Consider the following 72,089-nt stretch of genomic DNA (forward strand, 5'->3'; position numbering starts at 1 on the left):
GGTGAGTGAATCCCATTTTAATGAAATTTAAATAAAACCATTTTCACAGTGTACAGTTTTGAGGGCGCATCCGCAATTACATTTGTTTACAGATAATACCAATTAACATCCATGGTACTGTCATCTGACTTATGGTCATGTTACTCCTCTCCCCAGGTGGTAACAAATTTTGTATACAAAACCCCAAATATACCATCATAATTGTACCCTTACAAATACTCAATAACTGTCTTTCACATGAAGAAATATTTAAGGTTTTGTAAAAACAGTTTGCAAAAAGGAGATTACTCACAAAAATGAGTACATAAAAAGAAGGATCACTCACATTGCTGTATTAGGTTATTCTTTAGGGTTTCCTGGTGAATATCTATAAATTACACAAATGCACGTGTGTTAGTATAATAACCCATTTTAACATTAGTAATACCCTCCCCGAGACGGCATTCCAACGACTACGTCGGGCAGAACCACGACAGCCGTTACGGAACCCTAGATCAATCGGGCAGCGTATCTAATACGTCTCCAGGGGTTACAATACTTACATCGTAGCAGAACCTCGCTATTTTAGGGGGTATAACGCCCGGGTATAATAACGCCACTACAGAAAATTTGAGAAAGAAAGAAAGAAATGAGCGAGACGGACTGAAGGCTGATGGCCTCTATTTATAGGGCTGTAATCGCGTCTTCACGCGGCCCGCGTTAAGTAAGGCTAACCCTTACGCGGCCCGCGTCAATCTCTGGTCAACGTATAGCTTGGCCCGGTCACCCTCTAGACTTGACACGGTGATGACACGTGTTATCACCGGGCTGCGCCACATTCTAGGTCGCTCGCGGCCCGCATGGACTTAAGCGAGATCATACGCGGCCCGCATGAACTTAAGGTTTTGGCGAAGTCTGGTTATATCCTGATGCGGCCCGCGTTAAGTTGAGGTGAGGTCTATGCGGCCCGCCTCAACTTAATAATTATTGTTTTTAATTTATTTTATATGTTATATTGTATATTGGGCTCGGTTTTCACATACGGGGTGCATATAAAGACATGTTGAGACATTTAAAGATATATTAGGGTGTCAGAACTATTATGAGGGTGTCGGTTTTACCGAGGGTTGTTATATCCTCCCCACCTTGTTTTAGAGCTCGTCCTCGAGATCTATTGGAACAAGTGTGGATATTTCTTTTGCATTTCTGATTCAAGCTCCCATGTGTATTCAGGTCCTCTTTTGGAGTCCCACTTTACTTTGACTAGAACTAATCTCTTATGCTTGAGATTCTTAATCTTCCTATCTTCAATCTGTAGAGGCCTCTCCACAAATTTGAGTTGTTCATTAACCTCTATATCCTTGAGAGGTACTACGAGTGATTCATCAGCTAGACACTTTTTGAGATTAGATACATGAAATACATCATGTATTCCTACCATTTCCTCTGGCAGTTGTAGCTGATAGGCTACAGGTCCTATTCTTTTAAGAATTTTGAAAGGTCCAATATACCTGGGACTAAGCTTTCCTCTCTTGATGAATCTTACCACTCCTTTCCAAGGAGAGTTTTAATAATACTCTATCTCCTACTTGAAATTCTAATGGTTTGCGTCTGTTATCAGCGTAGCTCTTTTGTCGATCACGTGCTGCTTTCAGTCGTTCCTTGACTTGAATGATTTTGTCAGTTGTTTCTTGTACTATCTCAGGTCCAGATAATTGTTTTTCCCCAATTTCTGCCCAACAGACTGGGGTTCTGCACTTTCATCCATAAAGTGCTTCGAATGGTGGAGCATTGATACTTATGTGATAACTATTATTATAAGAAAATTCTATCAAAGGTAAGTGTTCGTCCCAATTACCTCTGAAATCAATTACACAAGCTCTAAGCATGTCTTCCATTGTCTGGATTGTCCTTTCACTTTGCCCGTCTGTTTGAGGATGATAAGCTGTGCTTAGATTTAACCTGGTTCCCATTGCTTTTTGGAAACTTAACCAAAAATGAGAGGTAAATCGGCTATCTCTATCAGAAACAATTGATAAAGGAATGCCATGTAAAGAAACGATTTCTTTTACATACAATTTGGCTAATCGTTCCATACTAAAGGTTTCCTTCATTGGTAAGAAATGAGCTGATTTGGTTAGCCTATCTACAACCACCCAGATTGTATCATTACCTTTTCTTGTTTTGGGTAATTTGGTAACAAAATCCATTGTTATCAATTCCCATTTCCAAACTGGCATTTCTAATTGTTGTAACAATCCTGAGGGTTTCTGATGTTCAGCTTTAACTTGTGAGCAAGTTAAACATTTAGAAACACAGGCTGCTACATCCTTTTTCATTCCTATCCACCAGAAATTTTTCCTTAAATCCTGGTACATTTTATCACTTCCTGGATGCATTGTATATTTAGACTTATGGGCTTCTTCTAATATCCGGTGACGTAAATTTCCTAATTTAGGTATCCACATTCTCTTTTTATGGAACCTCCAAATTCCATCTGTTCCTTGTTCTAATTCTTTAATCATTCCTTTTAATTTTTCAGTATCTTCCTTGATTACTGATTCTTGAACTTTCCTAATCTGATCATTTAAATCTACTTGAAGATTTAATTTAAGAGAACGTACCCTGTTTGGCTTTTCATGATACTTTCGACTTAAAGCATCTGCCACTACATTTGCTTTTCCTGTATGATACTGGATATCACAATCATAATCACTAAGTAATTCCATCCAGCGTCTTTGTCTCATATTCAACTCTTTTTGCCCAAAAACATACCTTAAACTCTTATGATCTGTGAATATGGTAAACTTACTACCATAAAGATAATGTCTCCAAATTTTAAGGGCAAAAATTATAGCTCCTAATTCCAATCATGGGTTGAATAATTTTCTTCATGACTCTTAAGTTGTCTGGAGGCATAAGCTATAACCTTTTGACGTTGCATTAATACACATCCATATGCTAACTTAGAAGCGTCACAAAATACTACAAAGTCTTCAGTTCCTTCTGGTAACGCTAGTATGGGTGTATGGGTTAATCTTTTCTTAAGAATTCTAAAGGCTTCTTCTTGTTTTGGTCCCCATTCAAACTTAACAGATTTACAGGTTAACTTAGTTAAAGGAATGGCTATTCTAGAAAAATCTCGAATAAATCTTCTATAATAACCGGCCAATCCTAAGAAACTTCTAACCTCAGTTGGTGACTCTGGGGTTTTCCATTGGGTAATTGCCTCGATCTTTGTTGGATCTACATGAATTCCTTCATGGTTAACTAAATGTCCGAGGAATTGCACCTGTTCTAACCAAAATTCGCACTTTGAAAACTTAGCATAAAGCTTTTCTTTTCTCAATAAACTTAAAAGTAATTGCAAATGCTTTGCATGCTCCTCTTTACTTTTAGAGTAAATTAGAATATCATCTATGAAGACAATTATGAATTTATCCAAATATGGCTTACATATTCGGTTCATGTCACACCCCGATTTCCACGTGTATCACCGGTGGGCCCGGTGGGGGATTACCGTGACGTAATTGGCAACAATATAGTCAAACCACACAATTATATAAATGCACAGCGGAAGCTTTAAAGATAAATATATACTTCAACCTCTGGTGGTAATATCAAATATATTACAGAAGTCGAATGTATCCACAGCGGATCAAAATAATAAAATATTGTTCATTCAGATACGACATCGAGTTTGCGAGACTATTCGTGATGCTTAGGAAGCTAATACCAGCCAATTTCGTATAGTACCTGCACTTAATCTTTTTGGGGAAAATACGTCAGTTTACACTGGTAAATACATTCAACTGACACATTTGAAAATGTTTATTAAAATTGATTTGAATGCACAAGGCACAAACTCTTTTATAACTTGGGAAAATTATTAAAATCTTGTGAACGTATTACATGTTCTTTTATGCGTTCAGTAGCCCGGGTCGTGCCGGGTTAAAGATTTATAGACACACCACATTGCGTAAAACCGTAGTATGAAAACCAACGGCTACGTCTTTTAATTTAATGTCGACAATATATACCGGGTGTACGCCTACACCGGGATGTCGATGGTCGTGGCCATTTCGTAAAATGATGCCAAGGATATCCGGGACAACGGTCATTAAACCCCCCAAAGGCTTTTAAGAAACAAATCTGTTTAAATGAGCCGGTCATATTATTTAATTAACCACCTAAGCGATGGAAAAATATAATGCTCAATCAAGCGGTATTAACATACCGTAACCCAAGCCCGTATAGGGGAAATAAGTTAAAGTATTTACCAGTGTAAACTGACGTATTTTCCCCAAAAGATTAAGTGCAGGTACTATACGAACTTGGCTGGTATTAGCTTCCTAAGCATCACGAATAGTCTCGCAAACTCGATGCTGTATCTGAATGAACAATATTTTATTATTATTTTGATCCGCTGTGGATATACTCGACTTCTGTAATACATTTGATATTACAACCAGAGGTTGAAGTATATATTTATCTTTAAGCTTCCGCTGTGCATTTATATAATTGTGTGGTTTGACTATATTGTTGCCAACATCGTCACAGTAATCCCTCACCGGGCCCACCGGTGAAACACGTGGAAATCGGGGTGTGACAGGTTGGTATCAGAGCCAACATTGAGTGAATTAAACACTATCCTAATGTGTTTAATCTCAATGACACAATTGCACATACTTGAGTCTAGACAATAACTTAGGACAATTCGGATTAATACTCCTTTTTGTCTTTATTTTCATTTCGATTTTTAATAAGTTTTGGAGCAGGAGACATGCCGCCAGTAATATTCCGAGGAAGAGGAAGGGGGAGAAGAGGCAGAGGAGATATCGTGACACATCACGATCACGAAGCTGGACCGTCAGGTACAAGACCTCCTTCAATGACAAGGAGCGAAGAACCACAACGACGAAGAGATCTTTACGAACCTGCGAGGCATTCCACCTCGCACAGCTCGACGCCATCATACCGGCACTCCTTTGGGCCAAACTCAGAGAATGATCCCAACAACCCACAACCTTCTTTCTTACCTCTACAACGTTCGGTATCGCACCGGAATTATGACGACCCTACTCCATATTTCATAGGTCAGTTTAATCCAGCTGACTACATACAGGAACCTTCGGGTTTTGTTCCACTAGGGCCACAAGATCATTTCTCCGAGGATCATATGGACGAAGATACTGATCCAACAGAACCTGCTCGTGGTACGCCCACGCATCCGATAGAAGTCTCTGATGGGTCATCCTTCCATGGCACACCCTATCAAGGACCAGACAGTTTCCAAGCGTTGTTTGACCGACATGAGTGGTACTACACACCACCTCAACAAACATCACAACAACCGCGACATCCACAGGATCCCTCTGAGGATTCACGCTTTGTGGCTGTTACGCCACCACCTCCGCCACCGGTGCAACCAGTAATGCCTGATCCGCCAAGGCGTAGGAGGACGAATGCGCGTATGTCCACACGAGGAGGAGGGGGTATCCACTTCAGCACCCCTCGACACTCTAGTAGTAGCCACTATCCGCCACTACAAGAAGAAGGACCTTCAAGTCCTATACAGGAGGCGAACTCCGCACCAGCTGCACCAAATTCGCCACCATTTGGGTATGACCAACCCATACCTGCTTACACGGGTCCAACGGCTTACAACCCGTTCGAACCGTCACAAGCACATTACAACTACAATTATGAGCGCGACCCATATGTGGTGTCGGCTAGATATAATGCACGATATCCCGACGGAGCTCATGGGAACATGGGAGCCCCGGACTACTCAGCTCATGGGTATCCAATACCTACCAGACCTCCAGTTCCGCAACAAGCGCCACAACCACGTTTCTCTCCTCCTGAACAGGAAGAGATACTCCATCGACTAGATCGTGTGGAGAGAGAGTTCGAAGAAGAGAAAAAGAGCCACCGAGGATTTCTCAAGGGCTTGGCGAACCTACTAAAGGGCAAAAAGAAGAAACGTAACCACTAGCCCTTAATAGTTGTACTAATGAAATTTCTACTTTAAAAGAAGTCCCTACATGGACATTTATCGTATTTCAGTCCCTACGTGGACTTATCTTTTAGTCCTTGCATGGGCACTTATCTTATGTTAGTCCCTGCGTGGACTTGTCACTTATTTTAAACCTCTATGGAGGTATGTACTAATTGAAAGACCCGTTTAGGGCAATATGTGATTGTATTTGAGATTATGGAATGTATGTTATGAGTTTTGTTTTAATATGTATGAAATAAATCAAAACCATTCCTTTTAAATTGATCTGCCTAAATAAAGAATCTTACGAGTGAAACCTAGCCTGGTGTCTTTTAAGATCCGGTCAAGATGGTAGGACTTAATTAAAAAGATTCAGATTCCTTGTTAACCGCTGCAAGCATGTTAACAATCATGGCAGATGTGATTCATTAAAATCGCACAAGTCATTCTTATACAATAATCCTTTAAGGATTTCAAAACCCAACTAAATGATTTATAAATCGTGGGTTAAATCACCAATGAAGGTGATCAATCTTATTTAACATCCATTAGTGATGTAGTGCCTACGGGCCAATCTTATTAAAACATCCATTAGTGATGTAGTGCCTACGGGCCAAATCTTATTAAAACATCCATTAGTGATGTAGTGCCTACGGGCCAAATCTTATTAAATCATCCATTAAGTGATGTAGTGCCTACGGGCCAACCATATTAAAACATCCATTAGAGGTGTAGTGCCTGTGGGCCGTAATAATTGTCTTATAATGACAAAAGGCAGTGGTGGTCTATGACTCCCTGTCAGAAAGAGATAAAAGAACTACGGTTCAAATCTCTATGCCTTTGATTCTCTGAAATCTCGGCTAATAGTATAAAACATCCTCGTGATTAGGCCTTATGCCGCCAATATTATTATTATAGCTAAAATAGGATGTATTCAAATCCTAAAACCAAGTAAGTAATAAGTTAACCAAATATGGTCTCTGTTACCATGGTTAACGAATTGTCATAAAAGACAATTCCATAATAAGCTTCTAAATAAAATTTTGTTATCTTCTGTAACAGATTCAAGTTACAATGGCGGATCCCAATGGAGAGAATAGCCATACTAATGAAGATGACTACGACAATGCGCCAGTGCATCTGACAGGCGCACAGCTAAAGGCTCTAATTGACAATGCTGTCCAGGCAGCTCTTGATCGTCAATACACTGAGTCTCATAGCAGATCTGTAACAAAACCACCCTCCAAACCAAAGACACACTCCAAACCACCCTCTCAACCCAAGAAAGATGACGACAACCACTCGTCAGCTGAGAATAGTATTCGTCGTGAACGAGAATACACTGATGCGTCCGGTGCCAAGGGTTGCACTTACAAGTATTTTGTATCTTGTAAGCCCCGGGAATTTACGGGGGAGAAAGGTGCCGTTGATTGTATCACCTGGCTGGATGAGATGGACACTATTGTGGACATCAGTGGGTGCGCAGAGAAGGATGTGGTGAAGTTTGTGTCCCAATCATTTAAGGGCGAGGCCCTGGCATGGTGGAGAGCGTTGGTGCAGGCATCAGGTAAGTCTGCTTTATACAAGATGACATGGGAGGAATTTATTGCTCTCATTAAGGAAAACTACTGCCCTCAGCATGAGGTTGAGAAGATCGAGGCTGACTTTGTGTCACTGGTAATGACGAACCTGGACTGCCAGGCTTATTTGACGAGCTTCAATACGATGTCTCGCCTGGTTCCGTACCTTGTGACACCAGAGTCTAGAAGAATCGCCCGTTTCATTGGGGGCTTGGAGCCTGCGATAAAGGCGAGTGTGAAGGCCTCTCGGCCGACGACCTTCAGGTCAGTTACTGACCTCTCCTTGTCTCTAACTTTAGATGCTGTCCGTCTGAGGACGCTAAGGAGCAAGGAGGCTGAGAAGAGGAAACGTGAGGATGATACCTCACGAAGGTCTGGAAAGAAGCACCGTGGGAATGGTGACGGCAAGAGAAGGGCTGAGACGAAGAAGGATGGGCAGGCTGGTGAAAGACCCAATTGCAAAATCTGCAAGAAACCCCACTCTGGGAATGTAGGTTTGCGTCGAATTCACAGTCGCAGCCAAAGACATCCTCCTGTGGACTATGCAAGTCCAAGGATCATAAGACGGTGGATTGTAAGAAAATCAAGGACGCAACCTGCTACGGTTGCAATGAAAAGGGGCATATCAAGAGCAACTGCCCTAAGAACGCCAGGAAACCGGAGGAGACCAAGAAGACAAATGCTAGAGTCTTCCGCATGGATGCAAAGGAGGCAGTACAGAACGACAATGTGCTTACAGGTACTTTTCTCGTAAATAATATATTTGCAAGAGTACTTTTCGATTCTGGCGCTGATAAGTCCTTTGTAGACCAAAAGTTTTGTAAACTATTGAACATGCCGATCAAAACCCTAGATATGAAATACGAGGTAGAGTTAGCAGACGGCACGATAGAAACCGTCTCCACTGTTATAGAGGGATGTGAAATGTCCATTAAGAACCATTCTTTTCCTCTATCTCTACTTCCTTTCAAACTAGCGGGTTTCGACATTGTTCTAGGCATGGACTGGTTATCCCGTAATCAGGCCCAAATCATTTGTGGAAAAAGGCATATAGTGCTAAAGACTCCGAGTGGTGAATCACTTACCATTCGAGGAGATACGCAGTACGGATTACCTGAGGACGTATCTATGCTCAAAGCTTCTAGGTGTTTGAACAGAGGCTGTGTAATTTACATGGCTCAGGTGATAATTGAAGAACCTAAGCCGAAGATCGAGGATCTTCCTGTCATTTCTGAATATCCCGAGGTTTTTCCCGAAGAACTACCTGGTTTATGCAACAACTGTCACTAAAATCCATAATTAGGATGGTAATTAGCTATTAAGGAAACCCTAATTAAGAAACCCAAGTAATTCTGCACTAACCCTAAAATTTCCAGAACAATCAGAATCAGGATCAGGGCCCCTAAAACTCAGGGGGGGATAAACCCTAGCCAACGATTATCTTAATAACTATCTGTCAAAATCGAATTTTAAGAAAATATCAACTCATCCAGCCTACATGCACGAAGGGCTACCCTATGAAGTAGGGTGACCCCTCGCGTAGCGCGACGCCCATGGGGGTACCCCTCGCGCTACGCGACGGGGGTCAAATTTCGTATATAAATAGGGGTGTCTGGGACTTGAATTTGAGAGTTGAAACGACGTAAAACGTCAAAATACACGCTGAGTTATCAGTTATATACTACACAAACACACACAGATCTCGAATCGCTGCCGCAATCAGGGTAATAACTCAATCGCTATTACGATTCATTCTCCGAGATCAATATATCCAAAGAATGTCTAAGTGCCGCCCATTTTGGGTTATGCTTTGTCGTTTGTCGATAATTCGATAAATGAGTTAAAGCATTATACTTTGTCGTTTGTCGATAATTCGATAAATGAGTTGAAGTATTATACTTTGTCGTTTGTCATTTTGATAAACGAGTTGAAGTATTGCACTTTGTCATTCATTGTGAGAATTTGATCTCGTAAGTTATCGTAACTGCTGTATTGATCACTAACCCTGTTTTGTGTGCATTATTGTTAAAATTAGGTTAACAGGGCTAAAATCATATTCTATCCGTAATAAATCTGCAATGTGAGTTATTCTTCTTTTTATAAATTCTTTTATCACAGTTTGTGACTATTTACAATACTCCAAATTATTTTCAGAATTATAACTTACAGTGATTAAGTTTATGTAATCACCAAGTTACAGCCGGTATGTGGGGTATTGTGCACATTACTTGATAATCGTCACCATTGGGGCAGCCATTGGGTGATATGACCATAATCACAGACACCATTGGACGTATGGGCCAATGGGTCGAGTGGTAAAGTACTGTGGGTAGATTGGTTGATATCAGAAACATTGTAAAAGATCTTACCACTGTAAATTATAATAAATGTGTCATTTTCAATAACTAGAATAATTCACTCAGTATTTCCCCGCTGACAAAATCTTTTTCAAACATGTTTCAGGTGATCTGCTGTAATTCAGGAAAAATGCAGGGGAAGCATTTCAAGCTTAAGATAGTGGCTCAATATAAAATAAAGAATTATGTTTTATTAATAAAATCTTGTTATTGTAAATTATCGGGGTTTTATCCCGAATTGTGAAATAAAAAAATAAATCGGGAAAAGTTTTAACTTAGCCGATCCTGTGAATAAATTTTCCGCTGCTGAACTCACAATAAATAAAGTACCGCAGGATTTCTGTCTAGCGGCTCCTGAAGCGGGTAAAACCGGGTCGGGGGCCGTGACAGAAATAAGGTGGTATCAGAGCCACTAAGTTAAGCTAATTAAGTATTTAAACGATACTTAATTTTTCCTGATTACTATTATTATGATTACGTGTTTATGTGCTTTTAACTGATTATTTGTTAGTTACAGTATGGGTAAACAAAAGTTGCAAGATATCTATCTTAAATTAGATAGATCAATTTATGAAGAAGGAAGTTCGTCCAAAACTAAATTTTCAAAGCTCCCTACAATTCTTGAAGAAGGAATATTTGTGCAAAAAGCGAATTATGAAAATCCGCTTTCTCCTAGAAAAAGGAATATGATTATTAAGAAAAGTAGGGAGCAAATCAGAGAAAAGAAAATTAAAAAGGAAACCCGGGAGTTACTTAAGAAATCACCTTGGGAAGATAAACTCGATGAAAAATGGGCAAATTTGTATATGCTAGCCACTGTGGCAGAACATGCAAATCTCTAGATGCCCTAAATTTAGCAAGCAGCACTTCCCAATAAGTAAATAAATAAAATTTAGTAAAATAAATCTGAGTATGTTCCCCTGTATTTTGTACAAATAGTGTGCAATAAAACTTCCATGTTTATTTGTTAAACTTTGTTCCAAAGTTTTAACTTGATATTTTGTGCATTTTGCATATATGCTACACAGCATGAACGAGATATCTGAAGCTTTTCAGAACCTCAATCTGTACCCAGTGAATATAGAAGTTTCTCATGAATTTACGGGATATATTGCTGATGTGGACCAACCTATAAAATCTCCTACTCCACCAGTAACCAAACCAAAAAGAAGGCCAAAGAAAAATTATGTGTGGGGAAGCCGTATACGTAAGAAAAAGTCAGTTACAAAACCTCCTAGAGCTAGTAAACCTCTAGAAAAAGGAAAGGCGATTATAATCCAGGAAAACCCTAATCCGCAAGAACAGGAAATTGAAGCCAATGACGAATCTAGGCAAATGGAGGAACAGTTTGATCAGTATTCTCAAGAAATAGAAATAGAAATAGGGCAAGGTTCTAGACCAACTCAGGAAGAATTCGGAGAGAGCTCTAATCAAAATAAGAAAATTACCTTTCAGGATCAGATAGATATTTTACTGGAAAAATGTGAGACTATGCAACCTGCTAGTCCGGGTATTTTTACCTATCCTATCGAAAACCCAATTCCTATGAATTTTGCACCAACCATCACTGAACCAATAATCCATAACCAACCTGTAGAAATGGAAGAATGGTGGACCAACGATTGGCAATTTCAAAATATTGTCAATAACGCTTACTCATTTCTTCCACAGTTCGACCCAGAACCCCTACCTAATCCACCGATGAGCAATGAAAACCTGGCTGAACTTCGCCATTTCGGTGAAGAGTTGATGGATGCAGGGAATAGAATTAGGGAGATAGGGGGACAGATTGCCTGGAAATATGACGAGAGGGAACTTCGTTTTTAGGATGATAAGTAGGAGGATGGTGAAACTATCTTTGTATAATAGTAAAAGTAAATAGCGAAACCAGTTGTAACATAACAAATAAAACCTTGTAAAATATCGGTGTGTATTGATGCATACTATACTGATATGAAATAGAATCGAGAAATCGATAATTTTGGCTTTATGTGCTTTAATTGTTTGAATTATTAATATAAATTGCTAATTGCTAATTACTTATTATAAATTTTTATCAGATGGCAAATAATAATAACGAACCAGTAAATGAAGTTAATCAATCAGAGCAACACCCAGAAGATCAATATATGACCAAACAAGATATTGAAAATATGGTTGCCCAAGGAATAGCCAATGCAATTCCAATGTTCGTTGCTGCTATGAAAAATCCAAACGATCCACAACATATTGTTCCTAGTAAACATACCATCGAAGATAATTTCAGTAACAGTATAAACGGGGGCAATGATCATATAAATCATGACAATGAATCTCAGCACACGCCGCGCCCTAAGAAGCGAAAAGCTGCAACGCCTGGTTGCACTTTCAAAGAATTTCTTGCTTGTAAACCCGCTGAATTTGCAGGCAACGAAGGAGCAACTGCAACACTGCGATGGTTAGAGAAAACCGAAGCAGTAATTGCAATAAGTAAATGGGCTGAAGAAGATCAAGTCATGTATGCCTCAAATCTGTTTAAGGAAGGAGCACTAGAATGGTGGAACACAGTGCTGCAGGCAAAAGGAAGACGAGTGGCTTATGCTATGACCTGGGAAGAATTTAAGAATCTTGTTGAAAGAAAATTCTGTCCTGAGTATGAGAAGGAACAAATGGCAAATAAGTTCCTAAATCATCGAATGACCGGGGTAGATTGTCGTGGTTATACTTCAACATTCTTCGAATATGCGAGAGTGGTACCTAACTTGGCTTCGCCAGAACCGGTACTCATTTCTCGATATATTTGGGGATTAATTAGCGAAATTCGCAATATCGTTAAAGCTGCGAGACCTCGCACTATTGACGATGCAGTAGAATTAGCTAATACCCTAACCGACGAACTGATACGCACAAGAGATGAAGATAGGAAGAAAGAATTGGCTCAGAAGATTACCCAAGGATTTAGAGTGGGTAATAGTAGCAATTTCAAGAAGAAAGGAGCGAGACAATCTTCAGTCCCGCCATTTTGCAGAAATTGCAGAAGGAAGCATTTTGGAAAATGCAATGCAATTTGCAACTTCTGCAAATCTGTGGGCCATAGTGAAGAAAACTGTAAGAAGAAAACTGTAAACTGTTTTCACTGTGGGGAAATAGGACATTACAAAACTGAATGTCCTAAACTGAATAAAATCACGGATAACAAAGGCAAACCCGTTGAAGGAACTGTTAAGAAGAATGCCAGAGCTTTCCAGCTAACTACTCAAGAAGCCGAGCTCATTCCGGATGTAATAGCCGGTACGTTTTTAGTTCACAACGTCTATGCAAAAGTATTATTTGACTCTGGTGCAAACCAAAGTTTTATAAATACTTCATTCTGTCAAGCTCTTAAGTTACCATTAACTACCGTTAGGCAGATTTTTACAGTCGAAACTGCAGATGGGAATTCAGTTAAAATCAATCAGGTTTTGCAAAAAGTAGAAATAGAACTTTCAGGTCATAAGTTTGTTGCAAACCTATTACCTATGAAATTAGCTGAGTTTGATGTTGTGTTAGGAATGGATTGGTTAATAGCCAACCATGCTCAAATCATATGTGATAGAAATTCTATAGAAATTCAAGCACCTACTGGAGAGGTAATTAAGATTTCAGGAGATAAACCTCGGAAGTCATTAAAGTTCATATCAGTAATGAAAGTTGCTAATTATGAACGAAACCAGGGAATAGTATATATGATTTCCGTAATCATTTGTACTAAAGGCAAAGAACTCAAGGAAATTCCTGTAGTCTCAGAATACCCAGATGTATTTCCAGAAGATTTACCTGGATTGCCACCAGATAGAGAGGTAGAATTTAGGATTCATCTAATTCCAGGAACTACACCGATAGCCAAGGCACCTTATCAATTAGCTCCTACCGAAATGCTAGAATTAAAGAAGCAATTAGATGAATTACTAAACAAAGGATTTATACAACCTAGTTCATCCCCTTGGGGTGCACCAGTATTGTTTGTGAAAAAGAAAGATGGATCAATGAGAATGTGTATTGATTATAGAGAGTTGAATAAGGTCACAATTAAGAATCGGTACCCATTACCTAGGATTGACGATCTTTTCGATCAATTACAAGGAGCTAGGTATTTCTCTAAGATAGACTTAAGATCCGGATATCATCAATTGAAGGTACAAGAGGAAGACATACCTAAAACTGCTTTCAGAACTAGGTATGGTCATTATGAGTTTACAGTCATGCCCTTCGGATTAACCAATGCCCCAGCTGCATTCATGGACATGATGAACCGAATCTGTAAACCATATTTGGATAAATTTGTGATCGTATTTATTGACGATATACTCATTTATTCCAAAAGTCAAGTCGGGCATTGTCAGCACTTGCATGCACTCTTAACTTTGTTAAGAAAAGAAAAATTGTACGCTAAATTCTCAAATTGTGAATTTTGGTTACAAGAAGTGCAATTCTTAGGCCATATGGTGAATCATGAAGGTATTCACGTAGATCCTGCTAAGATCGAAGCAATTACCAACTGGAAGGTTCCACAAACTGCAATGGAAATTAGAAGTTTTATAGGTTTAGCCGGTTATTATAGACGGTTTATTAAGGATTTTTCCAAGATAGCCGTACCATTAACTAAGCTGACCTGTAAAGCCACTAAGTTTGAATGGGGACCAAAACAAGAAGAAGCTTTTAGAATCTTAAAGCAGAAATTAACCAATGCGCCAATCTTAGCCTTACCAGAAGGAACAGAAGATTTTGAAATATATTGTGATGCTTCAAAATTAGGATATGGATGCGTGTTGATGCAACGCAAGAAGGTAATTGCGTATGCCTCCAGACAATTGAAAAAGCACGAAGAAAACTATACGACTCATGATTTAGAACTAGGAGCCATAGTTTTTGCCCTTAAGATTTGGAGACATTATCTGTATGGAAGTAAGTTTACTGTTTATACGGATCATAAGAGTTTAAGGTATATATTCGGGCAAAAAGAGTTAAACATGAGACAAAGAAGATGGATGGAAGTCCTGAGTGATTACGACTGTGATATTCAATATCACGAAGGAAAGGCCAACGTAGTAGCAGATGCCTTAAGTCGTAAGTTCCAGGAAAAGCAAAAGCGAGTCCGTGCTCTTAGAATAAATCTACAAGTAGATTTAAGGGAACAAGTGAAGGAAATTCAGAAAACGGCAATCAAGGACGAGGCCGAAGGAATGAAAGGTTACCTAAAAGAATTGGAACAAGGAAATGATGGAATTTGGAAATTTCACAAAAGCAGAATTTGGGTACCTAAACAAGGAAATTTAAGATCGAAAATTTTAGAAGAAGCTCATAAATCTAGGTATACTATACACCCAGGAAACAACAAAATGTACCAAGATTTAAGAAAGAAGTTCTGGTGGATAGGAATGAAAAAGGATATAGCTGAATACGTATCTAAGTGTTTAACCTGTTCACAAGTTAAAGCCGAACATCAGAAACCCTCAGGTTTACTACAACAGTTAGAAATGCCTGTATGGAAATGGGAACTTATAACAATGGACTTTGTTACTAAGTTACCCAGAACCAGAAAAGGTAATGATACGATTTGGGTAATCGTGGATCGATTAACCAAATCAGCTCATTTTCTACCAATAAAAGAAACCTTTAGCATGGAAAGATTAGCCAAGCTGTATGTGGATGAAATAGTATCCTTACATGGAGTCCCGCTCTCCATTGTATCAGATAGAGATAGTCGTTTCACTTCCCGATTTTGGACAAGTTTCCAAGAATCAATGGGAACTCGACTCAACCTGAGTACTGCATATCATCCACAGACCGACGGACAAAGTGAAAGGACAATCCAAACTCTGGAAGACATGCTCCGAGCATGTGTAATTGACTTTGGAGGTAATTGGGATAACCATTTACCATTAATTGAATTCTCCTATAATAATAGTTATCATTCAAGTATAGAAGCCGCTCCATTCGAGGCACTATATGGACGCAAGTGCAGAACACCCGTATGTTGGGCAGAAATAGGAGAAAGTCAATTATCAGGTCCAGAAATCGTGCAAGAAACCACAGACAAGATAACCCGAATCAAGGAAAGATTGAAAACAGCCAGAGATCGCCAGAAGAGCTATGCCGACAATCGTCGCAAACCACTTGAATTCCAAATAGGAGACAAAGTACTACTAAAAGTATCTCCTTGGAAAGGTGTTGTAAGATTCAGTAAGAAAGGAAAACTGAGTCCCCGATATGTTGGACCATTTCCAGTGATTCAACGAATCGGACCAGTTGCTTATCGATTACAACTACCAGAAGAACTAGCTGGAGTACATGATGTATTTCATGTATCCAATCTCAAGAAATGTTTATCAGACGAATCCCTGGTAGTACCTCTTCAAGATGTAGAGGTGAACGAAAAATTAAAGTTTATAGAGAAACCACTACAGATCGAAGATAGAAAAGTCAAGTTTCTAAAACACAAACGACTGGTGTTGGTCAAAGTCAAATGGAATTCAAAAAGAGGACCAGAATACACTTGGGAGCTGGAATCAGAAATGAAGCGAAAATATCCTCATTTATTCCAATAAATCTTGAGGACGAGATTTTTCTTAACGTGGGGAGAATGTAACAACTGTCACTAAAATCCATAATTAGGATGGTAATTAGCTATTAAGGAAACCCTAATTAAGAAACCCAAGTAATTCTGCACTAACCCTAAAATTTCTAGAACAATCAGAATCAGGATCAGGGCCCCTAAAACTCAGGGGGGGATAAACCCTAGCCAACGATTATCTTAATAACTATCTGTCAAAATCGAATTTTAAGAAACTGTCAACTCATCCAGCCTACATGCACGAAGGGCTACCCTATGAAGTAGGGTGACCCCTCGCGTAGCGCGACGCCCATGGGGGTACCCCTCGCGCTACGCGACGGGGGTCAAATTTCGTATATAAATAGGGGTGTCTGGGACTTGAATTTGAGAGTTGAAACGACGTAAAACGTCAAAATACACGCTGAGTTATCAGCTATATACTACACAAACACACACAGATCTCGAATCGCTACCGCAATCAGGGTAATAACTCAATCGCTATTACGATTCATTCTCCGAGATCAATATATCCAAAGAATGTCTAAGTGCCGCCCATTTTGGGTTATGCTTTGTCGTTTGTCGATAATTCGATAAATGAGTTGAAGCATTATACTTTGTCGTTTGTCGATAATTTGATAAATGAGTTGAAGTATTATACTTTGTCGTTTGTCATTTTGATAAACGAGTTGAAGTATTGCACTTTGTCATTCATTGTGAGAATTTGATCTCGTAAGTTATCGTAACTGCTGTATTGATCACTAACCCTGTTTTGTGTGCATTATTGTTAAAATTAGGTTAACAGGGCTAAAATCATATTCTATCCGTAATAAATCTGCAATGTGAGTTATTCTTCTTTTTATAAATTCTTTTATCACAGTTTGTGACTATTTACAATACTCCAAATTATTTTCAGAATTATAACTTACAGTGATTAAGTTTATGTAATCACCAAGTTACAGCCGGTATGTGGGGTATTGTGCACATTACTTGATAATCGTCACCATTGGGGCAGCCATTGGGTGATATGACCATAATCACAGACACCATTGGACGTATGGGCTAATGGGTCGAGTGGTAAAGTGTTGTGGGTAGATTGGTTGATATCAGAAACATTGTAAAAGATCTTACCACTGTAAATTATAATAAATGTGTCATTTTCAATAACTAGAATAATTCACTCAGTATTTCCCCGCTGACAAAATCTTTTTCAAACATGTTTCAGGTGATCTGCTGTAATTCAGGAAAAATGCAGGGGAAGCATTTCAAGCTTAAGATAGTGGCTCAATATAAAATAAAGAATTATGTTTTATTAATAAAATCTTGTTATTGTAAATTATCGGGGTTTTATCCCGAATTGTGAAATAAAAAAATAAATCGGGAAAAGTTTTAACTTAGCCGATCCTGTGAATAAATTTTCCGCTGCTGAACTCACAATAAATAAAGTACCGCAGGATTTATGTCTAGCGGCTCCTGAAGCGGGTAAAACCGGGTCGGGGGCCGTGACAGTTTACCACCAGATTGACAAGTGGAATTCAGAATAGATATCATACCAGGAGCAGCTCCTATAGCTAGAGCACCTTACAGGCTAGCTCCTACTGAAATGAAGGAACTGAGAACCCAGTTGGATGAATTGTTGGCAAAAGGTTTTATCAGACCTAGTTCGTCTCCCTGGGGAGCACCTGTCTTATTTGTAAAGAAGAAGGACGGATCGATGCGGTTGTGCATCGATTACCGTGAGCTGAACAAAGTTACCATAAAGAATAGATATCCTTTGCCAAGGATCGACGATCTGTTCGATCAGCTGCAAGGAGCGAGCTACTTCTCAAAGATCGACTTAAGGTCGGGCTATCATCAGCTAAGGGTCAGAGATGAAGATGTACATAAGACAGCACTTAGGACTCGCTATGGTCATTACGAGTTCCTAGTGATGCCTTTTGGGCTCACAAATGCACCGGCTGCGTTCATGGATCTCATGAATCGCGTCTGTAAGCCGTATTTGGACAAATTTGTCATAGTCTTCATCGACGATATCCTTATATATTCCAAGAACCAAGCTGACCACGAGAAGCACCTCCGTTGCATTCTCGAATTACTACAGCGTGAGAAACTCTACGCCAAATTCTCGAAATGTGAATTCTGGCTACGAGAGGTTCAGTTTTTAGGTCACGTTGTGAGGGAGCGTGGTATCCAAGTGGATCCCGCTAAGGTAGAGGCAGTCATGAACTAGCAAGAGCCGAAGACTCCTACCGAAATTCGTAGTTTCCTGGGGTTAGCAGGATACTACAGAAGATTTATTGAGAATTTTTCAAGGATTGCTGCGCCCCTGACTTCCTTACCCAAGAAGAAAGAAAAATTTATTTGGGGCCCAAAGCAGCAAGAGTCCTTCGAAGTTCTGAAGCAGAAGCTAAGCAACGCACCTGTGTTGACACTACCTGAAGGTACAGATGAATTCGTAGTTTACTGCGATGCATCACACACAGGCATGGGGTGTGTGCTTATGCAGAAGGGCAAGGTGATTGCCTATGCTTCAAGGCAATTAAAGGTGCACGAAAAGAATTACACCACCCATGACTTGGAGTTGGGTGCCGTTGTATTTGCACTGAAATTATGGAGGCATTACCTTTATGGTATTAAATTTGTGATTTGTTCTGATCATAAAAGCCTCCAGCACCTGTTCAATCAGAAAGAGCTGAACATGAGGCAACGCCGCTGGATGGAAACATTGAATGATTATGATTGCGAGATCAGGTACCATCCCGGCAAAGCGAATGTAGTCGCTGATGCCTTGAGCAGAAAGGAAAGGATAAAACCTATCCGAATCAATGCCAAGAGCATTGAAGTCAAGAACAATTTAATTGAAAAGATATTAGCTGCACAGCGAGAGGCTGTGTTAGAAGCTAATTATCCTAATGAAAAGTTAGGAGTAACTGAGGAGCAGTTGACTCTTAGCAAGGATGGAATCCTTAGATTAAACGGACGAATATGGGTTCCGATCTATGGAGGACTACGAGATGTCATCCTCCAGGAAGCCCATAGTTCCAAATATTCGGTCCATCCTGGAGCTGACAAAATGTATCAAGATTTAAAGGCAAACTATTGGTGGATAGGCTTGAAAAAGTCTGTGGCCGCCCACGTAGCAAAGTGCTTGACTTGTGCTCAAGTCAAAGCCGAGCACCAAAAGCCGTCTGGCTTGCTACAACAGCCTGAACTTCCCGAGTGGAAGTGGGAATGCGTAACTATGGACTTCATAACCAAGTTACCCAAAACCAGGAAAGGAAACGATACAATATGGGTCATAGTCGATAGGCTGACTAAATCAGCTCATTTTCTACCCATCAAGGAGACGTATAGCTCCGATATGTTAGCCCAACTGTATGTTGATAAGATTGTAGCCTTACACGGCATACCTGTGTCTATCATCTCCGACAGGGATACTAGATACACGTCTCATTTCTGGAAGAGCTTCCAGCAATCTTTGGGCACGCGTTTAAACTTTAGTACGGCTTACCATCCACAGACGGACGGTCAAAGTGAGCGTACTATACAGACGTTAGAAGACATGCTTCGTGCATGTGCGATCGATTTAGGTGGTAACTGGGATAAGAACCTACCCCTAATCGAATTCTCCTACAATAATAGCTACCATACCAGCATAAAGGCTGCGCCTTTCGAGGCATTATACGGTAGGAAATGTAGATCGCCTGTTTGTTGGGCGGAGGTAGGAGAGGTCCAAATATCAGGACTAGAGATTGTTTTCCAGACCACGGACAAGATTGTCCAGATTCGGGAACGTCTCAAGGCTGCCAGAGATAGGCAGAAAAGTTACGCTGATCCAAAGCGTAAGGATTTTCACTTCGAAGTAGGTGAAAAAGTGTTGCTTAAAGTATCACCCTGGAAGGGGGTGATGCGTTTCGGCAAGAAGGGCAAGCTGAGTCCGAGGTACATAGGACCTTTTGAGGTCATTGAACGTGTCGGGTCAGTCGCCTATAAGCTGAACTTGCCTGAAGAGCTCAATGGAATTCACAATGTGTTCCACATCTGCAATCTCAAGAAGTGCTTCGCCGATGAATCATTGGTGATTCCACACACAGATGTGCATATAGATGAGAGCTTAAAGTTTATAGAAAAACCTTTGTCGATTGAAGATCGACAGGTGAAGAAGCTTCGAAGGAAGCACGTACCGATTGTAAAGGTCAAATGGGATGCTCGTAGAGGTCCCGAATATACGTGGGAAGTCGAGGCCACAATGAAAGAAAAATACCCCTATTTATTTGAGTAAATCTCGGGTCGAGATTTATTTTAAGGGGGTGAGGATGTAACACCTCGAATTTTTGTGTCCAATAATGTGTTAACACGCGTCATTTGATTACACGTGGCATTGATATTAAATAAAGGACTAATATTGACAAACCGTGAAAGTATATAAATTCGAGGGTTATAAATGTCAAACAAGGGTAAATATACTGTATAGTAACCCTAAATGGTGCTTGTACCTTCAAACGAATAAATCATGGATCGTACGGAAGCGAAATGCGGAAGAAAGTGAGAGATTACAAGCTACAGGGGTTAACTGTGTCAACATGTTTAATAATACCTCTGAGTGACCCTTTAACGCTCCCAAGGCTTTGTAACAGTGTTATACGCTCACTAGAATGTAATATATAAATTCCGCGAAGTTCCGTTATAAGACGAGAGAGTTACGATTGAATTCGTGTGAGAAGGGTTAAAAGCGTCAATAATATAAATTAAGGCCTTCTGAATAATAAATAAATTAACCAGGGGCTTAACAATACGGATAAATAACGCGAGGTCCCTAATCGTAATTAATCGAGGGCCTTATCGCAAAGTTACCCCTTCAAACCCGAAAGGTCAGGTTATTAATTACCAAAGATTCGTTATTAATTGCAAGATTTTGTAATCATTTGAAAAAGATTTATTTTTAACCCCTTACGGACCGTAAAGGGTATTCCTTACGGACCGTAAGGAGGTGAATGATTAAACTTGATCCGCCTATGGCTTACGGACCGCAAGGACGAAGCCATACGGTCCGTAAGCAGCGCCCAGCGACAGAAAAATGGCTGTTGGCACTTTTAAGCGGTAAAACACTTAATGATGGGTCTTTCAGAGGTATGGTTGCCCCCTACTCGACCCATAAGCCTCTAGGACACATGCCATTCATCCCATATCAGTTGTAGAGTGTTGTGTAATGATCTAAGGGCTTGGTCTTGGCTATAAATACCATGCTCATGTTCACAACTTTCACCACAACACAAACTCACTCATCTGGTCATTTCAAGAGCTCTCAAGTCTTCTTCACTGCTCTCTAAACAAGTCTTAACTTCTGTAAGTTGCTTAGATCCTTTGTAGTTCAAATTATGCTTAGTAAATCACCAGAAACCAAACCGTCGTAAATACGGTTTGACTTTAAAATAAATCCAAGACGGATCAGTCTTATGACGAATCAAAGGTAGCTATGAGTTGGTATTAATGTGGGTAATAAACCTCTAAAAGGGTTCCCTCTGATCACCACTCTAACTAGCTCAAATGTCGAGTCAAACGAACGGTTAAAAAGTCAACAGAAAGCTATTTTTGCGATTTATGCATAATCTGTAATGTATATGCTATGAAACCTGTTTGGACACTCGTAAAACATGATATTAAGTATATAAACTTGTTTGCGCTCGTTTGAATCGACCATTTGCTATATTGAACCGGTTCGGAGCCGAATGTCGCAAAAGTTTGACTTTTGCTTTGACTTCAGTTCTGACCCGTTTTAGTGAGGTATAGATATGCCTTAGGACTCTCTTAGGACCAGGTTACATGATGGCATAGACCTCTGTGATCGGTTCATGAATTGTCCGAGTCTTTTACGCATTTCCGTTAATCGCCTAAAAGTTGACCGTAACGGCCTTTTAAAAATAAAACGAGTATTTCGGACACGTGAATGGACCATAACCTTGCTTACTAAATTATAAGCATGTCCTTAAAGTTTCACGTCAATCCGAGGCCTAGAATGAGAGTTATGCTAAATAGCGCATTTATAAGAAACTTTTGTAATAAACGGCGCAATTAGCATAACGCCCATCTAAACCAATATTTCGTCACCAAAACTTTTACCCACTGTTATAAAATAATATTTTTGGAATTTTAAAGATTTTTAATAATTTTTACCTTGCTCATAACCTGCGGTTATGGCTACGGTTCGGTAAATACCGAATATGCCCTTTTCGGCCAAAACTTGAGTTCTACAAGGTCTTTTGACCCGATTCCAGTTGCTACTGATTTTAAATAATGAATAAAGTATTTTAGACTTTATAAACTGTTCGGGAAACTCAGATTTCCTGTAGAACTCGAAAGGCTCTTTAAAAGTCTTTAAAATGACCGGAAAACCCCTACGGGGCGTAATATTAACTTAAACTCGTTACGGGCATCACGGAAAGTATCCTACTGATACCACAACCTCTTTAAGGCATATTGACTTAGGAAATAAGCGTAAGACTCTCATGGTTAACCGTTTCGCCTATTGCGCACACGGTTCGGCTTATGAAACTAGTTTTCATAAAATAGCCAATACGGGTCAAATTATATTATTTGGACCCCAAAATCCAGAGTGTGAACCTTGAACCCATATAAAACAAGTCTCTGAACTTGTTTGGGGCAGAATCACATTCCATTCTCGGTTTTCGCCTTTTCGCGCGATTAAACCATATTTATTCCGGAACCAACCGGTCTAGGCTACGGCCAATATAAAGACCCGTTAGGATTCTAAGAGGTTAATTAAAACCTTCGTTCCAGATTAGGAGCCCAGTAAAAGCTATCGGTGATTTAATCAAATTAAGGAATATACTTGCAAAGGTAAATACTTTAACTTATTTCCCCTATACGGGCTTGGGTTACGGTATGTTAATACCGCTTGATTGAGCATTATATTTTTCCATCGCTTAGGTGGTTAATTAAATAATATGATCGGCTCATTTAAACAGATTTGTTTCTTAAAAGCCTTTGGGGGGTTTAATGACCGTTGTCCCGGATATCCTTGGCATCATTTTACGAAATGGCTACGACCATCGACATCCTGGTGTAGGCGTACACCCGGTATATATTGTCGACATTAAATTAAAAGACGTAGCCGTTGGTTTTCATACTACGGTTTTACGCAATGTGGTGTGTCTATAAATCTTTAACCCGGCACGACCCGGGCTACTGAACGCATAAAAGAACATGTAATACGTTCACAAGATTTTAATAATTTTCCCAAGTTATAAAAGAGTTTGTGCCTTGTGCATTCAAATCAATTTTTAATAAACATTTTCAAATGTGTCAGTTGAATGTATTTACCAGTGTAAACTGACGTATTTTCCCCAAAAGATTAAGTGCAGGTACTATACGAACTTGGCTGGTATTAGCTTCCTAAGCATCACGAATAGTCTCGCAAACTCGATGCTGTATCTGAATGAACAATATTTTATTATTATTTTGATCCGCTGTGGATATACTCGACTTCTGTAATACATTTGATATTACAACCAGAGGTTGAAGTATATATTTATCTTTAAGCTTCCGCTGTGCATTTATATAATTGTGTGGTTTGACTATATTGTTGCCAACATCGTCACGGTAATCCCCCACCGGGCCCACCGGTGAAACACGTGGAAATCGGGGTGTGACAGTTCATCTTGTCCATAAATGCGGCTGGGGCATTGGTTAAACCAAATGGCATGACAGTAAATTCATAATGACCATACCTCGTTCTGAATGCGGTTTTAGGAATGTCCTCTTCCTGTACCTTTAATTGATGATACCCTGATCTTAAATCGATTTTAGAGAAAAATCGAGCTCCGTGAAGTTGATCGAACAAATCATCGATCCTCGGTAATGGATACCGATTCTTAATCGTGACTTTGTTTAATTCACGGTAGTCAATGCACATACGCATTGATCCGTCCTTCTTTTTAACGAATAAAATCGGCGCTCCCCATGGCGATGAGCTTGGCTGTATGAATCCTTTCTCCAACAATTCATCTAGCTGGTTCTTCAGTTCTTGCATTTCTGCGGGTGCCAAACGGTACGGTGCTTTGGCAATCGGAGCTGTCCCTGGTAACAGGTGAATTCTGAATTCAACTTCCCTGTCTGGCAGTAGTCCTGGCAATTCTTCAGGAAAGACATCTGAAAACTGGGACACTACTGGAATGTCTTGTAACTCTTTTCCTTTAGTGTTAGTGATTATAGAAATCATATATACTATAGATCCTTTCCTTATATAACTTGCAGTTTTCATCACGGAGATGAATTTAGTGGATCTAGATGGTTTATCTCCTTTAATTGTGATATTTTCACCTCTTGGTGATTTTACTTGAATTGACTTTTGATCACATAAAGGGTAGTTGCACGGTACCCCTGACCGCGGAAGGGATCTCCACTTTTAATCACATAAGATATTGGCTTTATTGGCTATTAACCAATCCATTCCTAACACGACATCAAATCCTACCAGATTCATTGGGTAAAGGTTTGCAATAAATTTTTGATTAAAAATTTCTATTCTTGCTCCTTGCAAGATTTCAGAAATCTTAACGGTTTCTCCATTTGCTGTCTCTACTAGACATTCTTGTGGTAGTTTAGTTAATGATTGATTTAGGAGTTTGCAAAGTGAAGTATTAATAAAACTTTGGTTTGCACCAGAGTCAAATAATACTTTAGCAAATATATCATTAACTAAAAACGTACCAGCAATGACGTCCGGAATTAGTCTAGCTTCGTCTGCAGTTAGAACGAATGCTCTAGCATTTTTAGTGTTCTTGTTGTTTGCAGCTGGGGCTAACTTTGGACAGTTTGTCTTAATATGACCTTTTTCTCCACAGTTGTAGCAGAATCCATTACTGGATTTCTTCTTGCAATTCTCTTCCTTGTGTCCTGGGGCCTTGCAAAAATTACAATAAATAGAGCATCTTCCAGAATGCTTTTTCTTGCAGTTTCTGCAGTATGGTGCAGAGGTAGAACCTATATTCCTATGGTTGGAATTCCCCGAACGGAATTCTTGAGTAAGCCTTTGGGTTAGGTTTCTACTCTGGTATTCTTCTCTAGTTCTCACTAGTTCATCAGTCAAGGTATTGGCTAGTTCTACAGCTTCCTCTATGGTTTGGGGTCTAGCTGCCTTGACTACATGTCTAATATCTCCAACTAATCCCCAGATGTAACGGGAGATTAACACTGGTTCAGGTGATGCAAGGGTTGGTACTATCCTAGCATATTCAAAGAATGTGGTAGTGTAACCCTTACTATCTACCCTGGTCATTCTAAGATTCAGAAACTTATTTGCTATCTGTTCCTTTTCATTAGGAGGGCAGAATTTCCTTTCTACCATGTTCTTAAATTCCTCCCATTCCATGTTATAAATCTTATCACTTCCTCTTGACTGGAGGATAGTGTTCCACCATTCTAAGGCTGCGTTTTTAAACAGATTTGAAGCAAACATTATCTTATCTTCTTCAGCACATTTGCTTATTTTCAGAACAGCCTCAGTTTTCTCTATCCAGTGTAAGGCTGCAATGGGTCCTTCATTGCCCGAGAATTCTATTGGTTTACAGGACCAGAATTCTTTGTAAGAACAACCATACGGCATGGTTCTTCTTCTTTTGGGAATGGGTGCTTGAAGTACGGGTCCATTGTTCACGCTCTTTTCCAGTTCACTTGGTCGTTTACTACTATGCTTACTTTTATTATTCGCTTCTTGAACCGTTTGAATAATAAATGGCATTGCATCTATAATTCCTTGTGCCACTATGTGTTGAACGACACTATTATCCATTTGGTTTCCATTGTTATTGTTGTCTGGATTCTCATTAACCACGTTAATGTTACTCTGGTTATCGTTATTCAGATTATCCTGATTTTCCTCGTCGGCCATCTGAATTTTACACAATTACCAAATATTAATATCACAAATAATATTTGAATATAGCCAATCACATGACACGCACTTTTAACCAAAAGCGTCGAGCATTGCGACTTTTACTCTATTTATATAGTATGCATCATTACACACTAGTACTGAAATTTAAATTACAATATCGACTGAAATGTAAAGCTACAATACTAATAGTAGGCATCCGTAGTTTTTTTTTTTCATACACACATATATATTATTATATTATATTATATTATATTATTATTACTACTACCGTTCCTGCCATCGCATTCACTGATATGGATTCATCCAAAAATCCATATTACGCTCATCGTATTTCCATACGAGGCGTTCTCCCACCTGTCGCATTCTCTCACTGCTTTCTAACATTTCCTCCCTAAAAATCCTAAGTTCTTGGACATTTTCTGCACTCATTGGGGGTGCAGGTTCTAGGACTGGGTTTGGAAACTGGGGTACGGGTTCCTGATACGGAGGCATAGGGGCCTGGTACGGGTATGGATTCTCTAAAATTTCCCTAACATATGCATCACTAATGTTGTAGGGATCTTGAGGATCTAACCCTGGGTAAGCTCCTAAGTTGGGCATTGGCACATTTTCCTGTATTGGGTTCTGTTGCACGTAGTCCCTAACATCGTCCCACCAGGGGTCGTAGTTGTTTGGGTCTAGGGGATCTGGTGCAGGTACCCTAGGTATCTCCTCCGGGTTGTAATCAGGCATTTCTATCTGGTTTTCTACTTCCATGGGGTGGTCAGGATTTTGTGGTTGGGGTGCTAGCATTTGTTCCAGGTTTGGGTCAGCAGCAGTGGTTGCTAAAATATGGATATTAGCGATACCCCTATTGAGCATATCCTGATTATAAGCATCGGTCTCTCTTTTTGTTGCGGCTAACACTCGCTGCTCCTGCAACTTTTTCATTCTTTTCCTACGCTCGTGCGCTCCCCTACTGAACCATCCCCTCTTTTTCTGAGGAAATGGCTCTTCAGACTGAGCCTTAAACACAAAGATTCCTTCTTCCGTGTCAGCAGAATACCCTGAGAGGGCAGGCTGAGAAGAGGAGGTGCCTTCGCTCCTAGGCGAACCAGACAGTTGACGATAGGCGTCAGAAGGTCCTTGGTTGCTCATACTGTAAACTAACAAATAGTCAGATAACACATAGCAAGAAATACAATTATACACGTATTTCCATAATTTATTTCCTAACACTTTGAACTTTGATGTCAGCAGAACACTTCTGTGGCTGAATCAGTGGCATAGCTCTGATACCACCTTCTGTCACAGCCCCCGATCCCTAGTTCCCGGGAACGGGCGGCTGTGAGCCAGTTTTGGTGGTATCACGTTTATTTACTCAATTTGGCAGCGGAAATTTTCATCAGGACCGTAGTTAGGAAATGTTAAATCAGAGTAAACCACCTCGTTTGATAATATTAAACATATGGGTAAAACCCAAGTTTCCAGTACACACATTTTATAGAAATAAATCCTATTTATTTAATAAAAACATCCATTTTATTCTTAGGTAACTTTATTGCCACTTTTCCAAGCCTTCAGTACTGTCCAGCTGGCTTCTATTTGGCTTTCACATTTTGTTACCTGAAACGCGTTTTAAAAACATTTTGTTAGTGGGAAATACTGGTGAGTGAATCCCATTTTAATGAAATTTAAATAAAACCATTTTCACAGTGTACAATTTTGAGGGCGCATCCGCAATTACATTTGTTTACAGGTAATACCAATTAACATCCATGGTACTGTCATCTGACTTATGGTTATGTTACTCCTCTCCCCAGGTGGTAACAAATTTTGTATACAAAACCCCAAATATACCATCATAATTGTACCCTTACAAATACTCAATAACTGTCTTTCACATGAAGAAATATTTAAGGTTTTGTGAAAACAGTTTGCAAAAAGGAGATTACTCACAAAAATGAGTACATAAAAAGAAGGATCACTCACATTGCTGTCTTAGGTTATTCTTTAGGGTTTCCTGGTGAATATCTATAAATTATACAAATGCACGTGTGTTAGTATAATAACCCATTTTAACATTAGTAATACCCTCCCCGAGACGGCATTCCAACGACTACGTCGGGCAGAACCACGACAGCCGTTACGGAACCCTAGATTAATCGGGCAGCGTATCTAATACGTCTCCAGGGGTTACAATACTTACATCATAGCAGAACCTCGCTATTTTAGGGGGTATAACGCCCGGGTATAATAACGCCACTACAGAAAATTTGAGAAAGAAAGAAAGAAATGAGCGAGACGGACTGAAGGCTGATGGCCTCTATTTATAGGGCTGTAATCGCGTCTTCACGCGACCCGCGTTAAGTAAGGCTAACCCTTACGCGGCCCGCGTCAATCTCCGGTCAACGTATAGCTTGGCCCGGTCACCCTCTAGACTTGACACGGTGATGACACGTGTCATCACCGGGCTGCGCCACATTCTAGGTCGCTCGCGGCCCGCATGGACTTAAGCGAGATCATACGCGGCCCGCATGAACTTAAGGTTTTGGCGAAGTCTGGTTATATCCTGATGCGGCCCGCGTTAAGTTGAGGTGAGGTCTATGCAGCCTGCCTCAACTTAATATTTATTGTTTTTAATTTATTTTATATGTTATATTGTATATTGGGCTCGGTTTTCACATACGGGGTGCATATAAAGACATGTTGAGACATTTAAAGATATATTAGGGTGTCAGAACTATTATGAGGGTGTCGGTTTTACCGAGGGTTGTTATATCACTTGAATCAAAATTTGAAAATTTAGAATCCTTTTTCAGTTTAAACAAAAATTCATCCCACTCTGCAGGTAACGCATCTGCAAATTTTGATATCTTTTCAGCATCTGACATCCTTATCCCGTACCTTTTCAAATTGTCAAGTAATTCATCATACCGCCTTTCCAACTCATTAAACGGTTCATATTTCTTACACAAAAAATATTCAAATCTTTTAACCCAAACATTCTTTATCTCATCTTCTTTCATGTACTCCCAATACATATCAAACCAATCATTTATTCTTCCAAGTTTATCGTTTTCCTTTTAGTCAAACATTTTAACCACACTTCAAACAATCTGATTTGATGCGAATTAATACTTTCACACGAAATGACACTTTCAAACGAACTGAAAATAACTTTCAGATGAAATGAACAACCAAAGTTCAATTCGTACGAAATGAGTTAACCTGAGACCAATTCGTGCGAAATGAAGTATTGATTTCGTACGAAATGAATTGTTGATTTCGTATGAAATGAGATGTTGGTTTCGTACGAAATGAGGTTCTCTTTGTTCAATCCGTGTGAAATGCAAAGCTGATTTCGTGCAGAATGAACTTCAACAGGTTGATTTCGTGCAAAATGATGATGACTATTCCGTGTGAAATGATGCTGACATCATCATATCGGCCACAATTTTGTCAAATTGATCAGTTTTTAGGTCGAATTAAGGTCTGATTCTTTCAAGGATTGATTAATACTATGTTTCGCCTATAATGTGTGAAGATCAATCGATTTTAACCATAAAAACTTGATTAATTGTTAAAATTGTGAAGAAGAATGAGTAGAAGTGAGAAAATCTGGTGAAAACAAGCTGAATCGGTATGAACTCTTCCTCCTGAGCTCTGATACCACTTGTTGGATCGATGTGTGACCCGAATGAGTCGATCAGAAGAGTTTTTAGTCCATATCAAAGGCGGAATCAGTGATATAAACTTGATTACAGCTTGATTCTCCTTAATTCACTTGATTTTATTGATTTCAAAGCTTTACAGATCGTTTGACAAATTGGCAGCACCTCGGCTCTGAAATCCGAATCGTTACAAATGATAACCATGCTCAGCTATTTATAGAGTGTTCATTTCGTACGAAACAAGCATTGCCCATTTCGTGTGAAATGGGTCTTTCCCATTTCGTACGAAATGGCTTAAGCTATTTCGTGCGAAATGACCTCTTCACATACAAAACCTACTTTTCCGTATACTGAGATCTGGTTTATCCTATCTAGACACAAGACTCAATAAAGATGAAGTTAACAGACATTTATGCACCAACAAGTAGCGGCTGGGGTTTGAGGTTGTATCGCTGAGAATGAAGAAGACAAAGAGATTGGCAGCTGTACAAGAAGATGTCAACCAATATTGATTTGTCTGGCAACTAGGTATTTCTCTTGGGCCCACTGATTGCTAAAGAATGGTTGTTGGTCATTTCCTGTTAATGGGCCATAATCACTGATTGTCTCTAATATTGGTTTTATTGGGCTGTTATGATCTCTAATGAAGAACCAGTTAAAACACAAGTCAACCAAACCTCTTGAGTCAAATAAATACAAATTGTTTTGTCCTCGTTCAAATTGATTCCACGAAAACCTATAGACTAAATTTATTAGTGGAATGTTGAACTAGTGGGTTGTTGAATGAAATACCCAATAGTCTCATTGGACTTAATTTATTATTGGGCCACGCATGGAAGTCCCAGACATGTGGATGATTGATGAGACTGTTGTTCATGGGCCGGCCTGACATGCTCACAACCGGGTTTTCGATTTGTTTGGAGAATATTTTCATAGGGTTAAAGGAGTAAGGTCGCTGCTGAAGTTTCACTTGAATTTTAGGTTTGAGGAAACGACAAAAGTGAGGGCATAAGTTCTTGGTTTGGGCCCAATTATGTGCACAAAAGTTGGGATTCTTGAATTAATGTCTATTCTTTGGGCCATGATGTAGCAGTTTACTGGGCCTATTATTCTTGGGTGTTGACAATGATGAGACATGGAGTCGTGGACCCGTCTCTATTCATGAGTTGCAAAGTGGGATCGGGTGTTCGCGAAAGATATTTGAGTTAATTTTTAGCGTCAAATTTGTACGGGTTCGAGAGCGTGCAGAATGATGAGGATGATGAAAACTTGATTTCTGTTAAACGTGGGGTAGGCACGGTTACCGGTGCAAATGTCAAAATTGGTGATGCGACTATTATAGGCCAAAAACGGTATATTTTTTCCGCACGTGAAAATATGTTTTGTTATCGGTGTTCGTACATGCTCGAAAGAATTTTGTTTATTGTCATATTCTCGCATTTGGTAACGATTGGAGGAACCTAGAGAGCCAAGACCGGTCTTAACGAGTTCACAAAGTCGAAGAGCTATGCCTATGATGGAAGTTTTCGGATTAGGTGTTAGCAGAACTTTGGGGGGATACAAGTCGGATCCTACGGGGCTAAGGGAGTTTCATTATCAACTAGAATATGCAAAGAAGAAAGTTGCTTTCGTGATTTTTAGAAAAACTGAGAATGTTTGAAAGATTCTGCTCAGTGGAGAGAATTTGCTCAGTGAAGTTCACGACAGTTCCGCTCAGAGGAGGGAATTTGTTAAGGTTTAGAGATTTTACCAAAGAAATGGGGGGATAAAAATTTTCATATGTTTTGGAATTTCTTCCGTAAATTTCTAAACGCAATCACATGTGGTGGAGTTTGTGTTTTTCTGGTGATACCAAAGGTTCTGCGTGGAATGTTTTGCACAGACACATATTTGAGGATTTTAATTAATTCTCCAGCCAGCGTGAAGGGTTTTGCACGGAAACATACAGATATCTAAAGTCTACAGTAGTTTCAAAGCGCTGTTCACTGAAGACCTGAGGAATCTTTATGAGATTTTACATGGATCTGGGTGTAACTCAATTCGTTGAGTTCGCAAACGATGTACTTGGTCAAGCTGACATCCTGAGTACTGATGCTGAAGATCCGTAGTGCATTACGTAGTCAACTTCACAAAGGCGAGATAATGATATTTGGATGTAGTTCAACTAAGCATGATGGTTGAGCTTGCAAGTGATATACTCGTTCTAGTTGACTTCCTGAGTGTTGATCCTGAGGATCAAAGTGCATTACTTGGTCGATTCCACAAAGATGGTTTACAGAAGACAGTTCACCAGAAAACTCTACCAATGTAGTATGCTTGAATGAAATGGAGTTCTTATGACAAGATCAAGACTTGATGCAGCTTTCAAAGAATGGAACCCTTATCAAATGTCGGTTGGAGTATTGGAAGATCAGCGGAAGATCGGTCAATTTAGCCTTGTGAGGAAATTGCACAACACCCAACCAGATACGCGTACTTCAAGGGGGAAATACTATATGAGAAGCTTCAAGGGTTTGGTATTGCTATGAAGACTCAAGTCAATATACTACTTACCTGGATCATCGGTCAAGGGGGAATTTGTTAACACAGAGAAGACGACATCAACAAATACCTGACTGAAGATCGATTGCAGTTGCATTTTCAGCATTCAGCAACGGACAAGGGGGAATTTGTTGGTGCAGTTTGTGTGTCCGATGCTGTTCGAATAGATTACTTATTATTTTATGCTGATAATGTAATAGTTAGTGAAACGGTCAAACGAATGTGTATTGACCCGCTCGTTTGAAGTGGTCAAACGAGAGGGTTATGTGTTTGATCGTGTGTGTTTGCTAGAAAAGTGGGTGTGGGTATAAATACCAACCCCTTGTTCATTTGCAAATTGAGAGAGTTCTCAGAGAGTTTGGGATGACGTTTTAGTGTTTGGGGGAGTGATCACCACTTGGTCTCTCCCCGGATGTATACTCCTTTGGTATTGTTCGGTTATCTTGTAATCGGGCTGCTTTGTAATGTTATACAACCGGATTAATACAAAGAAGTTGTTTGTTTGTCTCCAATCTCTCCCGTCTTGAACATAATCACTCACTAATCACGGTTTCGGTCTGAAATCACGAACCTACACAACATTTTGACCATCAACACTTGTTCTTCTAAACCTGATCCTTTGAGGGTTGTACTTTGAGGCAGGTGATTTGAGAAGCTTTCAAGGGGAGAGAAACTACTGAACTTGTAGATTCTACTTTAACATAGTCAGGCAAGGATATGGATCCTTTGGGTTTTGGCTTTCCTCATCAGCAAATCTTATATAATCCAACACTATTGCAAAGGCTGATATAACTAATCTACAAATAAGAAGATACCAAAAGTGGCAGCTCATTCGAAGTAGTGCTTTACGATAAAACGAATAGCAACTTCCCTCTTAACCCACATCCCCAAATTTGAACAAAAATCAACTAGATTGGCCCTTATTACCACCTGATATCCAAGATGTGGTCAAGGAGTCCATGACTAGAGAGTTTCGGGTGACAAAACATGAACACACACCCTTGTCATGAAGCACATTGATTCCGAATGCCTTTCGTACACCAAAAATCCCTTCAGTTTGACAGAAAAGACCGAAACCTTGCAAAGAGTCAGAAGAGTTCATCCGTGGTAAAAGAAGTCAAGGAGATATCAAGATTTTCTTGTGATGAAAGGGAATCACAATATTCCTTGAAGTCAACTTTCAAAGTCAAAGAACCTCTAAGGCTATCATTCAATCGTAAGCAAAACTCAAACTGGAATTCCATGAACGGGCCAGGAGGCGAGCCGGGAAGTAATAGAAGAGCATCATCAGGTGTTATGGCTCGGTTAATGGGGTTGAATAGTTTAATAGACTTTGTTTGTGAGTTGTTACTTTGAAGATTAAACAGGATTTCAGTGACCAATGGCTTTCAAAATCTCCAAGGGTGCACTCTAGGAGTAGACCAGCTATGCAGTTGTATGAAAGAAAAGTTTAATGGGCTAGAAAACCTTTTGTTTATGGCAAAATAGAGCAAAAGTTGAATGAGCTCAAGTTTAGCACATCAGGGAGAGACCTCAGAGCACTTAAACAGATACTTGAAGCAATTCAAATAACCAAAAGAGGGTTAAAGAACCATGAGCAGTATCTAGACATACAGAAGCCCGACCAACCATGTTCACCCACAGTCAAGGGGACTAGCTCATCAAAGAGACGTGAACTCGTGAACCGGGCCATTAAACCGGTCAACATGTCTTCAGAAGCTAAGATGATAACAAGTCATTATGATGCTAACCATACACGTCGAAAGCAGGTGAACAATAGAAATCTAAAGAACATGAAGGCAACTGATAGGATACCGAACCCAAGGCAACAAAAAAGCCAAACAATGGCGTTGACAAGCAATGTGTTAACGGGCCATCATCGGATTCGAGCCAAATTAAAAAGTAATCCAATTTGAAGACCAAACACCCAAGAATCAAGCCATTAAACCAATGCAAAACAATGAGCAATCATTTAGGTACAGTAATGATGGTGTCACAACCCCCAACCCTACCCTGGGCGGGAGCCGTGAGCAGATACAAGTGGTACCGGTGTTTATTAAAATTGTCGCAGTAGAAAACTTATCAGGATCGGGTGTCAGGAAAAATATTAGAGTTTTCAAAACACCAAAATTTTATTTCATAAGTTGTGGGATAAAAACAATATTTACATAAAGGATTTTCCATGGGATAAACCCTTGATTACAAAATACGTTTTATTCAGGTTAACAAAGCCACTTATTTAAGCTTGAGTGCTTCATAGCACTTTTTCTTCTCTTCATAGACAATCACCTGAAACACGTTTTAAAAACATTTGATCAGCGGAAATACCGGTGAGTTCCTTCAAATTTATAAAAGACACAGTATTGTAATTTACAGCATTAAGAGTTTTTACATTTGTTTATATCTTACTATTACTCAAAAGTATTTGTCACTCGGCAATTTCTGTGACTGTGGTCATATCACTATTGGTCATTCTCCCAACTAGTGAAGATTATCAAGTAGTGTATACAAAACTCCACGTACTGGCAGTAATTTCTCAGTAAGAATACAAAGACTTAATCATTGTAAATACAACTAGAAAACATTTAAGGTTTTGAAAGCATTTGATAAAATAGAATGACTTACATTGCAGATTTAGGGTTTCAGTACTAGCCTGCTGGTTTAATTCCTAGTTTCCTAATTAAGCACACAATGTACACGTATTAGTGTATTAACTCAATTCAACTTTAACGATAATTACGAGATCCAAACCCACAACGTGATGACAAAGTATAGCCGTATACAGGTAGCAGTTAAACATCCATTGGTTTGGTTATTAGATCAATCAGACAGGGTACCGTACCAGTTATTCGAGTTAGCAAGCTGATTACGGGCAGAGATTTAGAACTTCAGTATAATAGCAGTATTACACCAGTATATCGAGAGAGAAAGAGAAAGAGAAAGAAAAGAAACTGAGCAACTGTGAATGTACAACGCACATCCCTTTTATAGCTGAATTTAGGGTTTCTCGCGCCCCGCAACAGCTCAGGGCTTCCTTGTCACGGCCTGCGAGGAAGTCTGGCTAGGGCATAGGTGGCATGACTCAATGGGTAGGCTTGAAACGTGGATGACACGTGTCTCTAGTGAATTTCATACCTCTCGCGCCCCGCGGAGGACCCTTATGGGTCTGTTGCGGCCCGCGAGAAACATAAAAATATTTTCTTTTTGATTTTTCGTGCTAGTTCTCGCTGTGCGCGTTTGGGGTTTCAATTACGAATTGTTGTGGGACCTTTTTAAAGGTTGTTATAGATGGTGATAAAGTTTCCTTCATATCAAAAGGCAAAACTAATTTGGCTTCTCAAAGTAAACTTGAAGTCCCAAGAAATGATCAGCCAAAGAAAAATCACATGGTGAGTTTGGCTGGATCAACATGGAAGTCCAAAAAGAAATTTGTTGTCACTCGATCCTCGGCATAAGTAGAATACCGATCAATGGCGACCACAGTGACTGAAAGCTTGTGGGTTCATTGGTTCCTAAAGGATCTTGGAAGAGAACTTAACGGGCTAAGAACTTTGTTGTGTGACAATTTAGCTGCTAAACACATTGCTAACAACCCTGTTTTTCATGAACGAACAATGCATGTCGAAATGGACTACTATTTTGTGCGAGAACAAGTCAATTCAAAGCAATTGAACCCTTTCACATTGATACCAAAATGCAAATTGCTAACTTGTTTACGAAAGCCCTGGGAGCCCAACAACTTCGTATCTTACTTGACAATTTGGGTGTTGGAGATCTTCACACTCCAACTTGAGGGGGAGTATCGAGGGCTTCTTACTTTTAGTCAAATATTCATTTTTATTATTTCCATATTTTCGTGATTGTAGTTTTCTTGCTTAGGTGATCTTAGTTGTTTTCTATTTATTCGTTGTAATCATTGTAATCCCTCAAGAGAATCAATATGAAAATAAGCCTAAATTTAATAGATTAGGGATGGTCTAATACCATTTTGTACATCTTCGACGAATTCATGATGCAAAATCACAAACTAAGTGTTCGGTTGATGAGTACAATGAATTTAGAGATCAGCTGCTTTCCAAAACTTCCCCTCCATATGGATACAGCCATACTTGGTATTGGAATCTTACAGACAATTACAGCGAGGGGAATGAGGAAATGCATTGAGACCGCCCTGGTGGAACCCTTGATCCCAACATTAATCAACATTTCAACTTGTCGTATTGTTAAAGAATGACTTCCAACACACCTAAAAATTTATGTCAGTTATCTCATAAAATGGTGTGGATTGGACTTCTTTCTTTCTTTCTTTCAATATGATCATCGGTAGATATAAGAAGTTTAACTCCAGCTAGTTAGAGTGGAGTTGTAATCCGTGTTTTCCCATTGTACTTCTTTTTGTCAACTCTTTTTCAATGAATTTATGCAGTCAAAAATATAAAGCAAGTAATCTTTAAGAGAAAAAAATATCAGATTCTAAGAAACTACGGCACTCTATGCATTAAGATTAGTATATTGCTTAGAAATTTTCAGTAATCTATGCAACATAGTAAGGATCGAACGAAAAAACGGATGGCCGAACAATAACTGGAATAATAAAAAAAAACTGAGCTGAGTGAAAATCAATGGTTCTGTTATGATTTTTAGACAACCAGTTTTTATGAATCAGTTATGATTATACATATAAATAAGCAAATTAATCAAACCGAAGCAACATTTATATATTTTTTATATTTATAAATAATACGTTTATATATTAGAAAATTAAGTCGTGTCATATTTATTTGTTATAAACAACGTATTAGTTAGTTTTCGCTTATTCCCTTTTACCAGTGGCGGATCTAGAAAGTTCGTATAGGAGCAACATTTTAAAGAAAAGGGATAGCGAAATCAGAAAAACGTCAAAATTTTCCAAAATTTATACTACCGCCGGAGCGTTAAGGGGTAGTGGAGGCTACCCCTTATTACATAGTAGGTCCGCCCCTGGCGGATCTAGAAAGTTCATATAGGGGCAACATTTCAAAGAAAAGAAGTAACGAAATCGAAAAATCGTCAAAATTTTCCAAAATTTACACTACCGCCGGAGCGTTAAGAGGTATCGGAGGCTAACCCTTATAACATAGTAGGTCTGCCCCTGCCTTTTACGTATTAATTAGTTTTGGCTTATTCCCTTTTATAAATTAAAAGGATTGCAAATATTTTATATGATACCGATTATAATATAACTGATAATTCGATTGATTAAATGAAAGTATATTGAATCTACCAACTTCCAGAGCTGTGTTAAGGGGACCATTTTTTTTCAAAAACTTAATTGACTTTTATAACCGAATCGGTTTATTATGAAAATCTAGAAACTGAAACATCGTTTTTAGCTGATAGCTAAAGTGAGCTGACTCATGGTCACCCAAACAGGCTTGGCTTATGTTTGTTTAGATCATTTTACATTTTGTATCGTTTTCTTTTTCATTATAATTATTTAAAATTTAAAACCCATAAGATAATATATAAACAATTGGACCCCTGGACACTCTATAATTTTTTTTTTTTTTTGAAAATGGACACTCTATAATTTGAACTTGTATTCCGTCATCAGTATGTTATTAACCTGTGGAACAACCAGTCTTCCAAGCTTTTTGCTGCACCCGCTTCTGCTTCTGCTACATGTCTATCACCAGTCTCCCTCACCATCGCCTTTCTCGAAATCTTAAACAAGCTTCGTTAAGTTTGTCTCTAGCTAGCTTCTTAATGAAAAAGAAAAACCACAACGAAGCTAGCTGGTTTAAGGTCTAACTAATATGGGAACGAAAATTCCCTTTTAACGGCTGGATACCGTCGAAGGTGAATTACTTCGTGTGGAGACCGGAGAGCGGATATTGGAAAAATCCTAACTAATGTCGCTTTGGCTAAGAGAGGCATGTCGAAAGGCAGGAACGAGAAGATTTTCAACATAACGACGTCTATCTATAAGATGGTGGAGGATATAAAGGCAACATCGTATACATGGGTGAAAAATAAAGCTAGAATCTAAACCCTGGATGGAGTATACGGTGTAATTTTAATTTGGAAAAGGTTATGTTGTAAGTTGTTTGTATGTTCTTCCAGTTTCTTGCTTGTAAGTTGTAAAAGGTGCCTTGATAAAATAAGTTTCTTTGTCGTCCAACAAAAAAAAAAAAAGAAAATCCAACATACTAAGTATAAACATGACGCGCTAAGTTGTAACATGTTGGGCAAATCACACGGTAGTCGTAGATATCATATGAGAGATCATAAGCTCACAATGAATCTGACCTCAAATATTATAACGCGTTTTAGACGCATTGGCTATGGATATGAAATGATAACTTCACTTCCAGAATGGGTGACGGGAAATCTACAGTCGGGCAAACAAAAACAAATCTATGAGTTCTTTATGGTACAATAGTGTATTGTATAACGTACTGCTGGATATTACTTGTATATTTAGGGAGTGAAAAATCAAGATTCTTACCACTTGAAAGTACAAGCTGCAACCTTTTCCATTTCTTGAGATTCTCCATTATAATTGAGTTAACAAAATGAACTAGAAAACACACCACAAGTCAGTCTTCTTATTAGATAAGTACATACACATGTTTCTCTCAATCATATAAAATAACTTGATGGCACTATAAAGGGTGCTCATCAATTTCCTTTATCTTGCTCATTTTCTTCAGAAAGAGAATTGGGGTTCATACTCAAATGGAAAGGCCTGATCATCCCTTGGTTTATTGTGTATATAGGTGAAGCAAATGGGATATGTGAACTCGAAGACGAGGAGCTCAACAACTCGAAGTTTAGTTGCTTTGGATCAAATTGATATCTCGAGTTAGGGTCATGAGATGGAGGTGGGTACACAAGAAGTTGAGATCCCGGCACGTTAATGTTGAAGTTATGACTTGTGTCTTCTTGTTGATGAGATGACATTGATCGAAAGCCTCCGAATTGTGACAAAGACAAATTTGAAGGATTCAAATTGAGGAAAGAACCATTTGGCACCACATTGTTGAACATAATTGGTACTGATGAAGATTGGTCACTTGATTGAGCAAGGAAATGATCTTTTCCCTTAGATTTATTAGGATTACAATAATCCTCCCAATTGATACCACTACTACTTGTTTTAACCCCTTCAAGAGTTTCCGATTGCGAACTAGCATTGATCATCGATTGAAGATCTTGCGTGAAACTAGTTGGCATTTGGAGAGGGGGGAGTTCGTCAATTTCATGTTTCGCTACATCGAGCAACCAATCAACAGCTTTACTAGGTTGATCAAGCCCGAGCCGGTATTGAAGATCATACAATTGAATAGCAGTTGGTACTGATAGCCTAACGCGTCTATCTCTCAATCCTCTCACCGTACAAACTTTACTATGCCGATCTTTCCCACCAAAAGCTCTCGAAACTCGGACAATTCTTGGATCTTTCAATTTTGTCCATGATGATGTACTCAAATTAGGTCTAGAGCTATTCTTACCACCATTCGTGCTTTCTTCCTTTGGCGTAAGATCTGATTCTCTAAAACTCGAATTGTTTAACTCACTCATAATCGTTGCAACTTTTGTTTGGATCGAATTATATGTCTTCCGGATCGATCAAATTATACACAAATTCCTCCTAAGGCCTTAGAAAAAGAAGAGATCTGTTCCATAGTAAATTAAACAAGTTAGATCATTAGTAATTACACTAAAAAAAATATAAATAAAAGATCAATCAACTCTCATACACAAACACACATGCAGTAAGAACATTATAGCTAGAAAATCATTCAGATTAGCTTAATTAAAGGCATCATATCAAATTAAAACACATAAACACACATGCAATAAGAAAATTTCAGCTACAAAATCATTTAAAACAGCTAAAATTATAGTAGAATTAAGCACACGAACACACTCTCCATCAAACACACACTCAGACAGAAAGGATTATCTTAAAAACACATCAAATCTGCTTAGACTGAATTGAAAACTCACCTGACAATAGATTAATATCTTCTGGTTCGTTAAACAAAAAATGAAGTGAAATTCGAACAAAAGGAGTCTCCAAATTCACTTGTCATAACTTGATAGCAAACCCTAGGTAGCTGTTGATAAAGAAGAGATAGAGAGAATAGTTGAGTTGGAAAGGGTTGAAGCGGCCATGGCGGATGGAAGGTATAGTAAAAGTAAAGATATAAAGCAAAGGCTGGTAGGGTGCCACGGTGGGCGGTGAGGAACATGATCAATAGCAGTCAACACCTTATCATAAGATGAACATCAATGGAATGATGATAATGATAATATTAGGGCTAAAAGTTGGAATCACATGGCCATGAAAAGCATGTAAGCTAGGGTTTGGTAAGGGTAAATTTGGCTAGTAAAAAAGCATAATAATTATTGGGGACCAGTCTTCACTTATTCAAAAGCTGTGGGTCGACTTGCTTTATCGGAAGTTACGAATTGAAGTTGAACTAAGCCATTGTGATATTTTTTTTTTTTTTTGGTAATATCATGTGTTGATTTTAGACTATGAGGTATGGGGTGTGTAGGCCTGTAAACGAACCGAATGTTCATGAACTGTTCATGAACTTGTTCGGCTGAAAGTTCGTTTATATTCGTTTATTTAATAAACGAACGAACACGAACAAGAAATTTTGTTCGTCTAATTAAATGAACGAACATGAACACACCTTGTGTTCGTTCATTAGTGTTCGTGAACGTTCGTTTATCTTCGTTCATTTATGTTCGCGAACGTTCGTTTATGTTCGTTTACATTTTAGTAAATACATCAATCGTTATATTTAAATGAATATTAGCTTTTCCAACTACTTATATAAATATAACTAATACTAATTAAGTTTTCTAGTAGAAAAATGAATCTTAAACTTTTTCTTAGATTGTAACTGATCACTTACTTAATATTTATATAAAAACCTACTTAATTTTAACATCTATGAATCCAAATTTAGATGTGTTTTCGGATAAACTGTAATATATTAGACTTGTTTGTTTGTGTTCACTAATGTTAAATTGTGTTTGTTTATATTTGTTCAATCACGTTCATTTGTGTTCGTTTATGTTTGTTCAATCATGTTAATTTATATTTGTTTATGTTCGTTTGTGTTCGTGAACTGTTCGTTTAGACTTTAAACGAACAAACATAAACGAACACGAACATGCCCGATTTCTTAATGAACAAACACGAACAAAAAAATGTGTTCGATTACATGTTCGTGTCCGTGTTCGTGTTCGGTTAAAGTTAAATGAACGAACACGAACATGCCTATATTCGTGTTCGTTCGGTTCATTTACAGGCCTAGGGGTGTGGGTTGGGTATAAACGCTTAAGCCACTACCTTGGGTGGGTTTGGGTTTCGGCGTGGCACCTTGGGCGAGGGTTTCAGCCCGGGCGTTGGGCGGGCCTAGCGGTCTTTCGTGGCCGGCTCTCATTGGCTGGGTTGGCTAGGCTATAGGTGTATGATATAAATTATAAAAAATAACCGTTTGGCCAAGCCAAACCCATACCCCAACTACTATAAAACCCCCCACCGCGAACTACGACCGAAACTCGACCGTTTTAAAGCCTACTCCGACAGTGTCCCGGGCGGTGATATAAGTCACGAAAACCGGGTGGTGGTGGCCAACATCGAGTTCCGAGGCAAGGAGCTGTAACACCCCAAAAAAACGAGTTTGATAATCAAGCCACGTTAATAGTGACGACGGGTAAAATACCGTTAGTGGTAAAAATTAACCCGTTAAATATTAGGTTTTTAAATAAATTATCCTAATATTAAATAAAAGTTATACAAAGGCTTATGGATAAATAAAGTGTTTAAAAGGCCCGAGTTGACGGGACCTAAAATAAACTTAATCATAAATATTCCCGAACTCGCTAAGCTAACTAGGAATGTTTGACCCGGTTAATAAGAGGGAATATGGATTGTAAATAAGTAGGTTATAACCTACTTAATAATTAACAAAATAAGAGGGACCAAAGTTAGATATTTGGAAAAGTTTAGTTAATTAAAACAAATAGTAAAACACAACACACACACTAAGAGTGTGTGTGTGTGTGCGTACGACCAGGGGAAGCTCCCCATGGAGCTAAACCCTAACCTTCAACAAATCTACCAAATTGAAGGTCAATCCAAGACCCAAATCGATGCATGAACGCGTAGAAACGATCACCAAGTCATGGGGTGTAACACCTCGAATTTTGTGTCCAATGATGTGTTAACACGTGTCATTTGTTTACACGTGGCATCTATAATAAATAAAGGACTAATTTTGACAAACCTTGAAAGTATATAAATTCGAGGGTTATAAATGTCAACAAGGGTAAATATACTGTATAGTATCCCTAAATAATGCTTAAACCTTCAAACGAATAAATTATAGATCGTACAAAAACAAAACGCGGAAGAAAGTGAGAGATTACAAACTACAGGGGTTAACTGTGTCAACATGTTTAATAATACCTCTGAGTGACCCTTTAACGTTCCAAAGACTTTGTAACGGTATTATACCCTCACTAAAATAATATATATGAATTTCGCGAAGTTTCGATATGAAACGAGAAAGTTACGATCGAATTCGTAGAAGAAGGGTTAAAAGCGTCAACAGTGAAAGTTAAGGCTTTCCAATATAATTAATAAATAAACCGGGGACTTAATAATGCGGGTAAATAACACGAGGCCCCTATCGGTAAATAACCGAGGGCCAAACCGCAAAGTTACCCCTTCAAACCCGAAAGGTCAGGTAAATCATTACGAAAGATTTCGTTATTAATGGCCAGATTCTGTAATCATAACAAAAGATTTAAAAATTCTGAAATCTTAACCTCTCGCGACCCGCGTGAAGGTTATGTTTAAGTTGAGGCGGGCCGCGAGCCACCTCAATTACGCATCTGATTTATTAAACTCAAGCGACCCGCATTAAAATGCATGGGAACTCCCATGCGGGCCGCGTAAAGTGCCCAGATGCAGAATTGTTGTAACTACTTGGCTTTTGGAGCTTTTGAACGATCATGAGCCAATAAATGAGGCATGGGCACCCTACATTTGACCCATACACCTTAGGGGACATATGCCCATCATCCATGATCAGTATAGGCTGAGTTGTGATGATCTTGGACCTTAACATTGGCTATAAATAGCAAGGTTGTGAACATAAGTTCATCACACTCAAAACTCACCCATCTGATCATTCCAAGAGCTCTAAAGCATTCCTCTGTGTTCTTAAGTCTTCTCTTAAGCTTCTGTAAGTAATTCAACCTTTGTGGTTCCACATTTGCTTAGTATTTTAGCTAAAAACCAAACCGTCGTAACTACGGTTTGACTTTACAACAAATCAGTAATGGTTCAGTCTTATGATGAATCAAAAGTGGTTATGAGTTGGTATTTATGTGGGTAATAAACATCTAAAATGGTTCCCCCTGATCACCACTCTAACTATGTCAAATGTCGAGTCAAACGTGCGGTTAAAAAGTCAACAGAAAGCTATTTTAGCGATTTATGCATAATCTGTAATGTATACGTTATGGAACCTGTTTTGATAATCATAAAACATGATAATAAGTATATAAACATGTTTGCGCTCGTTTGAATCGATCATTTGCTATATTGAACCGGTTCGGAGCCGAAAGTCGCAAAAGTTTGACTTTTGCTTTGACTTCAGTTCTGACCCGTTTTAGTGAGGTATAAATATACCTTAGGACTCTCTTAGGACCAGGTCACATGTTGGTATACGCCTCTGTGGTCGGTTCATGAGTTATCCGAGTCTTTTACGTATTTCCGTCATTCGCCTAAAAGTTGACCGTAACGGCCTTTTAAAATTAAAACGAGTATTTCGGACACGTGAACGGACCAAAACCTTGCTTGTTAAATTATAAGCATGTCCTTAAAGTTTCACGTCAATCCGAGGCCTAGAATGAGAGTTATGCTAAAAGGCGCACTTTTAAGAAAGTTTTGTAATTAACGGCGCAATTAGCATAACGCCCATCTAACCCAAGTTTTCGTCACCAAAACTTTTACCCACTGTGGTAAAATAATATTTTGGGAATTTTAAAGATTTTTAATAATTTTTACCTTGCTCATAACCTGCGGTTATGGCTACGGTTCGGTAAATACCGAATATGCCCTTTTTGGCCAAAACGGGAGTTCTACAAGGTCTTTTGACCCGATTCCAGTTGCCACTGGTTTTAAATAATAAATAAAGTATTTTAAGCTTTATAAGCTGTTCGGGAAACTCAGATTAGAACTCTAAAAGCCCTTTTAAAGTCTTTAAAATGACCGAAAAGCCCCTACGGGGCATAATACTAACTTAAACTCGTTACGGGCATTACGGAAGGTATCCTACTGATACCAAAATACTTTTAAGGCATATTGACTTAGGAAATAAGCGTAGGACACTTATGGTTAACCGTTTCGCCTATTTGCGCACACGGTACGGCTCATGGAACTAGTTTTCGTGCAATAGCCGATATGGGTCAAATTATATTATTTGAACCCCAAAATCCAGAGTATGAACTATAAACCCATATAAAACAAGTCACTGAACTTGTTGGGTCCAAATCATACTCCATTCTCGGTTTTCGCCTCTTCGTGCGAATTAACCATATCTATATATCGGAATCAACCGGTTTAAGCTACGGCTAATACAAGGACCGTTAGGATTCTAAGAGGTTAATTAAAACCTTCGTTCCAGATTAGGAGCCCCAGTAAAAGCTATCGGTGACTTGATCTTAATTAAGGATTTATACTTGCAAAGGTAAATACTTTAACTTATTTCCCCTATATGGGCTTGGGTTACAGTATATTAATACCGCTTGATTGAGCATTATATGATTCCATCGCTTAGGTGGTTAATTGATTTAATATGATCGGCTCATTTAAACAGTTTTGTTGCTTATAAGCCTTTGGGGGGTTTAATGACCGTTGTCCCGGATATCCTTGGCATCATTTTACGAAATGGCCACGACCATCGACATCCCGGTGTAGGCGTACACCCGGTATAAAGTGTCGACATTAAAATTAAAAGACGTAGCCGTTGGTTTTCATACTACGGTTTTACGCAAACGTGGTGTGTCTATAAATCTTTAACCCGGCACGACCCGGGCTACTGAACGCATAAAAGAACATGTAAAACGTTCACAAGATCATTATGAATTTTCCCAAGTTATAAAAGAGTTTGTGCCTTGTGCATTCAAATCAATTTTTAATAAACATTTTTAAATGTGTCAGTTGAACGTATTTACCAGTGTAAACTGACGTATTTTCCCCAAAAAGATTAAGTGCAGGTACCTAAACGTAATTGGCTGGTATTAGCTCCCTAGTGTCGGGATAAGTCTCGCAAGCTTGATTACAGTATCTGATGGAACAATACTTTATATCTATTTACGATCCACTGTGGATATATCCAACCCCTGTAATACATTTTGATATTACGATCAGAGGTTGAAATTTATATATTTATCTTATGCTTCCGCTGTGCATTATATAATTGTGTGGTTTGACTATATTGTTGCCAACATCGTCACGGTAATCCCCCACCGGGCCCACCGGTGAGACACGTGGAAATCGGGGTGTGACAGGTTGGTATCAGAGCCAACATTGAGTGAATTAAACACTATCCTATTGTGTTTAATCTCAATGACACAATTGCACATACTTGAGTCTAGACAAGAACTTAGGACAAATTCGGATTACTACTCCATTTTTGTCTTTATTTTCGATTTGATTTTTAATAAGTTTTGGAGCAGGAAAATGCCACCTGTTATATTCCGAGGAAGAGGAAGGGGACGTAGAGGCCGAGGAGAAATCGTGACACATCACGATCAAGAAGCTGGACCATCTGGTACAAGACATCCTTCGATGACAAGGAGCGAAGAGCCACAACGACGAAGAGATCTTTACGAACCAGCGAGGCATTCCACTTCGCACAGCTCGACGCCATCCTACCGGCACTCCTTTGGACCAGATTCAGAAAATAATCCCAACAACCCACAACCTTCCTTCATACCTCTACAACGTTCGGTTTCGCACCGGAATTATGACGACCCTACTCCATACTACATAGGTCAGTTTAATCCGGCTGACTACATACAGGAACCTTCAGGTTTTGTTCCACTAGGGCCACAAGACCATTTTTCTGAAGATCCCATGGAGGAGGATGAGGATCCAACTGAACCAGCTCGTGGTACGCCCACGCATCCGATAGAAGTTTCTGATGGGTCATCCTTCCATGGAACGCCCTATCAAGGACCTGACAGTTTCCAAGCGATGTTTGACCGACATGAGTGGTACTACACACCACCTCAACAGACATCTCAACAACCGAGACATCCGCAGGATCCCTCTGAGGATTCACGCTTTGAGGTAGTTACGCCACCACCTCCGCCACCGGCACAACCAGTAATACCTGATCCGCCGAGGCGTAGGAGGACAAATGCTCGTATGTCTACACGAGGAGGAGGGGGTATCCACTTCAGCACTCCTCGACATTCTAGTAGTAGCCACTATCCGCCGCTACAAGAAGAAGGACCTTCAAGTCCTATACAGGAGGCGAACTCCGCACCTACTGCACGAAATTCGCCACCATTTGGGTATGACCAGCCCATACCAGCTTACACAGGTCCAACGGCTTACAACCCGTTTGAACCATCACAAGCACAATACAACTACGGCTATGAGCGCGACCCATATGTGGTGTCGGCAAGATATAATGCGCGCTACCCTGACGGAGCACATGGAAACATGGGACCACCGGATTACTCAGCTCATGGGTATCCAATACCTCCCAGACCTCCAGTTCCGCATCAAGCGCCACAGCCACGTTTCTCTCCTCCTGAACAGGAAGAAATACTCCATCGACTAGATCGTGTGGAGAGAGAGTTCGAGGAAGAGAAGAAAAGCCACCGAGGATTTCTCAAAGGCTTGGCGAACCTACTAAAGGGCAAAAAGAAGAAACGTGACCACTAGCCCTTAATAGTTGTACTAATGTAATTTCTACTTTGAAATAAGTCCCTGTGTGGACAACTTATCGTATTTCAGTCCCTACGTGGACTTACCTTTAGTCCTTGCATGGACACCTATCTTGTATTAGTCCCTGCGTGGACTTGTCACTTATTTTAAAACCTCTATGGAGGTATGTACTATTTGAAAGACCCGTTTAGGGCAATATGTAACTGTATTTGTGATTTTTGGAATGTATGTTGTGAGTTTTGTTTTAATATATATAAAGATAAATCAAAACCATTCCTTTTACATTGATCTGCCTAAATAAAGAATCTTAAAAGGTGAAACCTAGCTTGGGGTCTTTTAAGATCTAGTCAAGATGGTACGACCTAACTAAAAAGATTCTGATTCCCTGTTAACCTCTGTACGCATGTTAACATTCATGGCAGATGTGATTCGTTATAATCACGCACGTCATTCTTATACAATAATCCTTTAAGGATTTCAAAACCCAACTAAATGATATATAAATCGTGGGTTAAATCACCAATGAAGGTGATCAGTATTATAAAGACATCCATTAGTGATGCAATGCCTACGGGCCAGAATTATTAAAACATCCATTAGTGATGCAGTGCCTACGGGCCAGAATTATTAAAACATCCATTAGTGATGCAGTGCCTACGGGCCAGAATTATTAAAACATCCATTAGTGATGCAGTGCCTACGGGCCAGAATTATTAAAACATCCATTAGTGATGTAGTGCCTACGGGCCAATAATATTAAAGACATCCATTAGTGATGCATTGCCTACGGGCCAATGTTATTAAAACATCCATTAGTGATGTAGTGCCTACGGGCCAATATTATTAAAACATCCATTAGTGGTGTAGTGCCTGCGGGCCAGTACTATAAAACATCCATTTAGCGATGTAGTGCCTACGGGCCAACTATATTTAAAACATCCATTAGAGGTGTAGTGCCTATGGGCCATAATAATTGTCTTATAAAGACAAAAGGCAGTGGTAGTCTATGACTCTCTGTCAGAAAGAGATAAAAGAACTACGGTTCAATTCTCTATGCCTTTGATTCTCTGGAATCTCGGCTAATATTATAAAACATCATCATGATTAGGCTTTATGCCGCCAATACTATTTATATAGTTGAAATAGGAGATATTCAGATCCTAATATATAATGAAATAATAAGTTAACCAAATATGGTCTTTGTACCATGGTTGACAAATTGTCATAAAAGACAATCATATAATAATCTCCTAAACAAAATTTTGTTATCTTCTGTAACAGATTCAAGTTACAATGGCGGATCCCAATGGAGAGAACAGCCACACAAATGAAGATGACTATGACAATGCGTCAGTGCATTTGACAGGCGCACAACTGAAGGCTCTGATTGACAATGCTGTTCAGGCAGCTATTGATCGTCAACATACTGAGTCCCAAGGCAGAACTGTGTCAAAACCACCCTCTAAACCAAAGACACATTCCAAACCACCCTCTGAACCCAAGAAAGATGACGACAAACATTCGTCTACTGAGCACAGCGTTCATCGCGATAGAGAATATACTGATGCGTCAAGTGCTAAGGGTTGCACCTACAAATACTTTGTATCATGTAAGCCCCGTGAATTTACAGGGGAGAAAGGTGCGGTTGACTGTATCACCTGGCTAGACGAGATGGACACGATAGTGGACATCAGCGGGTGCGCTGAGAGGGACGTGGTTAAGTTTGTGTCCCAGTCATTCAAGGGCGAGGCCCTGGCGTGGTGGAGAGCTCTGGTGCAGGCTTCAGGTAAGTCTGCCTTGTACAAAATGTCATGGGGGGAGTTTATTACCCTCATAAAAGAAAACTACTGCCCTCAGCACGAGGTTGAGAAGATTGAGGCAGATTTTGTCTCACTAGTGATGACAAACCTGGATTGTCAAGCATATCTGACGAGTTTTAACACTATGTCACGCCTGGTGCCATATCTTGTGACACCAGAACCTAGAAGGATTGCCCGTTTCATTGGGGGCTTAGAGCCGGCGATCAAGGCCAGCGTAAAGGCCTCTAGGCCAACGACCTTCAGGTCAGTTACTGACCTCTCCTTGTCTCTTACACTTGATGCTGTCCGTCTGAGGGCACAAAGGAGCAAGGAGGCTGAAAAGCGAAAGCGTGAGGATGAAACCTCACGAAAGTCTGGGAAAAAGCACCGTGGAAACGGTGAGGGCAAGAGAGGGTCGGAGGCAAAGAAGGAGGGGCAAGCTGATGGAAGACCTCACTGCAAGGTCTGCAAGAAACCACACTCCGGGAAGTGTAGGTTTGCATCTGGTTCACAGTCGCAACAAAAGACTCCATCCTGTGGGCTATGCAAGTCCAAGGATCATAAGACAGTGGAGTGCAAAAAGATAAAGGATGCAACCTGCTTTAATTGTAACGAAAAGGGGCACATAAAGAGTAATTGCCCGAAGTATGCCAAGAAGGCGGAAGAGACGAAGAAGTCGAATGCGAGAGTTTTTCGCTTGGATGCAAAGGAAGCGGTTAAGGACGACAATGTGCTTACAGGTACTTTTCTCGTAAATAATATATTTGCAAGAGTACTGTTCGATTCTGGCGCCGACAAATCCTTTGTAGACCAGAAATTTTGCCAACTACTAAATATGCCTATCAAAACCCTTGACGTGAAATACGAAGTAGAATTAGCAGACGGCACGATAGAAACCGTCTCTACTGTTCTAGAAGGATGTGAAATATCCATTAGGAACCATTCTTTTCCTTTATCTCTACTTCCTTTCAAACTTGCGGGTTTTGACATTGTGCTAGGCATGGACTGGTTATCTCGTAATCAGGCCCAAATCATTTGCGGCAAAAGGCAAATAGTTTTAAAGACTCCGAGTGGTGAATCTCTTACCATTCGAGGGGATACGCATTACGGATTGCCCGAAGACGTATCTATGCTGAAGGCTTCAAGGTGTTTGAACAGAGGCGGTGTAATTTACATGGCTCAGGTGATAATTGAAGAACCAAAGCCGAAGATCGAGGATCTTCCTGTCATTTCTGAATACCCCGAGGTTTTTCCTGAAGAACTACCTGGCTTGCCACCAGATAGACAAGTGGAGTTCAGAATTGACATCATTCCTGGAGCAGCTCCGATAGCAAGAGCACCTTACAGATTAGCTCCGACGGAAATGAAAGAACTGAGAACCCAGTTGGATGAACTGCTGGCGATGGGTTTTATCAGACCTAGTTCATTTCCCTGGGGAGCTCCTGTCCTATTTGTAAAGAAGAAGGACGGATCGATGCGGTTGTGCATCGACTATAGAGAGCTGAATAAAGTTACCATAAAGAACAGATATCCTTTGCCAAGGATCGATGATCTGTTCGATCAGCTGCAAGGAGCGAGCTACTTCTCCAAGATCGACTTAAGGTCGGGTTATCATCAACTAAGGGTCAGAGATGAAGATGTACATAAGACTGCATTTAGGACTCGCTATGGTCATTACGAGTTCCTAGTGATGCCTTTCGGGCTCACAAATGCACCGGCTGCGTTCATGGATCTCATGAATCGCGTTTGCAAGCCATACTTGGACAAGTTCGTCATAGTCTTCATCGACGATATCCTTATATATTCCAAGAATCAAACTGACCACGAGAAGCACCTCCGTTGCATTCTCGAATTACTACAGCGTGAGAAACTCTACGCCAAATTCTCGAAATGTGAATTCTGGCTACGAGAAGTTCAGTTTTTAGGACACGTTGTGAGTGAGCGTGGTATCCAAGTGGATCCCGCTAAGGTAGAGGCAGTCATGAACTGGCAAGAGCCAAAGACGCCTACCGAAATCCGTAGCTTCCTGGGGTTAGCAGGATACTACCGGAGATTTATTGAAAATTTTTCGAGGATTGCTGCGCCCTTGACTTCCTTGACCAAGAAGAAAGAAAAGTACATCTGGGGCCCGAAGCAGCAAGAGTCCTTTGAAATACTGAAGCAGTAGCTGAGCAACGCACCTGTGTTAACCTTACCTGAGGGTACAGATGAATTCGTAGTTTACTGCGATGCATCACACACGGGCATGGGGTGTGTGCTTATGCAAAAGGGCAAGGTGATTGCCTATGCTTCAAGGCAATTAAAGGTGCATGAAAAGAATTACACCACCCATGACTTGGAGTTGGGTGCCGTTGTATTTGCACTTAAGTTGTGGAGGCACTACCTTTATGGTATTAAATTTGTGATTTATTCTGATCACAAAAGCCTCCAGCACCTGTTCAACCAGAAGGAGTTGAACATGAGACAACGCCGTTGGATGGAAACCCTGAATGATTATGACTGTGAAATCAGGTACCATCCCGGCAAGGCGAATGTAGTCGCCGATGCCTTGAGCAGGAAGGAAAGGGTAAAACCCATTCGAATCAATGCCAAGAGCATTGAGGTTAAGAATAACTTAATTGAAAGGATTTTGGCTGCACAGCGAGAAGCTGTGTTGGAAGCTAATTATCCTAATGAAAAGCTGGGAGTAACTGAGGAGCAGTTGACTCTTAGCAAGGATGGAATTCTTAGGCTAAACGGACGTATATGGGTTCCGATTTATGGAGGACTACGAGATGTTGTTCTCCAGGAAGCCCATAGTTCCAAATACTCAGTCCATCCGGGTGCAGACAAAATGTACCAAGACTTAAAGGCAAATTATTGGTGGATAGGCTTGAAAAAGTCTGTAGCCGCCCATGTAGCAAAGTGCTTGACTTGTGCTCAAGTCAAAGCCGAGCACCAAAAGCCATCTGGCTTGCTACAACAGCCTGAGCTTCCCGAGTGGAAGTGGGAATGTGTAACTATGGACTTCATAACCAAGTTACCCAAAACCAAGAAAGGAAACGATACAATATGGGTCATAGTCGATAGGCTGACTAAATCAGCTCATTTTCTACCCATCAAGGAGACGTATAGCTCCGATATGTTAGCCCAACTTTATGTTGATAAGATTGTAGCCTTACACGGCATACCTGTGTCTATTATTTCCGACAGGGATACTAGATACACATCTCATTTCTGGAAAAGTTTCCAGCAATCTTTGGGCACGCGTTTAAACTTTAGTACGGCTTACCATCCACAGACGGACGGTCAAAGTGAGCGTACTATCCAAACGCTAGAAGACATGCTTCGTGCATGTGCGATCGATTTAGGTGGTAACTGGGATAAAAACCTACCCCTGATCGAATTCTCCTACAATAATAGCTACCACACCAGCATAAAGGCTGCGCCTTTTGAGGCATTATACGGTAGGAAATGTAGATCGCCTGTTTGTTGGGCGGAAGTAGGAGAGGTCCAATTATCGGGACCAGAGATTGTTTTCCAGACAACGGACAAGATTGTCCAGATCCGGGAACGTCTCAAGGCTGCCCGCGATAGGCAGAAGAGCTACGCTGATCCAAAGCGTAAGGATTTTCACTTCGAAGTGGGTGAAAAGGTATTACTTAAGGTGTCACCCTGGAAGGGGGTGATGCGTTTCGGCAAGAAGGGCAAGCTGAGTCCGAGATACATAGGGCCTTTTGAGGTCATTGAACGAGTCGGATCAGTTGCCTATAAACTACACTTGCCTGAAGAGCTCAATGGAATTCACAATGTGTTCCACATCTGCAATCTCAAAAAGTGCTTCGCCGACGAGTCGTTGGTGATTCCACACACAGATGTGCATATAGATGAGAGCTTAAAGTTCATAGAAAAACCTTTGTCGATTGAAGATCGACAGGTGAAGAAGCTTCGCAGAAAGCACGTACCGATTGTAAAAGTCAAATGGGATGCTCGTAGAGGTCCTGAATATACGTGGGAAGTCGAAGCTACAATGAAAGAAAAATACCCCTATTTATTTGAGTAAATCTCGGGTCGAGATTTATTTTAAGGGGGTGAGGATGTAACACCTCGAATTTTGTGTCCAATGATGTGTTAACACGTGTCATTTGTTTACACGTGGCATCTATAATAAATAAAGGACTAATTTTGACAAACCTTGAAAGTATATAAATTCGAGGGTTATAAATGTCAACAAGGGTAAATATACTGTATAGTATCCCTAAATAATGCTTAAACCTTCAAACGAATAAATTATAGATCGTACAAAAACAAAACGCGGAAGAAAGTGAGAGATTACAAACTACAGGGGTTAACTGTGTCAACATGTTTAATAATACCTCTGAGTGACCCTTTAACGTTCCAAAGACTTTGTAACGGTATTATACCCTCACTAAAATAATATATATGAATTTCGCGAAGTTTCGATATGAAACGAGAAAGTTACGATCGAATTCGTAGAAGAAGGGTTAAAAGCGTCAACAGTGAAAGTTAAGGCTTTCCAATATAATTAATAAATAAACCGGGGACTTAATAATGCGGGTAAATAACACGAGGCCCCTATCGGTAAATAACCGAGGGCCAAACCGCAAAGTTACCCCTTCAAACCCGAAAGGTCAGGTAAATCATTACGAAAGATTTCGTTATTAATGGCCAGATTCTGTAATCATAACAAAAGATTTAAAAATTCTGAAATCTTAACCTCTCGCGACCCGCGTGAAGGTTATGTTTAAGTTGAGGCGGGCCGCGAGCCACCTCAATTACGCATCTGATTTATTAAACTCAAGCGACCCGCATTAAAATGCATGGGAACTCCCATGCGGGCCGCGTAAAGTGCCCAGATGCAGAATTGTTGTAACTACTTGGCTTTTGGAGCTTTTGAACGATCATGAGCCAATAAATGAGGCATGGGCACCCTACATTTGACCCATACACCTTAGGGGACATATGCCCATCATCCATGATCAGTATAGGCTGAGTTGTGATGATCTTGGACCTTAACATTGGCTATAAATAGCAAGGTTGTGAACATAAGTTCATCACACTCAAAACTCACCCATCTGATCATTCCAAGAGCTCTAAAGCATTCCTCTGTGTTCTTAAGTCTTCTCTTAAGCTTCTGTAAGTAATTCAACCTTTGTGGTTCCACATTTGCTTAGTATTTTAGCTAAAAACCAAACCTTCGTAACTACGGTTTGACTTTACAACAAATCAGTAATGGTTCGGTCTTATGATGAATCAAAAGTGGTTATGAGTTGGTATTTATGTGGGTAATAAACATCTAAAATGGTTCCCCCTGATCACCACTCTAACTATGTCAAATGTCGAGTCAAACGTGCGGTTAAAAAGTCAACAGAAAGCTATTTTAGCGATTTATGCATAATCTGTAATGTATACGTTATGGAACCTGTTTTGATAATCATAAAACATGATAATAAGTATATAAACATGTTTGCGCTCGTTTGAATCGATCATTTGCTATATTGAACCGGTTCGGAGCCGAAAGTCGCAAAAGTTTGACTTTTGCTTTGACTTCAGTTCTGACCCGTTTTAGTGAGGTATAAATATACCTTAGGACTCTCTTAGGACCAGGTCACATGTTGGTATACACCTCTGTGGTCGGTTCATGAGTTATCCGAGTCTTTTACGTATTTCCGTCATTCGCCTAAAAGTTGACCGTAACGGCCTTTTAAAATTAAAACGAGTATTTCGGACACGTGAACGGACCAAAACCTTGCTTGTTAAATTATAAGCATGTCCTTAAAGTTTCACGTCAATCCGAGGCCTAGAATGAGAGTTATGCTAAAAGGCGCACTTTTAAGAAAGTTTTGTAATTAACGGCGCAATTAGCATAACGCCCATCTAACCCAAGTTTTCGTCACCAAAACTTTTACCCACTGTGGTAAAATAATATTTTGGGAATTTTAAAGATTTTTAATAATTTTTACCTTGCTCATAACCTGCGGTTATGGCTACGGTTCGGTAAATACCGAATATGCCCTTTTTGGCCAAAACGGGAGTTCTACAAGGTCTTTTGACCCGATTCCAGTTGCCACTGGTTTTAAATAATAAATAAAGTATTTTAAGCTTTATAAGCTGTTCGGGAAACTCAGATTTCCTGTAGAACTCTAAAAGCCCTTTTAAAGTCTTTAAAATGACCGAAAAGCCCCTACGGGGCATAATACTAACTTAAACTCGTTACGGGCATTACGGAAGGTATCCTACTGATACCAAAATACTTTTAAGGCATATTGACTTAGGAAATAAGCGTAGGACACTTATGGTTAACCGTTTCGCCTATTTGCGCACACGGTACGGCTCATGGAACTAGTTTTCGTGCAATAGCCGATATGGGTCAAATTATATTATTTGAACCCCAAAATCCAGAGTATGAACTATAAACCCATATAAAACAAGTCACTGAACTTGTTGGGTCCAAATCATACTCCATTCTCGGTTTTCGCCTCTTCGTGCGAATTAACCATATCTATATATCGGAATCAACCGGTTTAAGCTACGGCTAATACAAGGACCGTTAGGATTCTAAGAGGTTAATTAAAACCTTCGTTCCAGATTAGGAGCCCCAGTAAAAGCTATCGGTGACTTGATCTTAATTAAGGATTTATACTTGCAAAGGTAAATACTTTAACTTATTTCCCCTATATGGGCTTGGGTTACGGTATATTAATACCGCTTGATTGAGCATTATATGATTCCATCGCTTAGGTGGTTAATTGATTTAATATGATCGGCTCATTTAAACAGTTTTGTTGCTTATAAGCCTTTGGGGGGTTTAATGACCGTTGTCCCGGATATCCTTGGCATCATTTTACGAAATGGCCACGACCATCGACATCCCGGTGTAGGCGTACACCCGGTATAAAGTGTCGACATTAAAATTAAAAGACGTAGCCGTTGGTTTTCATACTACGGTTTTACGCAAACGTGGTGTGTCTATAAATCTTTAACCCGGCACGACCCGGGCTACTGAACGCATAAAAGAACATGTAAAACGTTCACAAGATCATTATGAATTTTCCCAAGTTATAAAAGAGTTTGTGCCTTGTGCATTCAAATCAATTTTTAATAAACATTTTTAAATGTGTCAGTTGAACGTATTTACCAGTGTAAACTGACGTATTTTCCCCAAAAAGATTAAGTGCAGGTACCTAAACGTAATTGGCTGGTATTAGCTCCCTAGCGTCGGGATAAGTCTCGCAAGCTTGATTACAGTATCTGATGGAACAATACTTTATATCTATTTACGATCCACTGTGGATATATCCAACCCCTGTAATACATTTTGATATTACGATCAGAGGTTGAAATTTATATATTTATCTTATGCTTCCGCTGTGCATTATATAATTGTGTGGTTTGACTATATTGTTGCCAACATCGTCACGGTAATCCCCCACCGGGCCCACCGGTGAGACACGTGGAAATCGGGGTGTGACAGGTTGGTATCAGAGCCAACATTGAGTGAATTAAACACTATCCTATTGTGTTTAATCTCAATGACACAATTGCACATACTTGAGTCTAGACAAGAACTTAGGACAAATTCGGATTACTACTCCATTTTTGTCTTTATTTTCGATTTGATTTTTAATAAGTTTTGGAGCAGGAAAATGCCACCTGTTATATTCCGAGGAAGAGGAAGGGGACGTAGAGGCCGAGGAGAAATCGTGACACATCACGATCAAGAAGCTGGACCATCTGGTACAAGACATCCTTCGATGACAAGGAGCGAAGAGCCACAACGACGAAGAGATCTTTACGAACCAGCGAGGCATTCCACTTCGCACAGCTCGACGCCATCCTACCGGCACTCCTTTGGACCAGATTCAGAAAATAATCCCAACAACCCACAACCTTCCTTCATACCTCTACAACGTTCGGTTTCGCACCGGAATTATGACGACCCTACTCCATACTACATAGGTCAGTTTAATCCGGCTGACTACATACAGGAACCTTCAGGTTTTGTTCCACTAGGGCCACAAGACCATTTTTCTGAAGATCCCATGGAGGAGGATGAGGATCCAACTGAACCAGCTCGTGGTACGCCCACGCATCCGATAGAAGTTTCTGATGGGTCATCCTTCCATGGAACGCCCTATCAAGGACCTGACAGTTTCCAAGCGATGTTTGACCGACATGAGTGGTACTACACACCACCTCAACAGACATCTCAACAACCGAGACATCCGCAGGATCCCTCTGAGGATTCACGCTTTGAGGTAGTTACGCCACCACCTCCGCCACCGGCACAACCAGTAATACCTGATCCGCCGAGGCGTAGGAGGACAAATGCTCGTATGTCTACACGAGGAGGAGGGGTTATCCACTTCAGCACTCCTCGACATTCTAGTAGTAGCCACTATTCGCCGCTACAAGAAGAAGGACCTTCAAGTCCTATACAGGAGGCGAACTCCGCACCTACTGCACGAAATTCGCCACCATTTGGGTATGACCAGCCCATACCAGCTTACACAGGTCCAACGGCTTACAACCCGTTTGAACCATCACAAGCACAATACAACTACGGCTATGAGCGCGACCCATATGTGGTGTCGGCAAGATATAATGCGCGCTACCCTGACGGAGCACATGGAAACATGGGACCACCGGATTACTCAGCTCATGGGTATCCAATACCTCCCAGACCTCCAGTTCCGCATCAAGCGCCACAGCCACGTTTCTCTCCTCCTGAACAGGAAGAAATACTCCATCGACTAGATCGTGTGGAGAGAGAGTTCGAGGAAGAGAAGAAAAGCCACCGAGGATTTCTCAAAGGCTTGGCGAACCTACTAAAGGGCAAAAAGAAGAAACGTGACCACTAGCCCTTAATAGTTGTACTAATGTAATTTCTACTTTGAAATAAGTCCCTGTGTGGACAACTTATCGTATTTCAGTCCCTACGTGGACTTACCTTTAGTCCTTGCATGGACACCTATCTTGTATTAGTCCCTGCGTGGACTTGTCACTTATTTTAAAACCTCTATGGAGGTATGTACTATTTGAAAGACCCGTTTAGGGCAATATGTAACTGTATTTGTGATTTTTGGAATGTATGTTGTGAGTTTTGTTTTAATATATATAAAGATAAATCAAAACCATTCCTTTTACATTGATCTGCCTAAATAAAGAATCTTAAAAGGTGAAACCTAGCTTGGGGTCTTTTAAGATCTAGTCAAGATGGTACGACCTAACTAAAAAGATTCTGATTCCCTGTTAACCTCTGTACGCATGTTAACATTCATGGCAGATGTGATTCGTTATAATCACGCACGTCATTCTTATACAATAATCCTTTAAGGATTTCAAAACCCAACTAAATGATATATAAATCGTGGGTTAAATCACCAATGAAGGTGATCAGTATTATAAAGACATCCATTAGTGATGCAATGCCTACGGGCCAGAATTATTAAAACATCCATTAGTGATGCAGTGCCTACGGGCCAGAATTATTAAAACATCCATTAGTGATGCAGTGCCTACGGGCCAGAATTATTAAAACATCCATTAGTGATGCAGTGCCTACGGGCCAGAATTATTAAAACATCCATTAGTGATGTAGTGCCTACGGGCCAATAATATTAAAGACATCCATTAGTGATGCATTGCCTACGGGCCAATGTTATTAAAACATCCATTAGTGATGTAGTGCCTACGGGCCAATATTATTAAAACATCCATTAGTGGTGTAGTGCCTGCGGGCCAGTACTATAAAACATCCATTTAGCGATGTAGTGCCTACGGGCCAACTATATTTAAAACATCCATTAGAGGTGTAGTGCCTATGGGCCATAATAATTGTCTTATAAAGACAAAAGGCAGTGGTAGTCTATGACTCTCTGTCAGAAAGAGATAAAAGAACTATGGTTCAATTCTCTATGCCTTTGATTCTCTGGAATCTCGGCTAATATTATAAAACATCATCATGATTAGGCTTTATGCCGCCAAGTAGGTTACTTGCAAATAAATTGATTGAAGTTGAAATTCGAGACAAGTATGTCATAAAACCTAGATTGGTTGAAGTTGAAATTCGAGACAAGTAGGTTACTTGCAAATAAATTGATGGATTATGATCCAATGATGAAATTAGGAATGATTTTATGTCTAGGAGTAAACCCTAGACATTTACTTGTTGAATTGAGGTTCACAATTGTGAAACTCATGATATTCCATTTATGTGTTAAATGGGTTTTGTAGAAGTAAGATGAACCCTAGAATTATGACTATTAAAATGGTGTTAATTGATTTCCATGAGATGAATCTGAGAATGGTATGCATGCTAGACATAATAGAATTGAAATTATGTCTATGTTTATGTTTATGTTTAGTAGAAATAACTAGTTATGAACTAGTTGTAAAATGTGTAAAAACAATGTATGCACATTAGGTGTTTGTTAAAATGCCTAAATGAAAACTAAAGTGTTGAAATTAGAGTGAAAATATGCAATGAATAAGTTGATAAGTCGATTGACTTTAAAAAGTCAAATCGACCAAGTGTATGATCGGATGGTAAATTCGATATAAGAAGAGTAGGATGGAATAGTCGTAAATGATTATGACTAACCTAACCATCTTACAATTAAAATGATAGTTTGACGCTTGGCAAGCTAGGTGAAGGCTTGGGGAAGGAAGCGGGTCAAACGAAGCAAGAATGACGGAAAAGCATAATTCGGATGCAAGGTAAGTATAGCTTACACTAGTCTTATATTTCAGAATATTCTCTTATCGTATTAGTTACGAATAAGATAAATACAAAATCGAGGTATGATGTTCCGGCGTGTAGACGTACGGAACAAGATAGTCGAGCATAATAAGAAACCATGTTGATGGTTTAAAAGGAGTTAAATCGGTAATTCGATCTTTTTATGACAAATGGAAAATAATGAACTTTTGGAATGGTTACCTTATAGGGTAAACCAAAACAAACAATAAGGGTAAAACGGTAAATTGGTCATGCGTTGACCATAACTATTGGTTTTGAAAGACACGGTAGGACGTAAGCCATGATAGACTAAAAATCGTTAAGAAACGATTAATAAGTGAAATGACCGCACGGTGTAAACCAGAGCGAGTCATGTAGATGAGATGGTAATAAATATCGTCTCGCCAACAAAATCGGTCACTTAGACCAAATGGGTCAAAAGGTGAAGGTATCACCTTTTGACAATAACGACTAATGATTATTGTCGAGTTATATTATTTCAGGAGTAAATGTCAAATGGATATTCGCAACGCTAAGAATTTGCAATTATAAAAGCAAGGTATTAAAAACGGGTCAATATATTGGTCCGCGCCAGGTACGTGAAATAGTGTAACACTCATTTAGAACATGTGGTTCAAGGAGTGTTAAAAGTAGTCAACATAGACATTTGGTTACTTGATAAGTAAACCGAATGTTTTGTTATAATGAACATTGCGTTTGGAAAGCTTAATGACTTTTCAAACAATATCATAAGTTAAAAGAGGGTTTATGGGTCAAATATACTTTCAAAAGTCCTTCATCGTAAATGATTGGCTAAATGGACTAAAACGCCCTTATAAGCTAATTTCGACAAACGACCTTTAAAGGTAGTTTTGAAACGAGTTTTATGATCAAATAAATAATTGGAATAAGTGTAAGAAGCGAAAGATGTAAATCTTCAGTCAAATGACTCTATATGAATCTTTGTCGTAAATTAGCAATCCAACGAGAAAAACTCGGATTATATAGATCACCTCATTAAGTCCACCACAAATATAGTTGTGGTGGAAGATTACTTGATAAGAAATGTTGTATAATAACGCTAGAAACGAATGAAAGCGTTTCATGCTCAAAATATGTCTAAATACCCTTAACGGGTCAAAATACGCAAATGAGCATAAACGGGTTTATGATACGTAAGAGACTCGTGACTTAAACCTAATATGATAGGAATTATTGAAATTATGAATATCATGAGAATAAGGATCAAACAAACATGTTTGTTTGATAAAATCGCGAACGGGTCAAAATTTGGTGAAAATGGTAATAAGCCGAACACTTAAAAGTCTTAAATTTTGTTAATCCGGATGTTGGATTTTGACTCCATATAATGAAGGGTCAAATTACAATCATGTAGGAAGAAACGGTGGGTCAAACGGATAAACGGATTGAAAGATACAGAAGTTTTCGTGTCAATAAACGGCAAAATGGAAAGCTGGAATGCAGAGGCCACCGTAACTTACGGTGCCACCGTAAGTTACGGTGGAGCTGAAAAGTTTTACGGCAGCCCCCTACTGGTTTACGGTAGGGGCATGTCAAACCAGGGGCCACCGTAACTTACGGTGCCACCGTAAGTTACGGTGGAGGCCAGTTGGAAATCTTTGTTTTTAGATCAAGAGTTTAACGTTGGGATTCTTTTTCCTTCCACTATCATTACCGGATTTGTTTAGACACATTTTAAATCCCCGTATGACTAAAGCATTTCATGTTTATGAAATGTAGGTACATTTAGAATGCCGGAAGACGACCAAGCTCATCGAAGAACCGAACACGATATAGGTTCATGCTTCCGCACTTGGTCACGTTGTAAATTTTTAAACGACGAATTTGCTCACGTTATGTTGAATGACTTATGATTGTAAAAGTTTTAATAAACCCGTATTTCCAAATGTTTATGTAATCTTAATTACATGATTGTTTTTCGTAAAATATACGTTAAACCTTGAATAATAAGAACGGGTGTTACAAGTTGGTATCAGAGCCTTGGTTTAAGAGATTCGAGTATGGTGGGGAGGAACCATGCTTGGACTTAAAGCTTATGCTCTTGATAAAGAATAGTGTTCGGTTCGAGGCTTGATCGCAAATCCGGTAAGTGCATGTATGCTAATGGTCTAGCGTATTAAAGTGTTGTAGACAACACATAGGGTTACCGTGTAATACACGTTACCCCAATTAAATGATTGATATAGTTGACAAAAATACGCGCGTTGACGTGTATAGTAGAAAAAGCCTTGTATTATAATACAGGCGATTATTGAAGTTGATATTACTAACTTTTGTGAATATCCTGATTGAAGGACACTTGCATTTAAAGATGACAAGAGTTGAACAAATTAAGGATATGATAGAGGAACGGTCCGAAGTATGACGATAGGAGCATGCTCACTAAGGACTAAATCGCGTAACGACCGCGAACAAGGTTAATGGCAAGAAACGCCCGTCGGGGCAAGCATTACCAGGTGCGTGTTTTTAAATATAATCGCACAATTAGCAATATGCAACAAACATGTGGAGAATGATCGTTGCATAGGTAAATTAGAAACTTGGAAAAACCTGAACAGAAATACATATCCAGGATATAATTTCCAAGAAAACTGAATAGAGGCGTTACTTACATAGGGCGTGATGTGAAAACTATAAAAAGGTCGTGTATGTCATGTGGCAAATCGCTTACTCTGGCCAAGTAAGTAGTGGCATATGATACCACGAGTTTCTCATAGCGGACACATTTACATCCGATGTAGTAAGGGCGGAGTGAATGGGACTAATTAAAAAGTACCCAAATGAATCAGATAAGCAAAATGTTTGATAATAATGTAAACGCACAACCGAGTGACGGGAGCGTATTACGTCAGGATAATGAGCCTGAATGAAGGGACAAAGAAGCATGTAAAATGATTTAGACAAGTATTGGGAGGGAGTGTACTTACACTCGAACCCAGAAAACACAAGCATGAAAAGTGATTTAGACAAGTATTGGGAGGGAGTGTACTTACACTCGAACCCAGAAAACGCAAGCATGTAAAATGATTTAGACAAGCATTGGGAGGGAGTGTACTTACACTCGAACCCGGAAAATGCAAATATGTCCCTTAACGGGTCGTTTTTGTAAAACGTCAAACTTAAAGACAAAGTCGGAATATAAAAATGAAGCGAGGTCTTAATGCATACCGGGAGGGTTGCAATAATAACGACTTCGGTAAAACACCCGGTGGATGGGTAAGAATTAAACACATGCGTAAACCAAGAGACGTGAACGCGGGTTGAAAAATCAAAGTAACTTGGATTACGAGTTATGACTATAAAATCTCGTATATAGAAATTGTGAGTAAATATGTTCAACTATTCGAAGTCGAATGGATTGAATAAAGAATAAAGTTGATTGTTTATAAGTGATGGATTTCACATTAATAGGTCAAACATGTTGAATACAATATAACGCCGAATGGCACAAATGAGCGCTAGCCAGATAAAGGTAGCGTTAAATGCAAGAGAATAATGAGCCCGGTAATGGGATATAACCAAATAAGAATAAATTATGGATTGTCAATATCCTGGTATGGATAACTGACAAAAGTTAAAGAGAAGATCCTAAAACTAAAACTTCGGTTTTAGTAAGAAATAATGTTTTTACAAACATAAATTCTGATAGGAATTTAAATAGTAAGCATGAAAGATACAAGTTTTGACACTGATAGGCGCAAGACGATATATTCGAAAAGTGATATTTTCGAAAATGAAATTTTGATATAAATTAAACATGATGTAACACAATCAGGGTCAAGAAATGTAATGTGAAGTAGAATCACATTATAACCAAGCAAGCGGTAAAAAGTAACTTGACTAATAAGTCTAATTAGTGAGACCCGTCAAGGTCATTTAAATAAATTTGGTTTGCTTGTAAGCGGTGGATTCGGTATAAATGAACCGAATAAATAAAATTGAAAACAAAAGAAATCGTTGCGAAAAGTGACAGATTTCATTAAAGACCTTTAAATGGGCCAAAGTAACGGATTCATAAAGAATTCGAGAATATATGAAAGCGATGGGAATCGCTAATTTAACTAAACTAGTGGACATAACGAGATTACGTTGTTTTGAGGTGCACTATGATGTATGAGATACGTACACAATTAGTAACCAGAAAGATGTTACCATATTTTTCGGGTAATACTAACAATCAGTTAAAGTTGGAGTAACGCTTAAAAGATTACTCAGGTCAAATGCAATGAGTTTAAAACTCGATGAGCTATGTAAGAAAGGTTTCGAGGACGAAACCTCTTTAAGGGGGGTAGACTTGTAACACCCCAAAAAAACGAGTTTGGTAATCAAGCCACGTTAATAGTGACGACGGGTAAAATAGCGTTAGTGGTAAAAATTAACCCGTTAAATATTAGGTTTTTAAATAAATTATCCTAATATTAAATAAAAGTTATACAAAGGCTTATGGATAAATAAAGTGTTTAAAAGGCCCGAGTTGACGGGACCTAAAATAAACTTAATCATAAATATTCCCGAACTCGCTAAGCTAACTAGGAATGTTTGACCCGGTTAATAAGAGGGAATATGGATTGTAAATAAGTAGGTTATAACCTACTTAATAATTAACAAAACAAGAGGGAACAAAGTTAGATATTTGGAAAAGTTTAGTTAATTAAAACAAATAATAAAACACAACACACACACTAAGAGTGTGTGTGTGTGTGCGTACGACCAGGGGAAGCTCCCCATGGAGCCAAACCCTAACCTTCAACAAATCTACCAAATTGAAGGTCAATCCAAGACCCAAATCGATGCATGAACGCGTAGAAACGATCACCAAGTCATGGGGATCACAAGGTATGTCATAAAACCAAGATTGGTTGAAGTTGAAATTCGAGACAAGTAGGTTACTTGCAAATAAATTGATGGATTATGATCCAATGATGAAATTAGGAATGATTTTATGTCTAGGAGTAAACCCTAGACATTTACTTGTTGAATTGAGGTTCACAATTGTGAATTTCATGATATTCCATTTATGTGTTAAATGGGTTTTGTAGAAGTAAGATGAACCCTAGAATTATGACTATTAAAATGGTGTTAATTGATTTCCATGAGATGAATCTGAGAATGGTATGCATGCTAGACATAATAGAATTGAAATTATGTTTATGTTTATGTTTATGTTTAGTAGAAATAACTAGTTATGAACTAGTTGTAAAATGTGTAAAAACAATGTATGCACATTAGGTGTTTGTTAAAATGCCTAAATGAAAACTAAAGTGTTAAAATTAGAGTGAAAATGTGCAATGAATAAGTTGATAAGTCGATTGACTTTAAAAAGTCAAATCGACCAAGTGTATGATCGGATGGTAAATTCGATATAAGAAGAGTAGGATGGAATAGTCGTAAATGATTATGACTAACCTAAACATCTTACAATTAAAATGATAGTTTGACGCTTGGCAAGCTAGGTGAAGGCTTGGGGAAGGAAGCGGGTCAAACGAAGCAAGAATGACGGAAAAGCATGATTCGGATGCAAGGTAAGTATAGCTTACACTAGTCTTATATTTCAGAATATTCTCTTATCGTATTAGTTACGAATAAGATAAATACAAAATCGAGGTATGATGTTCCGGCGTGTAGACGTACGGAACAAGATAGTCGAGCATAATAAGAAACCATGTTGATGGTTTAAAAGGAGTTAAATCGGTAATTCGATCTTTTTATGACAAATGGAAAATAATGAACTTTTGGAATGGTTACCTTATAGGGTAAACCAAAACAAACAATAAGGGTAAAACGGTAAATTGGTCATGCGTTGACCATAACTATTGGTTTTGAAAGACACGGTAGGACGTAAGCCATGATAGACTAAAAATCGTTAAGAAACGATTAATAAGTGAAATGACCGCACGGTGTAAACCAGAGCGAGTCATGTAGATGAGATGGTAATAAATATCGTCTCGCCAACAAAATCGGTCACTTAGACCAAATGGGTCAAAAGGTGAAGGTATCACCTTTTGACAATAACGACTAATGATTATTGTCGAGTTATATTATTTCAGGAGTAAATGTCAAATGGATATTCGCAACGCTAAGAATTTGCAATTATAAAAGCAAGGTATTAAAAACGGGTCAATATATTGGTCCGCGCCAGGTACGTGAAATAGTGTAACACTCATTTAGAACATGTGGTTCAAGGAGTGTTAAAAGTAGTCAACATAGACATTTGGTTACTTGATAAGTAAACCGAATGTTTTGTTATAATGAACATTGCGTTTGGAAAGCTTAATGACTTTTCAAACAATATCATAAGTTAAAAGAGGGTTTATGGGTCAAATATACTTTCAAAAGTCCTTCATCGTAAATGATTGGCTAAATGGACTAAAACGCCCTTATAAGCTAATTTCGACAAACGACCTTTAAAGGTAGTTTTGAAACGAGTTTTATGATCAAATAAATAATTGGAATAAGTGTAAGAAGCGAAAGATGTAAATCTTCAGTCAAATGACTCTATATGAATCTTTGTCGTAAATTAGCAATCCAACGAGAAAAACTCGGATTATATAGATCACCTCATTAAGTCCACCACAAATATAGTTGTGGTGGAAGATTACTTGATAAGAAATGTTGTATAATAACGCTAGAAACGAATGAAAGCGTTTCATGCTCAAAATATGTCTAAATACCCTTAACGGGTCAAAATACGCAAATGAGCATAAACGGGTTTATGATACGTAAGAGACTCGTGACTTAAACCTAATATGATAGGAATTATTGAAATTATGAATATCATGAGAATAAGGATCAAACAAACATGTTTGTTTGATAAAATCGCGAACGGGTCAAAATTTGGTGAAAATGGTAATAAGCCGAACACTTAAAAGTCTTAAATTTTGTTAATCCGGATGTTGGATTTTGACTCCATATAATGAAGGGTCAAATTACAATCATGTAGGAAGAAACGGTGGGTCAAACGGATAAACGGATTGAAAGATACAGAAGTTTTCGTGTCAATAAACGGCAAAATGGAAAGCTGGAATGCAGAGGCCACCGTAACTTACGGTGCCACCGTAAGTTACGGTGGAGCTGAAAAGTTTTACGGCAGCCCCCTACTGGTTTACGGTAGGGGCATGTCAAACCAGGGGCCACCGTAACTTACGGTGCCACCGTAAGTTACGGTGGAGGCCAGTTGGAAATCTTTGTTTTTAGATCAAGAGTTTAACGTTGGGATTCTTTTTCCTTCCACTATCATTACCGGATTTGTTTAGACACATTTTAAATCCCCGTATGACTAAAGCATTTCATGTTTATGAAATGTAGGTACATTTAGAATGCCGGAAGACGACCAAGCTCATCGAAGAACCGAACACGATATAGGTTCATGCTTCCGCACTTGGTCACGTTGTAAATTTTTAAACGACGAATTTGCTCACGTTATGTTGAATGACTTATGATTGTAAAAGTTTTAATAAACCCGTATTTCCAAATGTTTATGTAATCTTAATTACATGATTGTTTTTCGTAAAATATACGTTAAACCTTGAATAATAAGAACGGGTGTTACAAGTTGGTATCAGAGCCTTGGTTTAAGAGATTCGAGTATGGTGGGGAGGAACCATGCTTGGACTTAAAGCTTATGCTCTTGATAAAGAATAGTGTTCGGTTCGAGGCTTGATCGCAAATCCGGTAAGTGCATGTATGCTAATGGTCTAGCGTATTAAAGTGTTGTAGACAACACATAGGGTTACCGTGTAATACACGTTACCCCAATTAAATGATTGATATAGTTGACAAAAATACGCGCGTTGACGTGTATAGTAGAAAAAGCCTTGTATTATAATACAGGCGATTATTGAAGTTGATATTACTAACTTTTGTGAATATCCTGATTGAAGGACACTTGCATTTAAAGATGACAAGAGTTGAACAAATTAAGGATATGATAGAGGAACGGTCCGAAGTATGACGATAGGAGCATGCTCACTAAGGACTAAATCGCGTAACGACCGCGAACAAGGTTAATGGCAAGAAACGCCCGTCGGGGCAAGCATTACCAGGTGCGTGTTTTTAAATATAATCGCACAATTAGGGTTTTTTTTATATGTCTAATTATGTTTTTTTTTAGATTTGTAATCCTTTTTTTTGTAGAATTTTGTAATTTTAAGAAAATTTTAATAATAATTTTAGGCTTTTTTTTAATTTTATGTGTATTTTATAATAATTGGAAAAAAAGCACATGGCCAACCCATGCGGGCTAGCCACGCCCCGCCATACCGACCCAAAATGCATATGACCAGCGGTGCTTCTCAAAGTCCACGTGTTAACCCATGCCCTAAACCCTCGCTCCACCGTATCCCACGGTTTTATATGTCACATTTGACTTAGTATAATTTATTTGATTTAATGGGATAATTATTTTTCTTTATGAACGGTGGGATGATGATATAATTATTAGGAACCGGATTTTTAAGCGGTTGAATTTGCATTGAAGTTTGTATGTCACATTTGACTTAGTATATTATATATTGATTTAATGTAAAGAAACCACATTTAACATGGTATTGCTTTGACTTTCTAAATAATAATAATAATAATATTAATAATACAAAATTAATAACGTAGAGGGGCTAGCCTACAAATTATAGCATGATAGAGGCTAAAAATTGTACTCTTCGTCACTAAGGGGCCGACTTTGTCCACCTTATCTAGCGTGCAACTGTTGATGGTGATGGATTTTAGAAATTATAGTCACAACCAAGCTTATAAGAGATTGTAAGGGAATGCTCAATACGTGCTTGCTTTTCGTAACTACAATCGATGGATACGCAATTTAAAACTCATTAACGCTACAAAAGGATTTACGCAATTTAAAACTCGTTAACACTACAAAAGGATATAAGTCGGATCTTTTAAAACTCGTTAGTGCAAATGGATATTAGTCCATATTTTTTTCAAAAAAAAAAAAGCAGCACCGAGCAACAACACATAGCATAATAGCAACCGCCAGCAACAACACTAGCAACAACTACACCAACGCAACAACAACACATCACCAACAACAAAATAAACAGCAACATCACCAATAGTAGCAACACCAATCACTTCAGCAATGATTGAGTGGAGTAATTGCCTAACTACAATTTTGTATTATTTTATTGTTTCTATTAATTAAATATTTTACTACGATCATTTGTAGTCTATGTTGAATGTAAACTATGTTTTAGGTTGATTGTATTTTGAAAAGGAAGATTCAAAAATAATAGCTCAAGATATATTCAATTCAATCGATTTTCGTATTTTGTAAGGGCACGTGTAGTCATAAAGCCCTCAAAGGGGCGTTATGCGCCATGTGGCATGCCACGTCAGCAAGGGGCTTTATGGGGCTTTATGCAATTTGAGGCCGTAGTCATAAAGCCCCTGTGTAATCATTACTCAATTAATTTAATTTTCTATTTTTTAAATAATTTATAAGTTTTATAAAATAAAAAAACATTTCATTAAATAAAAAACACTACATTAAAATTAAAAAAAAAGTTACACTAAAAAAAAATTACACCTAAAAAATAAATTACACCTAAAAAATAAATTTATTCTTCGGTGTCATCTTCGTTCTCTCCTTCTTCCTCTTCGTTTTCTCCAGCATCTAAACCTACGTCTTCAAAGTTCCCGTCTTCGAATTCCTCCCCCACTTCTTCCTCGGAATCTTCGTCGTGATCATTGTTTAATCGAATTGGGCGAATCGCCCAAGCATGCTCAACCAAATCCGCCTTCAACGTGTTATGTATTTCTCTAGATCGCAGTAGTTGAGCATTTGCGAGTCTCTCTTCCGTTGTCGCTTGGGGTAGTTCGACCAAATCTTCGGGAATATAGTTTTGGCATATCGCTTTTCCATCATCCTCAATGATCATATTATGCAAAATGATGCAAGCATACATGGCCATTCGTATTTTATCCATATGCCACATGCGACAAGGATTTCTGATAAAATGCCATCGTTGCTGTAGAACCCCAAAACACCTCTCGATGTCCTTTCTCGAAGACTCTTGTAATTTTTTAAAATACTTTCTTTTTTCATCGAAAGTTTCAGAAAACGTTTTAACAATAATCGAATACTCGGGGTAGATACCATCGCCCAAGTAGTAGCCATGCTCGTAATCGTTCCCGTTTGCATGGAAACCGGCCTTTGGTATAGTTCCAGAAATGTAGCCCTCGATTAATGGTGAAGCCTCTAACGTATTAATATCGTTAAAACACCCGGCTACACCAAAGAAGGCCGACCAAACCCAAAGGTCGTATGACGCAACACCTTGTAATACCAAAGTTGGCCCTTTTTGATCACCCCGTGTATGTTGACCTCGCCATGCGGTTGGACAATTATACCAACGCCATTGACGACAATCCAAGCTACCAATCATGCCGGGTATTCCATGCTTTTCTAGATGCACCTCATATATTTTTTGAAGGTCGTTCCAAGTGGGGTTTCTCAAATAACGTTTTCCATATAACTGGCATATTCCTAAAATATAATTTAATATACAAAAGTTTTACTAACAAGTTACGAAAAAATAAATGTATAAAAGTAAATAAATAAAAGACAATTAAAAAATTACCATAGCAAAAATGTTCCAAGGTATCTCGGGTTGTTTTCTCCGCCATCTTCAAATACTCGTCGTTGATGTCGTACGTGTTTCCGTATGATAATACGCGTAAGGCGGATGTGACCTTTTGAATTGAGGTGAAGCCTAGATATCCTCGTGCGCCCATTCTTTGCTTAAAGAAATCGTACGTATTTTCCAAGTCATTATTAATGCGCAAAAATAACCTTTGGCTCATCCAAAAACGTCGTCTAAAAACATTCGGTCCGTGAACCGGTGCCGCGTCAAAATAGTCTTTCATCAAACGCTCGTTCGCGGCTTCACGATCTCGCAAGATATAGGTGCGTCGCAAGATGGGTCGTGGAGGGGGAGGTGGCCGAATGTGCTCAAATGTTTGTAGCACAAAAGTACATGCACTCGTAACCGCTTCTTCCTCGGCCGCGTCTTCGTCGGGCGAAAAATATCTTCGGTAAATTTCGGTGAAAGACTCTTCCGACGGGGAACCCATTTTTTATAAAGTGAGACTAGCTTTTTTAAAAATATATAGAGAATGAGAATGAGAATGGTTTGAGTTGTAAAAAAAGTGGAAGAATATGAGGTTATTTATAGTGTGAAAAATAAAAAAAATTGATTTTTTTTTAATATATGACCGTTATCAAACAGTCAAAAATTAAAATCCATCAACTCCTCGCGCCGCGATATGCATAACGGCATTTCTTTTTTTTTGGTCATAGCGCCCCTGGGGGCGGTGTTCTAGGCGCCATAGCGGCGCTATGGCTCTTTCTCGCGCCCCAGTACATATAACCTAAAGAAAGAAGAAAAAGATAACAAATGATCTTTGGCAATAATTATATTACTTCATATATATGTTAAAAAAAATAAGTGAAATATGACGACAGTGTTTCTCACTTTAATATCTTTATAAGAAATAACCTCTCCAATAAAGTCTGTTTTAATGAAATAAATAGTGAAATAGTGCATTACGTAGTAATCTTAGTTATACTTTTTAAGCACAAAACATATGATAAATAAAGCACCAGTATTTGTGTTTGGAACTTTAATCTTGAGTTTGATAATGAAACTTCAGATGTATTTGATGCTTACAATGATTTCCTTTCCCTTGACAATAGGAACACAAAAAAAAAAAAAAAATACAAAATCAATGTAAAATTGGTAGCAACGAACCCATTTAATCTATATCTATATCTATCTATACTATATAATAAAAGAAATCACTTTTGTGACACTTGTCATTATATTAGGGCATCTCTTATAGATAATTATTATTTTAATTTAATACTTTCTAATTAATTATAGATAACACTCATATTAAATACTATTTAATTAGTTTAATA

The 72,089-nt window shown here is 39.0% G+C and overlaps 1 protein-coding gene across 1 annotated transcript; it reads right to left on the reverse strand.

Moving 5' to 3' along the window:
* Window positions 1-38,974: 38,974 nt before the first annotated feature.
* On the reverse strand, window positions 38,975-40,891 carry LOC110916443 (transcription factor TCP17). The gene is made up of 2 exons (XM_022161180.2): window positions 40,588-40,891; window positions 38,975-40,253 (listed from the first exon to the last, which is right to left on the reverse strand). Exon 2 carries the CDS (start codon window positions 40,156-40,158, stop codon window positions 39,256-39,258), a length of 903 nt encoding a protein of 300 aa, XP_022016872.1. The 5' UTR covers window positions 40,159-40,253; window positions 40,588-40,891; the 3' UTR covers window positions 38,975-39,255.
* Between the last annotated feature and the right edge of the window lie 31,198 nt (window positions 40,892-72,089).

The sequence above is a fragment of the Helianthus annuus genome, chromosome 9 (genome assembly GCF_002127325.2).
Source record: "Helianthus annuus cultivar XRQ/B chromosome 9, HanXRQr2.0-SUNRISE, whole genome shotgun sequence".
Lineage (NCBI taxonomy): Eukaryota > Viridiplantae > Streptophyta > Magnoliopsida > Asterales > Asteraceae > Helianthus > Helianthus annuus.

What these genes read in the sequence shown, in the direction of transcription:
- LOC110916443 (XM_022161180.2), bottom strand. Translation starts at nt 40,158, where the DNA reads ATGAGTGAGTTAAACAATTCGAGTTTTAGAGAATCAGATCTTACGCCA.